This window comes from Malania oleifera, chromosome 2 (genome assembly GCF_029873635.1).
Source record: "Malania oleifera isolate guangnan ecotype guangnan chromosome 2, ASM2987363v1, whole genome shotgun sequence".
Lineage (NCBI taxonomy): Eukaryota > Viridiplantae > Streptophyta > Magnoliopsida > Santalales > Ximeniaceae > Malania > Malania oleifera.
The window spans coordinates 120,844,932-120,917,020 of NC_080418.1; the positions used below are offsets into that span (position 1 = coordinate 120,844,932).

Here is a 72,089-nt window from a genome sequence, read left to right on the forward strand (position 1 = left end):
TAACATCTCAAAGATAAATTAACTGAGAGTTTATTTGAATTCTGAATATTGGGAAGAGTGTGGATATTGTGTTGATTGGATGTTATATTGCACATTATATTGAAGAAGCAAATCCATCAATACAGGGATTTATATCAGCAAGTACAAATTTCATATATATAGAGCTTATATAAACAAACAAACCATTTTAAGTTCTTACATTGCCAAAGTGTTGTATGTGTTAATTTTGGTTTGGTTGTTTACTTTCAAATTGTAGTTGATTGGTTTAGTTTAATTGATTACTTGTTTGGTTACTTGGATGTTTACATAGTTGTGTTGTTGATTGTACAAAAGAAACTACGTTCTTCTGTGATTGGTAAATTAAACAAACAAGTCTAAAATTAATTAACCAAGAAGAAGTTCTCATAGGAATTAAAAGAAAGTTTTAAAATCCAATTCACCCCCCGGGCGTGCACTTTCGACTACACCTTGTTTTTCAACAAGTATTCAATATTTAAAAGCAAGAACACAAAAAAAAAAAAAAACTCAAGGAAAAATAAAAGAAAATAAAGAGATAAAGAGAGAGCAGTTGATGGCTGGCCGTGAGGAGTTGTAGCCACAACAGAGGAGCAGCACACAGGGAGGTCTCCTTAGCAACACAACGGCTTGGGACCTTTAGCCGCAGATCTCGGCGGTGGCAAGGCAACAATAGGGATGGAGATGGCTTCCAGCGGAAGCAAGGGTCTTCTCAGATAGCACCATGGAGTAGGGGTAGCAGTGACTCGAGAGGAAGGGAAAAGGAAAAGGAAAAGGAAGAGGGAGAGAAGGGACTTCAGGTGATGCTGTTCTTGGGCAGCTGCAGCAGTTTTGCAGCAGGAGAAGCTTGGGTTGCAATGAGGAAGCAGGGGTCGTGGGAGCGTGAGTAGGTAGCAACAAAGAGGGAAGAGAGGAGAGAAGAGGAAGAAGAGAAAGGTATAGAAGGAGGAGAGAAAGGAAGAGAGAGCCTAGAGTGAGAGAAAAGAGAAAAGAGAAAAGAGAAAGAGGGAAGGAGAGAAGAGGAGAGGGAGGAGACAAATTGTAGAGAGGAAGGGGGAGTAGAGAAGGAAGGGAAGAGGGAGAGTGGTGCGCCCCCCTGTGTGGGAAAAAATAGATTATATACATGAGAGAGGGGCAGCCCTAATGCACGGATTTAAGGACCCGGACCTGGCTGCATGGCCGAGTCAAATCAATGGCATTATTATTATTATTATTGTTTTTTTTTCTTCTTGTTTCTTCTTTTTCTTCTTTTTATTTCTTAGCAAACAAAGGCGGTTTTGACTATCCTAGAGCTCGTATCTCTCAAAGCTTAAAACACAAAAGTTGTAGATAATTTTCTCAAATTTTCAAAAAATTTTGAATCGTCTCGATCAGAGTTTAAACGAGAAAATTATGCACAAATTACGAAGTAGTGTCGGTTTTAGCTTCCATTAATTGCCCTACAATAAAAAACACCAAAAATTCATAAATTACTCAATAAAACCCAAATATTATAAATAGAACAAAATGTTAAAATATTTAGAATAATTAGGCATTTAATTAAAGATATAATTTGTATTGCATGAAGTAAAACACCTAAGTACGCAATTTAAGCACATAATCGCACCCCCTAACTAACGTTTTGTTAGTCTTTAGCAAATGACATGGATGAATTTCAGGGCGGTACCCACAATACTAACTCCAACAAATATGAAACAAATGCACATGCACCACAACCATATTATTTCACATATAGGAATATAATCAAATTTCACACAAGCTCATCATATACAATGCTCGCAACTCCAAAGTAAGTCATTCATGCAAGTTTCATCGTTATATAGCCGTTAAAGACTATATATTCACATGAAGTTAACCAGCAATACGATTCAGAGTTAATGTAGTCATATAAATTCGAGTATAAACAGGTGAAATCTTGAGGTATGTGTAACGTGTATGACTCGTTACACCTAGGTTACCAATGGATACTTACAGAACGGTCATTTTGACTCTGCCTAACTGGTATACCCTCAAGGACACTAAAAAAGAATGGGTTCACTCATCATATGTGAGGATGAGTGTCGCGATCAAATATCCCACATATTGCAAGGAACAAACACTAAAAGTATGGAGTGGGCTAGTCTAAAAATGATCTAGCCTATCAGTGAGGTGTCAGGTCCTTCACCCTAGCATCTTTTCACCTACTCGCCATGTCCAACCAATACCACCCATGATCAACTTATTCACAAACCTGGCGTGAATACATATAAGCATTGAGCAGTTGAAGAGTCTTCATATGTGGAGAACATGTGTCGTGTCTCTGACTCTTCGTGGTATTTATATGGAGCAGGTGTTAACCTTTCATTTCATGTGCAAATTTTTTTTTCTTATTATTTATTTTGCTCATTCTTCAATTTCTGTCTTTTCATTGTCAATTAGGACAATCATTACATTTCTTTTATTGTCTTCATACCACCCATGTGAATTAAGCTCGAACAGTAGTTCATGAACTAAGTCTATTTCTAGGGGTGGCTCAGCTTTTACATCTTGAGTAGGCTATAAGACTTAGATTTCTATCTCCCCACTAGATGTCACCTCTAGGTTAGCAAGTCAAAAATCGAGACTAGTGTACAAAGAGTATCCAAAAAAAGGGGGGGGGGGGGAAAGTTGAGTCTCATGAACTTTGAGTTGACGTAAAAAACTCAAAAGAACGATAAATGGCTCAACAATACCTCACTAGGTGTCATAGTCGCCACAGACACTCTCTTAGTGCTCACAAGGAACCCTAAGTGCTACAAGTCACGCAAACGCGTATTTTTAGCCTCATGAGAAATCATGTAAATACAAGAGTTTATATAGCCAGATTAATACGAATGAACTACCAATCAACCTTCATGCAGTTACAAAGTCATATAAAGAGAAATTACCCATAAATGACTCGAGTGTGTAATTCTTAGATTATATGCAAGTATGTGAAGGGTATATGTCAGTGTTAATCATGACATAATCATCTATCCTCAATTTTTTCTTCTTTTATTTATTTATTTTTTATTTTTTTAATAACTCAGCAAGTAGACGTACACAATGTCACATGCAAACTCTCACCCCCCAACTAAAGTGGAACATTATCATCAATATGAAAGCATAGGGGAAATAGAAAAACTGTGCACAAGTGAACAAACTAATAGAAGAAAAAAAATATAGAAAATCACTACCAACTAATGCGACAGAAAAATAAAAGAAAGATGCAAATAAGAACAAATAAAACGAAAAAGAAAAAATGAAAAAGAGAAATAGTAAAATAGAAAGGTTAGAGGACTCCCCTCTCTTTATTTGGATCGAAGGGGGTCGTGAGAGGCTTGAGCTGCTGTTCATTGACCATGAAGCTGTTATTATTTGTTGGATCCACAAGTTCTATTACACCATGGGAATGAACGTGTTCAACGATGTATAAGCCACCCCATTGGGGCCTTAGTCTCTAGGGAAATAGATGGTATCTAGAGTTGCAAAGAAAGTCTTGCTGATTTGGGAAAAGTTGTTTATCATTGATTTTATGCAGCAACTTTATCCACTTCTTCGCTAAGCGGTCCATGTCATAAAATTTCCTCTTAGATTCTTTAAGCTCGCACACCTGCAACTTTCTCAAGCCTATGGTATCATCAAGTGAAAAGGTAATCTGTTTTATAATCCATAATGCATAATGTTGAATCTTAACAGGTACATAACATGTCTTACCATAAATCAACCTGTAGGGAGTCATCCCTGATTTTTTCTTGAATATAGTTCGGTAAGCCCATAGCACATCAACCAATTTCTCGAACCAAGCTTTTCGATTAGGACAACTCGTCTTCTCAAGTATGATCTTGATCTCTGCAAAGAACTGACGCTTATCCCGTGTTATCCCATGTTCTGCCGTTCGATCGGTGGCAAGATATCAAACCAAGGGTTGCGTGACATGTCGGTAGTAGGATAGATGATGTCTAACATCTTCAACACTTCTTTTTTTATCACCTCTATCGTGGTTGGGTTCGGTCTCCATCGCGCATCACGGATTGGTATTGCATCTATTTCTGTGGACTGCCCCTCTGATTCTGGAAACTCTCTACTTAAAGGAACTTTTTCATCAGATACCTCGGGTAGTTCGGGAGATTCACCCTCAAATGCACCATCAGAATCAAATGCTGACTCTCATATCATGCATGCATGCGGGTTTGTTCTTATACATGCATTACATCATTATCTATTTTTTGATTGTCATGTCCACTAAAATTTTAATTGTAAAGTAAATTGAAAGTGGAAAAATTAAGTAAAATAATTATAATAAATTTTATTTTTATTATAGTAATTTTTTAATGTGTATTATTTGTAATTGTATTATTTTAATCATATTTTTTCAATATTATTTGATTTAAATATGAAAATGAGCATTTTTTTATTAAGTTTCTAATTTGTATTATTTTTATAAATTTTAACCAAACAGATTGTTGATTTCTAGTTCTTTATTTTTGTTTCTAGTTTTTTATTTCCATTTCTAGTTTTCATTTCTCTAATTTTTTATAATAATACCAAATAGTCCCTAAATAATTGACTCATAAAAATCTCTTCACACTTTTTCTAGTTCTTTCCTTTTTCTTATTTTTTTATTTTTTGTTCTTTTTGCATATTTTGATATTCTAATCTAAAACCTAAACCATAATAATAACAAAATTAAAAGAATACTATTAAACTACACCAAAAGAAAAAACTCTTATGAAATTATTTTCTTGACATTTTACATTTTTTATTTAAATGAAAGAAAACAATAATAACAAAAAAAATATTTATGGATATTAAAATTTCTAGCAACAAGTTGCCAAAATGATAAAAAATCATAAAATCTCATTTTTAATTTTTGGCAAACAATTGAAAATCAGTAACAAAAGTAGAAAACTGACAACATGTGCAAATATGTTTTTATAATCAATTTCTTCATTATGGAGAAACACAAATAGAAAATAAAAAACAACAATGATACCAAACATACCCTTAGATTTGCTACTAATAGATTTTTGATTGATTCTTGCATCATTCTTTTTTTGGGCAAATTCATTTAAGCAAGGGTCAAGTTAATAATTATTTAAACCTCAAAATTAACAACAATAGCATCAACAAAACCAAACCTTAGTTCCATTAGGTAGGGTCGGTTATATGAATCATTTTACGCCAATTTATGCGATAATGAATCATTTTTTTGATAAATTCAAGAATATTAAATTCTCAAAATTACAATTCCTAAATTTGTTTTTCTAATATTTTTAGTATGAACAAAAATAATATATAATATATAATTAATGTTAGTGAAAACATTATTAATTAGTAATATTTTAAATTAATTTAATTAAAAATTAAAATTAAATAAATTAAATCAATCACGACAAGTCAATTTTTACAGTAAGCATCAATCAAGAAGTTAGGAACACGGAAAAATCGTAGGATAACTTACTGGGTTCGAAGCTACCGAGTCGCTGAACAGAGCCACCGTCGAGTCTGGAGGGAGAGGGACAGGATTATCTGCTGGAGTCTGGAAAAGAGCCCGGGGGTAGTCCGAGCCGCTGTGTTGCAGGGCAGAGCCACGGCCCCAGTCGGGGGTAGAGAGCGAGAGCGAGAGCGAGAGAGAGAGAGCAGCGCCGCCGGTTCAGTCGGGAGGAGAAAGAGCGAGAGAGGAGAGGAAAATCCCTCTTTACTCGCCGCCTAACCCGAGCCGTAGTCCCTAGTGTTTCTTCCTTCTGGCTTTCTTACATCACAAATGCGAGAATAATAAATTACTGCGGACCTACAATCTGCCTCCGCCCTCAGTCTCACACGAATTACGGTCACCAGCAATCAGCCAAGTTTCTCAAACCTGAACTTTTCCGAAGAAAAATTTCGTAGGTAAATTATTTTATTCAATCTTAAACATTGATTTAGATTTTTTTTTGGGGACTCTTGATTTGTGTAATTTGTCATTCCGTAAAGCTCCTGATGAAGGTTACCCTGTTAACCAACAGCACACTAGTAACTAGAAAGCATAGGCCAAAACTCTATTCTTTCAGATTTTGATTTGTAGTTTTAGGGTTATTTGAATGGGTCCGAATGATTTCTTTGGTATTAATTAGTTAATTGCATTCTTATATATTTTTAATAAAGTTAATTAATTTTTGTATTCTATATTTTTGTCTGTTATTATAATTTAGTTAATTTTTCTACATATCTAATATCTACTTAATGATTCTACTTTTCTACCCACTGTAAATTATTTTAATTTTCTAAGCAAATATGGTCAAGTAATAGTAATTTTTTTAATTGAATTTTAGAATTTGTATAAGGACATTTAAGGCTGTGAAGAATGGGACTCGAAGACACAGTTTGGTTGTTTTTGTTTTGAAAAATGTTAGAAGAACTTCCATGAGCACAAAGGGAATACAAACAAGACAAGAGGCTGAAAAGCCTAACTATGTTAAAGGGTTTTCAAAGCCTATTAAGCCTTGAGATGTACCTTTTACGTCAAAGTAACATTCTCAACAATTTTTTCAAGTTGGATAGAAGTGTATCCATAGAACTTTTGAGTTTCTTGCTTTCCAAATGTGGTAGATAGCAGTAGTCCAGTTTAGCTTGCAAACTGTTGAGAGCTTCTGGGTGCCTGTTCCAAGGGATATGATCTAGCCAAGTTCTAGCTCCTATCTGCTTGAGCTCTTCCGAAGTTTAAAGAGAAAAGGCTCTATAGCATATGCTGCTGGAGAAGAAGAGATTGTTTTAGTCTTGGGGTCTTTGTTGCACAAATGGCAGGAGACAATGTTGTGATGCTCCATTTCATGGTCTATCAATGGTGGAAAGACTATTGTAGATAGGAAGCCAGCAAATGAATGACTGTCTTGGGATGTGGTATTTAAACCATGTGGAGTTTGGCCAGTTAATGTTGGGATTCTTGTTTTTTAGTACAGTGCCTATTAGAACTAGCCCTAAACATTCTGGGAGAGATGCTGTTTTAAATTACTTTGTCTTTTGCTGCTGGGTTTATTGTTCTACTACTAGAAACAACAACGAAGCCTTAAGTCCAACTATGAGGATTGACTATGAATTATTTCCACCAATTCACATGATCGAGGGCATTTTCTTTGACTAAATTAAGAGCTGTTAAATCCCTCCTCACCACCTTATTCGAAGTTATTTTAGGTTTACCCGTACCTTTTCGAGTACCATTAATAGTAACTGGCTCACTCTTCCTTACTGGTGCACTATTTGGCTTGTGTTTCAAATGACAAAACCATTTAAGCTGCCCTTCCCTTATCTTATCTTCCCTTGGTGCTATGCTTAATTTATTGCAAATATGTTCAATCCTTAATTCACCCTTTAATGTTATATCACTCATCCACCTTAGTATTTGCATTTTGACAACTTTTATTTTTTGAATATGTTGTTTCTTAGTTGCCTAGCATTCTGATCCATATACCATGGTTGGTCTTATAGCTGTCCTATAGAACTTTCCTTTTAGTTTTAATGGTATTTTATGATCACGTAATATACTCGAAGCACTCCTCCATTTTACTCAACTTGCTTCAACTCTATGTACATCCTCTTCAATTTCCCATTCTACTTGTGTAATAGATCTGCGATATTGAAATCTACTAGTGCTGTTGATTTCTTAATTATCAAGTTTAATCTAATCTTCAATATTTCTCCTTATATGGTTGAGATTACCTTTCATATATTCTGTCTTATTTTTACTTATTGGAGAACCTCTAGACTCTAAAGGTGCTTTCCATAGTTCTAACATAGATTCTACGTCACTCATACTTTCATCAATCAAAACAATATCATTTGCAAATAGCATACAATATGTGATCTTGGTATGCATATTCTTATTGGGTTCATCAATCACTAAAGCAAACAAATAAGGGCTCCAAATAAAACCTTGATGTACACCTATTGTGATTGGGAATTCTCTAGACTCTCTTCCTTTGGTCCTAATGCTAGTTGTTGTTGATATTTATGTTGGATGTTTAAAATTAAAAAAAAAAAAAATTTAATAAATATTATATAACAGTTGTTCGTTTATATTTTAATTAAGTATACATTAAATTTAATATTTAAATTTTAGCGTTTTGAGAATATTAACTACTACTTTAATGTTTCGTATTTATGATGCTGGAAGTTATACTTAACTTTATCTATATAGAATTTGATCCAACTTCATTTCAAGATACGTTTTTCTTCTTCAAAACAACTCTATCTTTTATTCTCTCTTAAGATTAATATTCTGTTGGGTAATTAAATGACTATATCTCCTATCACTCTGGTGTTTGTGAGTGCACACAAAACTGAGCCAGCTGAGTAATCCTAGAGGTCGTGCACGCAGTGACTATATGCACCGAGATATGTTATCCGTAGGCATGAAATCAGCTTTAAGGACAGTCGTCCTTCCACACCTCAGCTTTTGATTAGTATTTATAGTTTTATTTAATATTAATTTTATTAGTAAATATTTTTCCTTCTATAATATTTCTAACAGTCTAAAAGCTGAACGCTATTATCTATTTTAGGAGGGGAAAAAATTGCATATATTGAATTTTTTTATTTTTTATTTTAAAACCCTGCAATTCCTTTTAACATGGCTACTTGGCAGAATGTTATAAAGAGCTCTTATCTTTTTATGGGGAAATTGGGTTGAAATCTTTTGGTTAATCAGATAATGGTATGGATTAAGGTTGATAACTTGAGAGTCGAAGAAACCATATGTTATTCTTTAGCAATCATGGACTTTGCATTTGCTGATTCTATTTTTTCATTCAGGCTTCATGGTGTTTCTTGTAGATAATACTTAATATAGAATTTAAACTTCTGTTAAGTTTTCATACTTTTATGAGTGTGAATGTAGGTTTGACCAATACGAGGTAGGATTGCTGCACTGTGTTGTTTGTAGTGTGAGATAAGGTTTGAATTTCTTCAACTCATGGGATAAATTTTATTTTTCGTTTTGTACTTTTGGAGCTATAGATCAAACCATTACCTTTAGTTCTCTTGGATCTATCATAACGTAGTGTTTTGAGTGAAATAATTTGTCATTTAGTGCGTGGATTTCAATTCTCTTGGATCTATCTCAACTTATCGCAAACTTGTATGATGGGAGATGTATGAGATGTTTGTATTATTTTATATTATTTTCCCATAGATAACATTTTAATATCTTATTCGATTTCACTAGATATATGGAAAAAAAATTTATTATCTATTTTTTCCCAATTATTACGTGATTTTTGTAAGGCACGTAGTAACAAATTTATCTTGCACACATGAAATTTACATCTAACCATCTTGTCATAATTTGTTGTGGTTGAGTTTTGGTGCTTTGGTAGGCCCTTCAAGGCAATTTGTTAATTGGTGCAATCATGATTTGTTGAAGTTGGCAAGAAATGTATGGATCAAGTAAAGTGTTGATAAAGTAATGTGTTTGTTCCTTTGTTTGATACCATGATATGGTAACCATCTCTTTCACTATTATTTAATTTAAATTAGCCTTTTATAATTTTGATTTTATTTTTGCTTTGAATTGTTTTACAACCCATTAAATTGATATTGATATATTTGCTAGAAGTTTAAATGATATTTTCTTTTCCCATTTGTGTGTTGCACAACTTTGAGGGAGCCAAATAGGAGCATTGGAAAAATCAATTGCAAATGATGTCAAATATTGTAGAAATTTTAGATCATTAATTTGTAAAGCAATTTTAGTAAAATTGCATTTAGTGTATTTGTTTTGCAAAAAATGCTTTTAATTTGATGTTTGTTGGCTAGTTTCATTTTGTTTTACAGGCGTTGATTGAGGTTTGGAATTTGTAAGTAATTTGGTTAAGCAAGAGTGACTTCTCCAATCTGCTTCATTGACATGTTTAATTTTTTTTTGATTGCTCCATCTCATTTGCATTTTCACCCAATTCTCATGAATTGTTAGAACCTTCATACCTATCGTTTTGGGTTGATTATGTGATTTATTTGAAAATACTTGCATGATTTGTAAACCAAATCCAAGTTCAGTTATGACAACTTTCAATGGTAATAATGCTTTGAGAGTGTTAAATAATTGTTGGTTATGTAAAAGAACTCCATCTATTACGGAGCGTGGAGATAGTAATCCTTAAGCTCAAATATTATTATCTTCAATGGGCGAAGCATGCATTTCAAGAGTGCAGAAAATATGGTTATATAACTATTGTGAGTTTCTTAATTTTTTTCTAAATTTATTTTTGTGATCGAAGTTCCTTTTTTTTTCTTTTCAAACTGATGATAAATTTGTTTATAAAATGAGGGAAAAAAATCTTGGGGTCGTGAGGTTTTCTCTATAGATATCCTACACATCTCACTAGCATAGAATTAGGACTTTTTTTTTTTTTGTAAAATCTTTCTCCATTACAACCTAATTAATAGTGGAGTTTACAATAATATAAGAATTTAAGTGCTTCCCACTATTGTTATGACTTGTTTTTAAGTGGTGGAAGCATCTGTGCATAAATGAGCTGACATTATTCTTGAATTGATTTTATTATGAATGCTCCAGCCATGTACATGAACGGGATATAGTAAAGTAATTTCTTTAGTGATATCTAAATGTAAAATTTTAATTGTGGCATTAACATTTTCAGTGGATCATTTTCTACTATTTTTTAGTTGACAATATTATAATGTTTGCCTTTCAAAATTCTATTACATAAAATAGAATATTACCTGTGTTTCTCGTAGTGAGGCGAATTCTCATAAGTCACACAAATTTATTATCTATAGTTGTGGGGGGTATCTGATGTGGTTTTTTGGTATTTTTGTTCATTCATGGAAATGTGTGATGATGCATAATCATGCTTATATATATATATATACACACACACACACACACACCCACACACACACACACACACACACACACATGCTCCATGATTGTTATTAATGATTTTTTATGTCTTTGAGAGGCAAATTAATAGGTGCAAATAAGGCATAAAACATGGAAGCAATGGTGTGGGGATTAAGTCACTTAGCCATAAAATGGCATGAATAAATTAAAGTGTAAACACATAGGTTTTTAAATCATGTAAGTTTTGTGGTGCATTTTCCAAGTGGGTAATAGACATGTAGCCATAATATTAGTGTATCTCTAAACTAACCTGAACTAATTGAATAGTCAAATTGGGCTATCATTAGTGTGATCACAAAAATGTTGGGGAACCTAATATCAATATGATCAAAATATGAGAATTGAGAAAAAACTGTTGATTAATGATTTCCTTAACTAAAGGACTAGCGAAAAAGCTAATAGAAAATAAACATTGAGGGGTATGTGTCTTAAGCCCTTAACGTAAACTACTAATGATGGCAACCCAACTTATGTGATTGGAGATCCCATGAATTAGGTTCAATGGGTAATAACTAATAACAAGTCATTGAGTAGTCTGGTGAGCACTATTATTTGTTTTGATCATCCCTATGGTGTTTGAACGGTGCAACTGTAACGATTGTGAGGTTGAGTTTGTTTCTTAATAAATCCATATCTCTTGTTAGGTGGTGTGTTTAGTTATAGTTTCATACTTGATGGATTTATCTATGTAAATGTGGAAGTGGGTTGCTTCCTATGAAAGTTAATTGGGCTAAAACTTTCTAGTGCACTTATGAAGGTATGGTGCATGACCTATTCGTACCAACTCGTAGGAGTTTTGTGTCTAGAAATGTTATGTGAGTGATATGTTTATAATGTTATGCTAAAGAATTTGGTTCAAGAATTTAATATTCACCAAGTTCTTGTAACTCATAACATATTTTCTCTAAGTGCAATTCAAACCGAAAGGTATTGTCATCCAATGCATTACATCTCGTAGTTACCCAACATTGGTTTTTATCTTTCTTTGTTTTTTTTTTTTAATTTGAACCATATGGGGGATTGTTGATATTTATGTTGGATGCTTCAAATGAAAAAATTATGAATTTAATAAATATTATATAACAGTTGTCGGTTTCTATTTTAATTAAGTACACGTTAAATTTAATATATAAGTTTTAACATTTTTAGAATATTAACTACTACTTTAATGTTTTGTATTTATGATACTAGAAGTTATACTTAATTTTATCTATATAAATTGTGATCCGGCTTCATTTCAAGATACGTTTTTCTTCTTCAAAACGACTTTTATCTTCTATTCTCTCTTTAGATTTATATTCTGTTGGGTAATTAAATGACACTACATCTCCAGTTGCTCTGGTGTTTGTGAGTGCACACAAAACTGAGCCAGCTGAGCAATTCTGTAGGTCATGCGCGCAGTTTATATGCACTGAGAAATGTTCACCGTAGGCGCGAAATTGACTTTAAGTACAGTGGTCCTTCCATGCCTTAGCTTCTGATAAGTATTTGTATTTTTATTTAATATTTATTTTATTGGTAAATATTTTTCCTTCTATAATATTTCCAACAGTTGTTACACTATCATACATATCCTTGATTTCAGCAACTGAGGGGGTTAGTCTCTTTGGCCAATATTGGGAGTTTTCTTTCAGTAGATCTGCAATTTTTAGGTGTTTGTATAAATAGTAATCTCCCATTGGTTTGCAGAGTGGAAAAAGCTTTGGAATGGAATCGAAGTAGGAATGGAATCAAGGAAGTAATGGAATTGTATTCAGAATGTGTCTACTATGTTTAAATACTCATGCGGAATGATTGTAGGAAAGGACTAAAAGATCATTCATTTTCCAAAAAAATGCTCTTATTATGTCAAAATTTTAAATTTTATTTTATTTTAAAATATATATATTTTTTTCACGAGAATCGAGATAATGGAGGCTGGGCTATGGTGGCTCATCTCCTTCTTGTGCGGCAACATGGCAGCATATGGTAGATTTGGTTTGGGTGTTTGGTGGAGGAATTTGTTGGGTGGGGTCGAGGGGGGGGGGGGGGGGTAAGAAACCTAGTGGTGTGTCCACCAGAGCTGTGGAGATGCTGCGATGTCGTCGTCACCAGAGCTGCCATAGAGAGAGAGTGTTCTTGTTGTTACAGGCCATATCTAGGAGCCAGAGCTGCAGTGATGTCAACATCATAGGCCATGGCTCGTGAGGGAGATTAGGTCAGCAGGATGGATGTTGCTTAGAATGACTGGGTAAGGGTATCGGTATTTTAGTAAAGTTGAAAATTGAGATTCAATTCTGTGGAATGAAGAGCTTTTTTTGTCCATCTGAATCAGAGTCACAATTCCGCCATTCGCAGGAATTGTGATCCCATATGGAATTGCATTCCTAATGTTGTTTGGAAAATTACAGCCTGAGTTTTGATTACATTCTTGTCCTAATTCTGCCAACCAATAGCCATGCAAATGGTTAATTATGAGATAGTAATATTTTTCTATATGGCACTTTATTCTTCAACTAATATTTATATGAACATTTTTGTGAGATAAAAAGTGGACACCAAATAGAAAATCCCCCTCCAAAGTATAGATAAAATTTGTATAGAAGATATTTTAGGATCTTAAAAATTAGACAGCAAAGATTTATAGGTAAGCAAAGGTTTGTTCATTTTGAATGTTTATTTTTCTGTTCTCTGAATGTTTTTCCCTTGTTGGGAAATGCTTGAATGAGTAATTGGCTTTAACCATTTCTTCTTTGTTCCTAACTGACGAGCTACCTTTTTGAAGTTCTTCAAACCACCTACTTAGCAGCATAACTGTTTCTCTCTATAACCAGAGTCTCTTGAATTTCCATATTTTCAATACAACTCTGATCCTCCTGACCTTTGATCAAACTCCATTACTGCCAATTCTCACATTATTAATCAAAGGGCATCCCTGGGCCACTAGTCTCTCCACTTTGCAGAGGTAGGGGGGAGGGTTGTCACAGTGTTCTAACGTTATCCCTGCTTTTATGCAGAGAGTTTGTTTCGTTGGACTCGAATTATTAATCACTTAATTCAAAAAATTATTGGACAGCTCCACAACATGTGCACTATGATCTTCCAACAGTGGAAACATTTGTTCCATTAGTGTGTTTTCTCTGCCATATTGCAATCAGTTCGTTATTGTTCTCCAGTATTCCTTTAGTTATTTGTATTTCTATGCTCTTGCCATCTCTTCATTTATACTTTCGGAGTTGAAAATTGTTCTCTTACACCAACTCAGCAGTTTTGCACTTACAGCGCGTGTAGAAGTGCTTCACATGGTCTATGTTCTTCTTGGCTGGAATAGAAGTCTTTAATTAGCATGTTAAGCTTAATGTAATGTGTTTATGAGAACTTTGATTTTTTTCTTTAATTTTATATTGGGGGAAGGCAAACCATAGGTGAAATTTTGGAGGGAATGGGATCTTATTTCTGTGTTTGTTTATTATCTCTCTTTCTAATGTATCCTTTCATTACCATTTAAATTTGCAGTTGTATGTGCACCCTTTATTCCAACTATCTGGAAAAAAAACTTAGAAACAAAAATTTCAAATTGAAGCCCCTGGTTCATGTTGTGAATTCAGTTTTCTTTATTGCTAGCTCTTTTTGTCATTTAAGAGTCCAAGGAAATGTGTGGCATTGCAGGCTGCCTACTTAAATATAACCTGCTTGGTTAGCCTAGGTGTCTAGCATTGTTGATTGTATAGCTTGAATTTCTACTGGGGCTTACTTTTGACAGAACAGTTTTATTTGATATGATACTGAAAAAAATAGATTGTATGTTAGATACGAGAAGCATTTTTGCGTTTTCCTTTAGGAAAGTAGAGAAGAGAACTTCTGTAGATTTACTGAAGTATATAATGCTTTCTCATGTAATTGTGTCATTGTAGAGAAATGAACGAAAGAAGTAAAATGAAGTATGGTCTGCAAATTAGGGTTCAGTCATCTCAAAAGAAGCAGATTCCTACAAAGGCACCCCTTCCCACTTCTCTTGGATTTCGTGATGATGATGAGGATGATGTTGAAAAGGAGATTTCTCGTCATGCTAGCAAGAACAAGGTTCTTAAGGATGTGAGTAAACAGATCTTCTCCCTTGAATTTTTTTGTTATATTTCATCTATTTCTCTCTCTCTTTCTCTCTCAAAGAACTCACACACACTAACACACACTATCCAACTGTCTATGCTCAAGATTGAGGAGCAGCATAAAAAAGCACTAGAAGAGGATCCCTCGGTATTTGATTATGATGGAGTTTATGATGAAATGAAAGAGAAAGAACTTGGCCCACGAGCACAGGATCGTCAAGAGAGAAAGGTTTTGTCATCTTCTCCCTTATAATAAGCCTTTTTTATTTGTGTAGCCATTAAATCTATTTCTAGACTTCTATATTATGTGACGGTACAAATAGTGCATATCATTTGTGTACAAAAAATATTTTATCCTTTTAAGATAAGACAATATATTTGTTATGTTTTGCGTCTTTTGTACTATAATACCCTAACATGTATAACAGTTATTTGGTTTGCATTCCTGGGGCAGCCTGCTGTAAACAAGAAAATTATCAGGTCTTTCACAAAGCTCTATTTCCAACAATGTTGCTGCCTTAAAGCACATTTCTGCAACCCCAACCTCCTATTCAAAATTAGAAGAGTAACAGTAAAAGGAAGCATTATCATATAATTATTTGCTCATGCAGTAGACGTATGCTAAAGGCATCTTATCATATGATATCCATAAATTTATTGTATTAATAAAAAAAACATTTATCATATTCAGATGAGAATTGTGCAACAAATTAAAATTTTAAATTAAGTAGGCCTATTATTTTGACAGAATAAGAACTGTTATATTTTCCGCAGTCAAAATTTGATTACCATATAGAATTGAAATGTTTATTCTGTTGAATTTCAGAACTTGCCTCAAGATGCAGTAAGCATTATGGCTAGAAATTAGAATGCATTGATCAAGAGTTGTATAGAGTAAAATACAATTGCAACTGTTGCCATTTCAATGTAAAATAAGTATTTTTTTTTTAAAGATAAAAAATGCTTCAATCCAAGGTTTTAAATTTCATTTTAGACTAAATTTTCAAGGATATGAAATTATGGAAATTGCAATGGAAATTTTGATTTGATGTCGATTTTAATTTTAGTTTTGAAAACTGATAGAATTTAATAGTAAGGCATGGAGTTTTATTTTTATTTTTTTGACGAAACTTCAGAAAATGTTACTAGACATAATAATGCAAAATTTAGAGCTAAAATATTACAAATAAAATACATTAGGGATGAGCATCCGGTGTATAAGCTGCAATATCAATAATACCAATGCAGATATGGGGATCTTTTTTGGCCTTGCAATCTCACTTGACTACTCACAGTCCAATCCCAACTCTTTTTCTCCCTTTAAGCTACATGATGCTCCTACTAAAGCTGCCAAAAAGTTAGTCCACTCCAAGGCTTGCCCCCCTATAAGACCTCCTTTCACAGGCAGTTGCAACTCAAGAGGAGATGGTTATGTAGAAGGAATCCCCTAATTCTCCAAATGATACTGGAAGACTAGCCCTTGTCCTAGCCTTTAGTATTGGCTATGACACTTTGTGTGCCAATCCCAACTTTTAGCATTTGATTGATAGGCCCAATTTTGAAACTTTGAATGACTTAGGCTCAAACAACACTCACTTCAATAATCAGGTATCTGTTTGGGTTCTTCGGAAGCTGAGATTGGTAAGCAAAACCATAGGCGTGTCCTTCGAAGGGTATGTGGACAGAGCCTTACAATCGTTTGAGGATATTGAAAGAAAGAGGAGAGGAAACGGGAAGCAATAAAAAAAAACCTGCTGGCAGTATCAGAAAGTTGGATACCAATATGGAATTAAAGCGCATGGAATGTACAGTGAACTATGGAAAAACAGGAGGATGCTCAGAAATGGAAGAGGCATGCAGTGGCCAAAGCCTTTGTTTAAAATCATGTTAAGAAAAATAATTTCCTGGAACGTGAGGGGTCTCAAGAACAGATCCAAGAGGAGTGTAATCAAGTCCTTTATTAAGGATTTTTGGGGGTGGGGGTGGGGGTGATGTGGTGTGCTTGCAAGAAACTAAGGTGGAGACAATGGAGCAGCTCTTGATCAATGACCTTTGGGGTCTAGATACATGTGATTGGATATCCCTTGGAGCAGTAGGCAGCTCAGGAGGTATACTAGTCTTGTCGAAGCCTGGTGTTGTGGATATCCCTTGGAGGAGTAGGCAGCTCAGGAGGTATACTAGTCTTGTTGAAGCCTGGTATTGTGGAATTGTTGAACAACTCCATCAACTGCTTCTTAGTCTCTTGATTGTTCAAAAGCACGAATGATGACTTCCAGTGGATTTTCACAGGGGTGTATGGCCTAGGTGAAGGACCCCCCAGGTCCCTTTTTTGGAATAAGCTGTTCGAGATTAGGAGTAGATGGGATGCTCCTTGGATTATTGGAGGCAATTTCAACATGATTGACCACATAAAATAAGTTGGGTAGCCTTGAAACCAGTAGCATGAGAGAATTCCTTAACTTTATCATTGTGAATGCCCTTATTGATCTTCCTCTCATTGGTGGCAACTTCACTTGGTCCAACTCCAGGGAGTTGCCTTCCTTTTCAAGGATTAGTAGGTTCCTAATTTTAGTTGAATTGGAACTTCATGTTCCTCATGTGATTTAAAGTCTATTTCCTAGGTCCATCTAAGATCATTTCCCTATCCCTTGACATCGGGGAGTTAAATGGGGACTACCCCCTTTTGCTTCAAGAATATGTGGTTAAAACATGATGGTTTCGGGGAGTTAGTGAAAACTTGGTGGTCTTCTATTGTAGTCATGATGAAGTTTAATTTTGTGCTTGTCTCAAAGCTAAAAGGAATAAAAGGAAAGCTAAAGATATGGAATAAAAACACCTTTGGGAATGTCTAAGCGAAGGAGATTGTTATCCTTAATGGTATCGAAGAGATTGATGAGCAGGAAATAATCTTGGGTCTTAATGATGAACAGAGAACCAAAAGATCTACACTTAAGAAGGAATTGAATGAGGTTATTAATCTTGAAGAGATATCTCGGAGGTAGAAATTTAGAGCTTTATGGCTCAAAGAGGGGGACCATAATACAACATTCTTTCATCGGACAACAAACGATCACCGTAGAAATAACACCTTATTCAGCATTGAAATTGGGGAAATCACCTTAACTAGGGAAGAGGATTTTAGGAAAGGTATTTGTGATTTTTATAAAGACTTCTACACTGAACCTGAGGCTTGGAGACCTACAGTGGATGACATCAATTTCAAATCTCTCAGATCTTCCATGGTAGGATGGTTTGAGAGACCCTTTGAAGAAATAGAAATCCTCCAATTTAGTAAAAATTGCAATGGGGATAAAGTGCCTAGATTGGATGGTTTCTCCTTGACTTTCTTTCAGGCTAATTGAAGCCTCCTCAAGCACAACTTGTTAAACATGTTTGAGGAGTTTCATAGGTCAGGAAAATTCATCAATTGCATAAATACCACTTCTGTCACTCTTGTTCCAAAGAAAGTTGGGCTGCTAACATCAAGGATTTTTGCCCCATTAGCTTGGTGGGAAGCATTTATAAAATCATTGCCAAAGTTCTAGTTGAGACGTTCAAAAAAGCAATGCCAGAAGTCATTGGTCAATATAAGCATACTTTTGTGGCTGGAAGACAAATTATGGATGCTGCCCTTGTTGCTAATGAGGTGGTAGATGCCTAACTGAAGGAGGGAAAAGGGGAATAGTGTGCAAATTGGATATGGAGAAAATCTTCGATTATGTCAACTGGAACTTCCTTCTTTATCTCCTTTGGAAGATGATCTTTGGGGAGCTATGGTGTAGTTGGATTACTCAATGCATCAAAACCCCAAGCTTCTCAGTGTTCATAATGGTTGCCCCTCTGATTTCTTTCACTCCTCGTGAGGCTTGGGAGGGGGAGATCCCTTGCCCCTTTTCTGTTTATTTTGGTCATGGAGGTGCTAAGCCTCATGCTGATGAAAGCTACTGAAGTGAAAGGCTTTGAACCACATCCCTCCCACCATCTTTTGATGTGCTTGGAAAGAAAGAAATAAGAGAGCCTTTGAAGATTCAACTATTTTGCTTCAGACGTGCAAAGACCAATGGATTGCCGCTGTCTCCAGCCTTAGTGGGAAAATTGTTTATGATCATTTGTAATCCTTGATGTTTGTGACACTCTTCAGAGTGGTTGATGTTTTGTACCATGGGTTGGCATCCCCTTGGTGCCTTACTAATATATTTTTTCTTTGCTGATAAAAAAATAATTGGTTATTCTGCAAATATTGTCATTTTTGTCGTAGAAGGATGAATAGAATGTTGCAACTAACATCAAAGTTAAATTTTGCATAAAATTTTATAAGTCTGAATTGAAAATTATCATTCATATCATTCTTCTTAGTCTCTTTTTTCAATAAATAAAAGATTCATTTAGAGAGAAATATTTTGACAGCAATTAGGAGAGAAATTTCAATTTTGGGTTTTGAACCTTAAATTTCACTTTCAAGGAAAACTTGTTACATAGTCAAAATTTTGCTGAAATTTTGAGATTATAAATTTTGGGTGATTTGTGGAAAATTTGACAAAAAATTTATAAGATGGACATTGACTGTCAATTCGATTTCAGGGGTGGTGGAAAGTGGAAATTTTGATTTCATGTAAATTTAAGACCTGGGTCCAGTCTAATCTTTTCTTTTTCTTTTTGGCTTTTTTTGGGTTGTAATTTAACATGTAAATTTGGTGCTACTACTGGGATAGCAATGGGAATTAGTTAACATATTTGTTGAGATAATGCAGTTTTGTGAAATAGGTATTGACCTTACGTGAACTTTACCACTAAGGCCAACTGTTATTAAGGGCAGAGAAATTTAAAAAAAAATGAATAGTAATGGTATGAATGCAGCTAATAATATAGGCATTAATTTGATTTTAATTTTAGTGTGCTATATTGTTGTTAGTTGCATAATATGGGATTCTACATATTATTATCCATGCCATATAAAGGTCGTCTATGACTTGTTTAATTTTGGTTTTAGTGTTCTGAACAGGTATAATCCACACTTGTTTTATCTAACAAAAATTTTCAATTTTCAAACGTTAGCCATGGTGTCACGGTCCGCCTTTTTCACACCGTTGTGAAGGGCCGTGCGGCGCTAGCTAAAGCACACTTGCTTAACTAGCCAGCCTTTTGTTTACCAACATTCATCCACGAAGCACTTTCATTAAGATTCAATCAGATAGCAGCGGAAATAATAATCAATTCATGAAAGCCGTGGCAACCAAGCAGTAAATATTGAAGCAAACGTAATTCATTAACAAATCCTCCGTTGACATGTTGTACTTAGCGAGGGAGGCAAGTAGGCTAAGCACGTTGACAATTGCTAGTGAGTTTTACAATGATTGATGAACACTCACCCTCCCCTAAAGAGCTTTCTAGGCCATTCTCACTCTGGCACTAGGAAATATCAAAGTGACCGAGGAGTCATACTGCCTTATTTGGCTTACAATGAAATAAATACTAGAAAATAACCCTACACTAGTATTTACATGATGGAAACCCATCCCAAACACACGAGATAAGCGGTTATAGGCAAGCATAATGCCCTGAACAAGCTTAGCCCGTGACATTCTCCCCCACTTATGCGGTCGACGGCCTCGTAGACTTTTGGCGATAGGTACACTTCAACTTTGTCCACGAATGGCTTCAAATCTTCCGTAGAAATCCAGCTGATTTCTTTGTCATCAAGGCACTTCCACTTCACTAGGAACTTCTGCCGCTTCTTCCTTGAGGATATGAGTTTTCTGTCTGCAAGGATCTCTTTAACATCATGTCTGTCAGGTTGCACTGTCTTCAACTCTGCGCTGTTTGACTGACTTCTGCTCAGGTTGTTGGTGTTGGCGTTGAATGGCTTGAGGCAGTTGACATGAGACTGCGGTCTTCTCCCCTTATCTGCCCACTTCTTCATCTGCTTAGAAGCTTTCTCCAGATAGGCTTGGGCAAACTTTGCATTCAGTCTCCATTCTCTGGTGAAGATGTACGCCCTGGGACTCTTTCGTCTGTACGGCTCGCCCACTGTGTGAGATAACAGTGGCAGCTGGCCTGTAACAAGCACAAAAGGGCTCTTGTTGGTTGTTGAGCGCCTTTGGGTGTTGTCACAGAATGGAGCCACATCAAGTAGTTGCACGCCATTCTTCTGGTTGTCGTTGACAAAATGGCACAAGTACTCATCTAGCAGCTCTCTGAATCTCTTCATCTGTTCGTCTGTCTGTCGATGATAACTCGAAGAGATGTCAAGGTGTGACCTGAATATCCTGAAAAACTCTATCAAAAAGTTGTCAGTGAACATTAAATCTTGGTCACAAAGAATAACTTGGGGAAAACCCCAATGTCTCACAATAGTCACAAGGAACAATTGTGTCGTCCCCTCTGCCGAACAGTACTTTGGTGCGGCCATGAAAGTACCATACTTCTTCCGCTCCCCTTTGTCTTGTTGGCAAGTGAGACAAGTTTTGGTATAATTAACCACATCATCCCGCGTGTGCGGCCAATAATACCTCCCCAGTAGTCCTGTCCTTAGAGTCATTCTCCGCGAATACCCCTCAACGAACTTCCTGTAGTATCTAGTAAGGCCAAGAAAGGAACGCAACTCCTTCACTGTCGTGGGGATCTTCCGTTCTTGAATCATCCTTACCTTCTCCATACCCCTCCGGATACGACCTTGTTCAACGACTTGACCAAGGAATTTGTTGCTCCGCCGAGCGAAAAAGAAATTCTCCTTCCTCACATTCAGGCTGTTTCCCTTCAGCCTGTCGAACACCTTTCGTAGATACTCTTCATGTTTCCTCTGAAACGACACCCATGCGGGCGAACACATCCCGCTTCCACTTCATCAAGTTGTTTCCCCAACTCTACTATCTCAAGAGGCGCAATCCGACATGGCCCTTTAGCAGGTGGTTTCACTCCTGATAACAACTTGATCTCTTGCTCCACAGTCCGTCGTGAAGGCAAATTTTGAGGCAGCTTATCCGGCAACACCTCCTTATCCTCATCCAACACCGCTTGGATGGTCGTAGGCTCCAGCTCTTGGCCTACTTCTTTGTCTACCACCACCATGGCTAGACGTGTCTGCTCACCCTGACCCAATCCTTCATTGAGTTGTATGGCTGAAAGGGACTTCCCTTCGTCTCCTTTCGTTGCAACGACTTGCACCATGCACGAGTGATCTCCCATCAGACACAGGGAACCAGCCGAAGGCATCAGCACTGCCCTCGTCCCCATTAGGAACTCCATTCCTAGAATGACTGGATAGTCATCCAATGGCACCGCTGTGAAATTCGCATGACCTTCCCACTGTCCAAGCTTTATAGCCACTTGTTTGGCTACTCCCAGAGTAGGCTGGGCTACAGAGTTAACTGCTTTCACGCGTCCTGTATCCTTCTCTAAGGATAAGTTGAGTCTTCCTGCTTCCAACTGCGAAACAAAATTATGAGTAGCTCCCGTATCCACCATAGCGCGAGCACTCTTCCCATTTATCCTCAAGTCCACAAACATTAACCCTTTTGCTCGTGTAACTTTCGGTGTTTTTGCCTGCTTTTCCAATGCGTTCACTAACCGCACTGAACCCACCCTCAGGGCTTCATCCTCTTCCCCATCATCTTCCACTGCCTGCTCTGCAATAGAAGCCTGTAAGGCATTAAGTGATGCTTTGTGAGGGCACTCAAAAACTCTATGAGGACCCCGACACAAGAAACACTCAATTTTACTCTTCCCCTTTCCATTGGGTGTGTTGAACCCTTGAGACGACGAAGCTTCCTGTGAGGTTGATGATTTAGAGTCGGCTCCCCCACTCTTGGGTTTGCCATTCTTGAAAGACTTTCCACTGTTTCCCTCTCCGCCAAACCGTTTGGACGAAGTGGTCTCATCACCAGCATAGTCTGTCAAGCGCTCTGCAGCCGCTTGTGCAGTTGACAAGTCTTGAACCCTTTGCCTATGAAGTTCAGTTCTTGCCCACGGTTTCATCCCCTCAAGAAAATAGAACAACTTGTCCTTCTCCGACATATCCCGAATATCCAACATTAAAGCAGAAAATTGTTTCACATATTCACTGATTGACCCCGTATGCTTGAGATCTCTCAGTTTTCTTCTTGCATTATACTCAACGTTCTCAGGAAAGAATTGGGCCTTAAGCTCTCTCCTCAAGTCTGCCCAACTATCAATCACACAGTTTCCATTTTCAATTTCTCTGTACTTGGTACGCCACCACAGTTTGGCATCACCAACCAAGTACATGGTCGCAGTATCCACCTTTGCCTGTTCTGCGGCCATCCTCACAACGCGAAAGTACTGCTCCACATCAAACAAGAAGTTCTCTAACTCCTTGGCATCTCGGGCACCCCCATACGTCCTGGGTTCTGGCACCTTGGTCTTGCTGACTCCCAGAGTGTTGGAGTTCCCCATAGCAAGAACCATCACATTTACCTTTGCATCCAGATCTGCCATCCGGGCTTGCAAAGTTTCCACAGTGTGGCGAAAGTCCTCTGACATGTCGCCTATCAAACCTGCTTGATGTTTTTGTGATCCCCTCACTTCATCAACAAGTTCTCTCATCTGGGCCACCTCCGCGGCCATAGTGTTGGTTGTTTCCTCAACCTGTGCTTCCAGCACGCTGATCCTCTCAGCAGTGTTTGGTGCCATGGTCACTTACCAAAGCTTTCCAAACCCAACAACGAAGGCAATCGAATTCACGTAGCAACTCAACCTTGGGCTCTCACCAAGTGTCACCGACTTGGGCTCTGATACCAAATGTCACGGTCCGCCTTTTTCACACCGTTGTGAAGGGCCGTGCGGCGCTAGCTAAAGCACTCTTGCTTAACTAGCCAGCCTTTTGTTTACCAACATTCATCCACGAAGCACTTTCATTAACATTCAATCAGATAGCAGCGGAAATAATAATCAATTCATGAAAGCCGTGGCAACCAAGCAGTAAATATTGAAGCAAACGTAATTCATTAACAAATCCTCCGTTGACATGTTGTACTTAGCGAGGGAGGCAAGTAGGCTAAGCACGTTGACAATTGCTAGTGAGTTTTACAATGATTGATGAATATTCACCCTCCCCTAAAAAGCTTTCTAGGCCATTCTCACTCTGGCACTAGGAAACATTAAAGTGACCGAGGAGTCATACTGCCTTATTTGGCTTACAATGAAATAAATACTAGAAAATAACCCTACACTAGTATTTACATGATGGAAACCCATCCCAAACACACGAGATAAGCGGTCATAGGCAAGCATAATGCCCTGAACAAGCTTAGCCCGTGACACATGGCAATGTCTGTCTAGCAGCCCAAGCTTTGATAAAAAAATGATAATATTTTAGGAAGTCGAATGACTTGCAGCTCATCCTGCTTGGTTAATAACCCACAAGCTAAAATCAGGGAGATAGAAGCCTAATAACAGTTCCTTTTTCCAAAGGAAAGACAAATTTAAACATTTCATTCATTCTTTCCCCTTGGACAAAAAGGAGGGGAAATTTGTCTTGGAGATGGGAATTCAAGGTATTAGGTGGGAAGGGAATCAACAGACCTAAGAAAATGCATCACATGCAGTGACATTCTTTGGAGAAGACAACTCATGAGCAAGTTATATTGTTGCTCTTTCAAAGTCATGCACCACCAGTTAGAGAAGTGTCATTTCCAAGTTCCACTTCTGCAAATGAATCATCAAAACTATCTCCAAGTTGGAAGAATAACGTATTGCAAAAATCTGGTTGCAGTTCAAACATTATTTCAATACTTCGTACATCTATAATTACTTATAGGTGGATGAAACATGTTGCAGCTAAAGTTAAAAAAAATCCATATAGGGGATGGTGCAAACATTGCAAAACACCCATTTTACAAAACCAAAAACAAAAGGCTAAGAGGCAATTCCACTTGGCTTCCATGAGACAAGGGTAAATAGAGGAGGAGAAAAAAAGGGATTTGGAGGTTTTCTATGACTCATATAGGATCACACAGGCTGGCAGAAGATCTCATTTTTGAAATGGAGGATTTGGAGGGGGGATTTTAAGGCCTCAAAATAGGAAGGCATCTCCTTTAAATGTTAAATGGGATGGGCCAGGATATTTAACTCATTCTACTCTACATGGGTCTAAGGGCTATTTAGGCCATTTAGGGCCGAAGTGGTCTGAGCTGGAGTTTAACGTGGTAAGTGGATTTGGGCTGGATGGATTTGTATTACGGCCTGCATTTCTGCTAATAAAGGGAAAGCCTTGGGCTGATAAAGCTTGGGGAAGAAAGCAGGAATTATATCTATTGCTTGCAGAAGAATGTAAGTCTGCCACTTTGAAGGCATGGAAAAGAAAGAGGGTGAGGAGATGACTGGAGGGAGTGACAAGGTGTATGAACCAGCTTCTCTGTTGATTTCCAAAGCTTAGAGTTGATGAGAGCTGCTCTACTCACTGTTATTTGGGGCAGCAATTGGTTGAACCAATGCTTCGACCACCATCATAACGAATCTGGAGGTAGTTACTTTGAGTTGAGAATCATTCATGGCCTATTTTTTATTTTATTTTATTGATTTCCCTTTCCTATTCATTTGACCTGAGGCAAAAGAGAAGTCATACAAAGAAAGGTTCTTTCATTCAATGCATAACGGGCGGGCCTCCTATGGATTCCTCCTTAATTAAGCTTTCCCCTCTCTCGTCTTAAGTTTGAATGCTGTGCTGCTTTCTTAACTGGACGAATAAGAAGCTTGGCTGGTGGACTAGTTAGCGGATGGGATAGCTGTGTTAGATAGATAGCCATCACAGATTCACAAGGGTTTTGTTCTGTTATGGAAGTCCTGGAGGAGGAATAACAAGATATTCCTCTTTACACGGCATGTACAAAATCTGATATGGTGATGGGAGGGGAGATTCAACCTTTGATTCCAATAAAATTCACCTATTCATCCTTATGGTTATGATTGGGATGTATTGAAAAGAATCAGATCATCAAGTGTTCAGGGTCCGAGACTTTGATGAGGAGATCTTTGGAAAGATATGGACAATGTTTTGGTGGATGACAAAGGGTTGTTAATTGGTCAACGTAGAGAATTGGAGGATGATATTGAGCACCAAATAAGAGGAAATTTAGTCCAGTCAGAGTCAAGTACTTGCTCTAAACCATTTGTTTGCAAAACCTTTGATACGTGTACAAAGTTTCTTGGTGGGAATGGGAAAGGGGAAGAGGATGGTCGTAGGGTGGTTGATGTGTTATTCTGAATTTGCTTAGGTTAGTGTTCTCAATTTGACGGACTGTTAATCCAGCAATGGCCTTGACCAAGGGGGAAGATTTAAATTCTATTCCTTATGTATCTCTTGCTCCTCTTTTTTTCCTCTAAATTAACACCTAGTTTAAGGTTCCTTTCCCTTCTATTGAATTTTATTTGAGCTTTCATTATAATTCTAGTTCCAGCAATGGGATTTTACGAATTCCACATTAGGTTAAGGTTCCTATTGATTCAACCAAATGCCAATGGGAATTGTTTTGTTGTTTTTTTATTTTTTTGATTTTGTGTGATTTCTTTTTTTTTTTTTGGGGGGGGGGGGGTGTGTGGGGGCAGTAAGGATATGTGTCCTTTGATCCAATAGGGCCTAGGGGTGAGGGGGACAATCATGATCCTCAAAAGCTCCTCAAACACTTGGGGTTGAAATTAGTTGATTTCTTTGGTCAGGAGGTTAGGGTGAAGGTTTCCAATAGTTCCTATAATACAAAAAAAATAAAGAAGTTTGAAGGGGAGTTGCAACTATGTGCCAAGAAGGGGGTAGGGGTAAGCTGTTAGTTTTTTATTTTTATTTTATTTTTTTATGAGGATTCGTAGTTAGAATGTGAGCGGTCTTGTGGATGAAAATAACCCCTCGTTTGGGAATGGAATCAAATGTCAGGAATGAAATCACATTCCTGTGTTTGGATGCAGAATTAAGGACTTGCCAATATATGATTCCCAGGAATGGGAGAATCATGATTCCAGTGCAGATGGGTTGAAATCGATCTTCATTCAATGGAATCAGACTCATTTTATACTAAAAAAAATTATAAAAACAACAACAAATGCTAATAATACTAATTATTATTACTATTAGAATTAAAATAATAACAACTAACGATTTTTGCAATAACAATAAATAATATTTTAAAAATAATAACAACTAATGATTATTGCAATAACAATAAATAACAAGAACAATATTAATAATAAAAGGCCATAATAATAATTATTAAGGATAATAATTATTGTAAAAATAATAACAGCTAATAATAGCTACAATAAAAATAATATTTATTATTTTAAAATAATAATAACAAGAAGAGCAATAGTAATAAAAATTGAAAAATCAATAATAATTATTATGTTAATGATGATAGTTATTATAAAAATAACTAAAGTAGTAATTATAACAATAAAATAATAATTACACTAATAATAGTCACTATTGTGAAAATAATAATAAAAATAATAATCAAGCAAAAAAAACAGCAAATAATAATAATACTAATTGTTATTATCATTATTATAAAAACAATGACAACTAATACTAATTACAATAACAATAAATAGTAATGTTTATCACTATTAAAATAATAATTAAAAATAATAATAAGAAGAAGAACAATATTAATAATAAAAAAGGCCAAAAAAATAATTATAATTATTTTAAGGATGTTAAATATTATAAAAATAATAAAAATAATAACTACGATAAAATAATACTTATTAATGTAAAAGAATAATAACAATAAGCAAATAATAATAAAAAGGAAAAAATAATAATAATTATTTGAAGGATAATAATTATTATAAAAATAATAAAAAATAGTAATAATAACCATAAAAAAAAAAATAATACACTGATAATAATCACTATTATGAAAATAATAAAAAATAATAATCAAACAAACACAAGGACAAATAATAATAATACTAATTGTTATTATTAATATAAAGACAATAACAGCTAATAATAATTACAATACAATAATAACAACTAATAATAATATTTATTACTATTAAAATAATAATAGCAACAAGTGCAATAATAATAAAAATGCAAAAAAAATAATTATTAGTATTTTAAAGACAGTAATTATTACAAAAATAATAATAATAACTAATAATAATTACAATGGCAATAATAATTATTACTATAAAATAATAATATAAAAAGAACAATAATAGTACAAATGAAAATATCATAATAATTATTTCAAGGATAGAAGTGGAGCTTAGGCGCAATAGTAAGGTTGTCACCGTGTGACCTGGAGGTCACGGGTTCGAGGCGTGGAAACAGTCTCTTGCAAAAATGTAAGGTAAGACTGTGTACTATAGACCCATTGTGGTCCGCCCCTTCCCTGGACCCCAGCATACGCAGCAGCTTTGTGCATGGGGTTGCCCTTTTTTAATTATTTTAAGGATAATATTTTCTATAAAAATAAATAATAATAATAACAAAAAATAATATTAGAACTACTAAAAATCACTATTATAAAAATAAAAATAAAAATATGAAATTAAATAATTATGTATTAGGAATTTTTAATAAAAAAGACTTATTTTTCATTCCATTATGGGAGCCATTGAAGAATATGAAATGTTGAAAAGAAATTGAATCTGGATTCCTACTATCATTCCATGTTACTAACTAAATGCAATAATTGCATTTCAAAAGTAATTCAATTCCTTACCTTGATTCCATTCCTCCCTTGATTACTTTCCTTCTTCAATTTCATTCTGCAAACCAAATGAGGGGCAAGTGTAGGGTGGTCTGAGAGTTATTCTTCGAGTTTCTCTTGATGTTGTTTTGTTGTAGGAAACCAAACTTTTGGTTGATAGGTGTCTTATTAGGTGTACTTTGATGGTTTTTTGTTAGGATTGGGAGTGTCTTCTTTCCATTGGAGCTTCTATGGGCCATATTGTGGCATGGGATACTGGATATGCCTCTAGGGTTGACAATCTTTTTGGATTTTTCACTCTCTTGGTTTGTTTGGAGTTGAAGGGTGAAGGATAATTGTTGGGCTTGTCGATGTATGGGCCTTCTCATTATTTTTGGAAGAGTGTTTTTTTTAAAAAAAAAAAATAAGGTTTTTGTTTTTTGTACCCCCTTGTTGGGTATTAGGTAGGATTTTAGTGTAAGTGTTATGATTGAGAACTTAGAAGGTTCCATGTTCACTCATGGCACACAGTGTTTTGGTAGATTTATGAGAGTGTGTTCTTTGTGATTTTCTTTTATCTAATGCTATGTTTACTTGGTTGATTGGAGGTGACATTCCCTAGTTGGCCATTTAGAAGACACGACTTTGATCATTTTCCCCTTATTGGATTCTTATAGCATCAGTATCATAACTCATTCCATTTTGAAGATGTGGTTTTCTCATCCTTCATTTTGGTCATCTGTAGAGGAAGGAATCTTGAAGTAATTGCTTGTGTGCGGAGTGAGAAGGTTTCAGATTTATGAAGAAGTTGAAAGCTCTTAAGTGGCCTTCAAAAGTTGGAATAAGGTGGTTGTTGGTGATATGCAAATTAAGAAGTCCACTATTTTAGAGGAGATTTGAAGAAATTGAACATTTGGAAGTTTAGGTATTATGTTGGAGGATTTGGCACAGGGAAGAGTGTCTCTTAAGAATGATTTTGAGGCTCTACAGTTAAAAGAGATGAGTTGGAGATAAAAGGCTAGGTTTAAACAGACAAAGGGATCTGTAATACTAGTTTGTTTATTTTATTTACTCTTTTATTTAGTTATTTTTTCACAGAATTGCTAATGGTAGGTGTAGGAAGTATGCGATCTATGAGGATGAATCTGATGGGGTGGTGTTGTTGTCAATAATCTCCAATTTTGAGGAGATTACTGGCTTTTCAGAAATCTTTAAAAGGAGGACAACACTTGATTTGGCCTATGATTGAGGGATTGGATTGGTGTCCCATATATGTTGATGTGTTTGTTTGGTTGAACAGGCTTTTGAGGAGGAGGTGAAGGTTAAGCGAGCAGTGTTTAACATGGATAGAGAGAAACCTCCTGGGCGGGTTCAATGTAGGCTGTTTATGAATTGTTAGGATATGGTTAAGGTTAACTTCTCGGTGTTTTAAGACTGCCATGCTAATGTGGTTAAGGTTGACTTGTAACCAAAGTGAATTTTCCTCACTATGAGTCCCAAACTTCTAAAATGGCTTCAATTTTACCCCACCATTAGTTGCAATTGGAGATTCTGGATGGAACTGTGTTGACAGCCGTTGTGTTTGAGTAGGCTGCACCAGTAGTCCCAAGACTATTACTGAGTTTCATACTCATCCCCAAACTTTGATTTGCCTTATCAACAATTTCTAAAATTATTTTGGAAGTTTCAGATTGTTGGTGAGACAAAATTGTAGATTGGGAATGAGTATGAACTGGGGTCTTAGTTTGGGGACTACTGGTACAGTTTACCCATAATCAGACTAACAAGATATCCTCATTTAGTCATGGTGCAGGTGGCACAATTATATTTAACCTCAAAGTTTGTTAAAAAAAAATACCTTCTAAAAAATTATATGAAACTGTCACAAATAGCTATGTTTCCACTTCATCAATGAACAAAAATATTATGATGGTTTTATTTTAAAAGGATTTTCGAGGTTGCGGTTTGTTTGATTCGAAGTAAACTAAACAACATATAACAACTTTCTTGGCTACATTGTGTAGCAAAATAAACAAGTTCTTAGAAAAAATATTTATGACTTGCATAAATCAATCCTCACTGAGGATTGATTGATGCAAGCTGGTTGTTAAAGTAGAATGATTACTCATGTTCAAGATCTAGAAGTGACTAGAGGTCTTTTGATAGGTAGGAAGGAGAAGGAGTTGTCTCACCCATGGGTCTGTGATACTATGTTTTTTCTTGAGGATAGTGTTGTGAAATACCGAAAAGTTCTTAGTTGAGAACTTTTGAGAAGATTTTGGGATTGAAGATCAACATGGCAATGAGTGGGGTGGCTGGTATTGATATGGATTATGGTGTTTTAGATGATTTCAAGGCTTTAGCTGGTTGTGTTTCTTTGGCTTGGCCTTTGTCTTACTTTGGTCTGCCTTTCGGGGGTAATAAGAGGGATCGCCTTGTTGGTTGGCATGTGCTTAGGAGACCCAAGTTTGGCAGGGGTTTGGGTATGGGGCTTTTTAATGTGGTTTCGAAGAACATTTCTCTAGTTGGGAAAAGGTTATGGAGATTCGCCTTAGAGACAAATTCCTTTTGGCACAAGGTCATTAGAAGTAAGTATAGAGTTCATCAGAATGGCTGGGATAATATAATGGAAAAGTGCCAATGTTTACCATGCGAGTCCCTCGAAGTTCATTGTTCTTTCCTCTTGCTTGCTTTATAATGGGTACTGTCAATTTGATTCGATTTTAGGAGGATCTTTGGTTTTTTTTTTTTTTTTTTTTTTGGGGGGGGGGGGGGGGGTGGAGTAGTGATTGTAGGATTTGGTAGGGGTATACTTCAGGTCCTTTTTCGTCTTAGTCTTTCCCTCTACATTTATTAAAATCCGCAATTTCCTCTTACTTTCCTTGTCAGAATGTCAGTTGGAAGACTAAGGTTCCTTTTACAATCAGGGTGTTTATTTGGACCTTGACTGATTGGCAACAGTGCTAACACTAATGACTCCTTACAGGTAAGGAGACCCCATGGCTATCAGCACAGATATGTGTATGATGTGCTTAGACTCTAATGAAACCAATGCTCATTTTTCTATACATTGTCAGGTGGCGTGGCAGCTTTGGTCTACCCTGTTCTTTATTTCTGGGGATCTATGGGTAGCCTCGCCAAGTATGGATGAATTCTTGTTGGTGTGGTACTAGGGTTTCGGAAAGAGCAAAAATGGGGTAGCTTTATGAAAATGTGGGGTTTATGCTATTCTTTGGACTTTGTGGACTGAGAGGAATGCATGAATCTTCAATGCTAAAACTACATCTTTGCACATGTTTTGGGATAGAGTAGTTTTTGCTTCTTTTTTTGTGCTCAGCCTTTGGGAATTTATTGGGGAATTTCGTTGTCTGATCTCCAAAGGGACTGTAAAATAAGCACTCCAAGTTATTCTTCTTGGCCTTCATCTGGCAGTTTACTGTAAATTCCCCCACTCAGATCTTCTTTAATTCTAACAATACTCTCTCCATAGCACAGCACCCCTGGCTGTATGTTTTTCTACTGAACTTCTCCAACTGGCCTTACCTGTATCCCAGATACTCCTTACCTTCTTTTCATCAACCCTCTCTCATTTTATTTCCTGAATGCAGATTATGTCCACTCTCCAATTTTTCAGAAACTCCTTGAAAATCAGCCTATTATTGTTGCCATTCAAACTATTCTAAAGAAATAATTTTCAGCTGCGTCATTGACACACCATATGGTTATTGCTGCTGCTTCTGTCATGGTTAACAAAAAAACTGAATCTTTTCAATTCCTTTCTTTCCTTGCTGCTCCTCATTTCCCTTCCTCCATTGCACTTTATCTTACTGTCTTCTTTTTTCATCAATTTTTTAAAAGAGTTTGTAAACTTGCTCTTCACAGCCTTCAAAAGGGAAACCTACTAACCTACTCATAATAATCTCCTCCTCCTGAAGCGAACCCACTCAGAGACCTGTTCTGGGAAGTCCCCCACTCATTTCTGTGTCAAGTCAAAGCCTGGAGTCACAATATTAGGGAACATGTTTTTGCCCAGGTGCAGCTCTCCCATGAATCCTGCGTCTGTCCCAGACCCCTCCTACATGGGTGATTGTCAATGTCTCCTGTTCAAAATCCCTCCTGCTATTTCTTATTTCCTTCCCATCAGGCATGGATTCTCTCTGCTGCTACTCCATTTGCAGGTCTCTTAAGCAACCATCCCCTTCAAGATATCCTTCTCAACAGATGGAAAGATCAGCTGGGGCTTGGTTGTATGGGTCCCTGGATGCAGTCTTCTTTTCTTAATCAGATGGACTTGCATTTTTTAACTCATTCACTGGGCCAAATTACTTCATTCCATTGTCTTTAGAAAAATACCAAAAACTGGGTTCTTCCTTTAAGAGGAGGCCTAGTTTCAATCACCATCCCTCCCACTAAACCAGACCAGAAATCTATAAAAGAGTCCACTTAAATAAGATTTTGTTTCTGCTCCTTCAACATTTGAAAATTGAAAGTACCTCCTTGCCATGGCCACTTAGGAATGCATGCCCAGGCCCTTCATCTTTCTTCCGACATTCCATGTGCAGATCCTGGGGCCATTGTCCTTCTGTGAGTTCTGCCCTCTTGCTTTTGACTCTGTAAGCTGAAGGAAACAACCTGAGAGGTTGAATCTACTCTTGGTTCCACAAACTGATCGGGGCCTCCATTTGAGTCACTTACCTCTCCTTTCTCTTCTTCTCATCCGCTTAGTTAGGATTGGACATTTTTATGTTACATTTTTCTCCAGAAATTTGCCCAAATCTCAGATGGCACCAGATCTTCCACCAATCCTTACCTTCAAATTCTTTTGGGAAGATGACCCGACCTTGTCCCTCTAACAGTTCACTATCACAAGCACCAGCATTTGGCCATTGGAGTTATGCTTTAATGACAGCAGTCTTGTTTTTTCTCAATATCTTGACCCATTGATCCACCCCTTTTCAAGAAATCATTCCAGGCCCTCAATAGCCACTTATAGGGCTGTAATCAGTTCTATGTGATTCGGTTTTACCCTAAACCGATAACCAAACCATAATAGTTGGTTCTTAAATTTAAAAAACAAATCTGAACTGTAACCGTCGGTTCTATTAAAGAACAAAACTAAATTAAGTGGTTAAGTTTGGGTTTTTTTTTTTTTTGGGGGGGGGGGGGTGGTGGTGTTGGTGTTTTCTAAAGGTTAGATTTAAAAAACTGGCCTACGTGTTTTAATTGAACATCAAGCCCAACTTGAATGTAAATCGAAAATTTTTTAGAACAGTGGACCCAAGACCAAGCCTCTGGCCTGTTTTGAGCCCAACTGCTCACTGAGAAAAAAAGGTTGGGCTTTTGTAATAGGAGGAAGTGTCTTCCTTTCTTTTAAACGATCTGGGAGAAATGTTCCCAGCAATACACAAGCAACTGGGGGCTGGGAGCATGTCTTCCCCTTCCCTTCTTGACTAGTAGTCCCACAATGAAAATCATTAAAAGGTCCGTCCCTTCTTTTTAAAAATCCTGCCCATCCCTTTTACAATATTACCTGTAGAACTCCAATTGCTGATGTCACAAATGCAATTAAAATATTAACTTGTCAATAAAAATATATAAAAATAAATATGGGAATATATTAAAATGTTGATAAATGAAAATTTGTTTATAGATTTGTTTTTCAGTTTGGTTTTCTTGTAAAACTGAAACCAAAAACTGTTTTCTTCAGTAATAAAACCAAAACTGATAAACCAAAATGAACTCCTAAACAGTTCTGTTTCGGTTTTGTTTTTGGTTTCTTGGTAAGTTTTGGAAGCCCCTAGCCGCTTGTGCTCTTCAAAGTCTAAGTAAATTGAGACCCTTCACATATTCACATACTCTGTTACCTTGATTAGACCTTCCTCCTCCCCTTCTGGAAGATTAGCATTCCCTCTAAATAGGGGATCTCTTGGTGTCAATCCTTCATGCCATGGAGACTAATGTCATTGTTGTTGCCTTACTATTAACCTTACTGCTTCTTGTCTTGACACTTTTGTTGTTTATTTGTTGCGGAGGATCTTATTGTCAAATAGTTAATTTTGTCACTTAAGGCTTTTGTTGGTTATACTATTGAGGTTTTTTTTTTTTCCCTCTTGCAATATATATTTTGTTTTATTATTTTTTAACGAGGAAAAGAAGAATGCGGTATAACATTGTGTGCATCTAATTTTTTTTTAAATTTTTTTTAAAAAATTTTTCCTAGGTATTTCTAACCATCCTGCTGGTTTTCTATGCCAGTCAAAATATATTCATGCAATGATGAACAAAAGCAAAGAACGAGAGCGTCTTAATGAGATAGTATATGAAAGGAATCTTGCTAAAGAGAGAAGCAAAGAAGACCACCTCTATGCAGAAAAGGACAAGTTTGTCACAAGTGCTTACAAAAAGAAACTTGCAGAGCAGGCAAAGTGGTTGGAGGAAGAGCGTTTGCGTGAACTTCGAGATAAAAAAGATGATGTGAGTTTGAATGCTTTATTTGGTCTTCATGTCATTTTACTTTGGATGTTATTAATGTACATTTTCAAGATAATGTGGAAGCTTTCTTGTTTGCTTGACTAAGTAGGGAGTTTTTTTTTTCCTTAAATCAGCATCTCTTATTTTCCAGTAGAGTATGAGACTTGACTCAATGGTAAGCATGTTATATCCAAATTTGAAGGTAGTTTCAAATTACAGAAATAGTCTCCTGTGTGGAGACAAGGCTTTGTACATCTTGCGGTCCTTGGACCCCTGATGGTTTGGGAACCCTGTGCCACTGGGTGTTAAATTTATCCATTACTTATCATTAGCTTTTAGATCTGTTGATGTTTGCATACTTGATTGCCTTAATAGTTGGTTCTATTGTTTTTTGGTAGCTGGTGAATGGGAAATTCTTGCATGTGCTTGTACATGTGCAATGGGCACAATTATCTGTTCAGTAGGCTTCACATGGGTCCTGCCACTGGAATCCTTGAGTCTCACCAAGTAAATAGTGGTGATGTGACGGATGTACTGGTTGTCACATCCAAGAAAATTTTCCCTGTGGACCTGTTCTGCTTTGCCATTTTGGCAGTAGCTGTACCAGTTATTTTTCCCTATTGTCCTTGTGTCATAATTATGTGTTGATGTAAGAGATTATCTTTATTGCCTGCTGATTTGTTCTCTCACCTATTTATTTACTAAATGAGGGTTTAAGGTAGTTTCTGTGATGCTTGTCTATGTTTGTTTTTACAATTTTTTATTGGATTAGACAATGCAACATTGGATCTGCTGTTGCTGTAATATTTTTCTTTCAGTTTACAAATTTCATTCTTAATGCTATTTTACATTGGAAAAGGCAATTTTTGAAATGGAAGCACCCTAGACTGTTGCACTGCGCTGTTTAGGGACCACATGGTTTATCTTGACCAAGGCTAAACTTGTTTATGCATGTATTACAACAAAAATGATCTAATTGAAATTTGTTTGAATTTAATCTTATTAAGGGTTTTTTTTTTGATAAAAAACACTTCCATTAGAAAAGACTTCATGTGTACACTAGGAGTATATATTATTATTAAAAGTATACAAAAATACTGTATATATATTGTAGAAAAGTATCGTGATATCTGCAAGAAGCTGCTGACATCCGAAATTGCAGGATACAAAGCTTTTTCTTTCATTCATTCTGAAGAAATTTTAACATTCTCAAAAGCCTTTGCATTCCTCTCACTCCAAATTATCCAGTGCAAAACTAAAGGTATTACATTGACAACACCTTGTTGGCTTTCCTCCTGCATGTGATAAGCTCATCCTGTACCATATCTGCCCCAAGAATTGTGTAGATTAGACTCAACAATGCTCTGAATCAACTGCAGTGTAAAATGTTGACAACTCCTTGTTAGCTGCCCTCCTGCATGTGATAAGCTCATGAGCTCATCCTGCACTGTATCTGCCCTGACCTATTTTATCCCCAGAATTGTGTACATTAGACTCAACAATGCTCTGAATCAACTGAAGCTTAATAGTCAATGTTTCATCAACTCTGCAATTTACTTATATAGCATCTTTATCTTACAAAACAAAGCACTTGCTCGCTCCTTCATTCATTGGAAGGCAACGATAAAGCCAAAAAAGAAAACTCCCCTTTAGAGGGAAGCCTCACAACACTGCATCATAAAATAAAAAAATAAAAATGGAATTCCCACTTTTTCCGGGCAATACAATATATTTCTTTCATTGATTTGGGAAAGAGGAAGGATGCTGTAGCTTTGTGGAGGTGTGTGGTCTTACTGCTTCATTGTACCTAATATTCCCCTATGGAGAGGAAGAGTGGCAATGAAGCCATCCCTTTCACCACCTGATACAAATCTCCTTCGAATCACTAACTTTCTAGATATCCTTCAACTATTCTAGGGATTGGGAAAATGGGTGCAAAAGAGTTTGGGGAAATTTGTTGGGTGCTTTTATCAGTGTCAACCTTCCCACTTGATTTAACAAACAATTAGACTTCTGCCTGGCAAGTTTCCCATGAGCTTATCAGTTATCTGAGATAAGCTTCCAAAGGCCCTTTATCTTCATAGTTAATCCCCCGGAAGAATCAAACAAGTGAATGTGGGGAGAGTCCATGCCACACCCCAACCTTTCTGCAAACAACCTACTATTGGCAAACCATCCCCCCAGTGGGAAAAAAAGGAATGATCTCATATTTTTTGTAAATTCAGGTTGAGACATGATTTTGCTTTATAAGCAAGGACAATGAACCAAAGATTCAAGATTCTTTGTTTTGACATCATAAGAAGTGAAGTTAATGTCTGCAAAGAGAAGTTGAGAAACCCTGATCCCTACATGCCTAACATCCCCAGCTCCTTCACCTGCTCTGCTCCCTCTGCCTAAACCCTCCATTGGCTGTGTAGAAGCGAGGGAATTATATATTATTCTCAAAGATAGATAATTCTACAGAATAATCAGCTTCTGTCCAACTTCTCTAAACCTCCCTAAAATCCAGCCCCATTTGAATATACATGAATGATCATCATCATTATCATTATCAGTATATTTTGATTGAGAAAGAAATTCATTAATGAATGAGAGAAAGAAATACAAACTTTGGAGAACAAGGGATCCTCCAAAGACCAGCTAGAAGCAATTACAAAAGTGCATCTCTACAAGCTACTATTTGGAGATCATCAGAAAAATAAATCCCGTAAAAAATCTGTATATTTTGATTGAGAAAGAAATTCATTAATGAATGAGAGAAAGAAATACAAACTTTGGAGAACAAGGGATCCTCCAAAGACCAGCTAGAAACAATTACAAAAGTGCATCTCTACAAGCTACTATTTGGAGATCATCAGAAAAATAAATCCCGTAAAAAATCTGAAAGAATGTGCCCTGAGAGAAGCAAGGAAAGCCACTCCATCCCATAATAAATGGTTAGATGTTGTTTCTGTATTAAAAATATTTGCATTTCTATTAAGCCGTAAAGTCCAAAGAATAGCATGTGCTGCGCAAGACCATGAAGCCATTCCTTGTTTCTCCCAAAACCCAAAACCGCACCATAAGGCCATCAACAATTTGTGGTGTTATCCGTGCTTCTTTTAAGTACAAAAAAGAGCATAGCCCACAGATTTTCACTTGGCTATGTAGAAAGAGAAATGTGTTGGTCTCGTTAGACTCTAGACACATCATCTAAAAATATCAGGGCTAATGGCCTCATAGGTTTTGGCGTGTAACAAGTCATTTGTATTACTCATTTAATCCTATTAAAAGTCAAAGTCCAAGTGAATGCCCTCATCTTAAAAAGGAACCTTAGCCTGCGAAATAACATTGTTCAAAGGAAAAAGATGAGGTTGAAGATTACAAAAATTTAATGATGAATGATTTCGAAGAAAAAAGAGCAGGTGTATCCCCTAGCCAAACTCTTGAATCACACATTTTTCGGGGAACCAAAGTGTTCAAGACTCTGAACAAAATAATAAGCTCACGAGCCTCTCTTTTTAGTAATATTCCCAAAGAAATGGGAAGGGTTTGAAAAGGGGTTTCCTTGGTTAATTGTTATTTCTGATTATTGTTTTTTGCTTTTTGCTTATTTTTTCTTTCTTTTATTATTATTTTTTTAATTTTTTGTTATTTATTTATTTATTTTATGTGGACTTCTTGTCACCCCTGTTTGTAACTTCTTTCTCAATCTAATATACCTTCTTTTATTATCTAAAGAAAAAAATTCCCAAAGAAATGGAAATCTCAAGAAAGAGGGGCCCTCTCCAAAGAAAAAAAAGATGTGATTGGAGCATTATGAACACAATACAATCTAAAAGAGTTAGGACAAAGCCTCTAAAAAAACCTCTCCCTCCCAAAGATCCTCCCAAAATCGGATCTTATACTTTTTGAAGGTAAGAGGAAAGAACAAATGAGCAACCTATGAAACAAACTTCCATGTGCTCAAATGATTTAGCATTTCCACCACTTCTATTTTCCACCTATTCTGATGAATGTCATGCTTATAACCTTACACCGTAGGGAATTAACCTCTAAAGAAAACCTCCACAACCATTTCAGAACAAGAGTGATGTTTTTACTTTTTAGTCACTAAATTACTGAGTTCAAACTACTAAGGTCTCCTAACCACATCCCAACTAACAATATTTGTGTTGTTATCATCCGTACCCACCCATAAAGAATCTTATACAACAGGAACTACAAAAGATAGGGATAAAAAATAAATAGGAATATTAGAAAGAGACTAATGAGAGTAATGCACCTCTCTGGTGATAAGTAGGTCCCGTACCACCCCTCCAACCTCCTGCTTATTCTCTCAATTGAATCACAAAAATGCAACTAAATTAGAATTACCTTCTAAAGGAAGACCCAAATGAAGACAAAAGGGCAATCCAAAGATATACAACCAGCTAAAGGCATAAATCCTTGTTAAGTCATCATGACCCATCTTAATGCCAGCCACTCTAACACCTTGTTTGCAGTCAACATTGCAATAAAATCTGTCTATTCTTAATGAAAGCAGACTGTGCCAGAGTCACTGTTTCCACTAAAACCTCTTGAAGTCTCTTTGACAAAACCTTTGTGAATATCTTGTAGACTAGTAACCAAACTGATAGGCCCTAAAATATCTCATCCTCTTGGAATGCTCTTTCTTAGGAATTAGAAGGCAAAATGGGTAGAAATCATACCATTCCTCACCACCTCATTTGAAACTCATAAAAGAACCCCATATTATCCTTTTAAATTACTTTTCAATTATCTAGGGAAAAAGCTAGCATAAAACCATGATTAATCAGGACGTGGAGCTATATCCCTCTCCATCTCAAACATGACCCCTTTAACTTCCTCAATGTCAAAAGGTCTCTTTAACCAGAGAGCTTCATTCCCATCAATGGGACTCTGATATAGTTCCTCTATCATTAATCTATTTTGATATTCAATTCGGCTCACCGATTTACCCATGATCTCTTGCCAAAATAATCCAAATCTAGATCCAACTACTTAATAAGACTTTCCTCCTGCATAGCCATGTCACAAGCTAAGCTTGTTCAGGGCATTATGCTTGCCTGTGACCGCTTGTCTTGTGTGCTTAGGATGAGTTTCCATCATGTAAATATTAGTGTAGGGTTATTTTCTACTAGTAGTTTATTTGTATGCCAAATAAGGCAGTATGACTCATCGGTCACTTTGATGTTTCCTAGTGCCAAGATGATAATTACAGAAAAACCTCTTTAGGGGAGGGTGAATGTTCATTAGTCATTGTAAAACTCACTAGCTATTATCAACGTGTTTAGCCTACTTGCCTCCCTTGCTAAACACACAATGTCAATGGAGGTGTTGTTAATGAATTACGTTTGCTTCAATGTTTATTGCTTGCTTGCCACTGCTTTCATGAATTGATTGTTGTTTCCGCTGCTATTTGAATGAATGTTAATGAGAGTGTTTCGTGGATGAATGTTGGTAAATGATAGGTTGGCTAGTTAAGCAAGAGTGCTTTAGCTAGCGCCGCACAGACCTTCACAAAGGTGTGAAAATAGTCGGCTGTGACACTTGGTACAGAGCCAAGGCTCAGTTGCTACGAGAATTCAGTTACGTTTGTTGTGGGATTTGGAAAGCTTTGGTGAGTGACCATGGCACCAAGCAATGCTGAGAGAATCAGTGCACTGGAAGCATAGGTTGAAGAAACAACCAACAATATGGCCAATGAGATGGCCCAACCGAGGGGACTTGTCGATGAAGTGATGGGATCACAACAGCATCAAGCAAGTTTGACAAGTGAAATGTCAGAGGACTTTCACCACACTGTGGAAACTTTGCATGCTCAGATGGCTGATCTGGATGCAAAGGTGAATCTGATGGTTATTGGTGTGGGGAACTCCAATACTCCGGGAGTTAGCAAGACCAAGGTACTAGAACCCAGGACGTATGTGGGTGCCCGTGATGCCAAGGAGTTGGAGAACTTCTTGTTTGATATGGAACATTATATTTGGGCTGTGAGGATGACCTCAAAATAGGTGAAAGTGGATACTGCAACCATGAACTTGGTCGGTAATGCCAAACTGTGGTGGCGTGCCAAGTACAATGACATTGAAAATGGACGCTGTGTAGTGGATAGTTGGGTATACTTGAAGAGAGAGCTCAAGGCCCAATTCTATCCTGAGAATGTTAGAATGCTAGGAAAAAGCTGAGAGACCTCAATCAGAGTGGGTCAATCAGGGAATATGTGAAACAATTTTTTGCTTTGATGTTGGACATCCGGGACATGTCGGAGAAGGACAAGTTGTTCTATTTTCTAGAGGGTATGAAACTGTGGGCAAGAACTAAATTTCATGGGCAAAGAGTTCAAGACTTGTCTACTGCATAAGCTGCTGCAGAATGCTTGACTGACTACGGTGGTGATAATACCGCTTCGTCCAAAGGGTTTGGCGGAGAGGGAAATAGTGGAAAGTCTTTCAAGAAAGGCAAACCCAAGAGTGGGGGAGCCGACTATAAAGCATCAACTTCTAAGGAAGCTTTGTCGTCTTGAGGGTTCAACACACCCAATGGAAAGGGGAAGAGTAAAATTTCGTGCTACTTGTGTGGAGGACCTCATAGAGTGAGTGAGTGTCAACACAAGGGATTACTCAATGCCTTCCAAGCTTCCACTTCGAGACAAGTGGTGGAAAGCGAGGAGGAAGAGGATGATGCCCCGAGGGTAGGTGCAATGCGACAGGTGAACGCATTGGAAAAGCAGGCAAAAGCACCGAAAGTTACACGAGCAAAAGCGTTAATGTTTGTGGACTTGAGGATCAATGGGTAGAGTACCTGCGCTATGGTGAATACGGGAGCTACTCATAATTTTGTTTCGCAGTTGGAAGTATGGAGACTCAACTTATCCTTAGAGAAGGATACAGGACGCATGATAGCAGTTAATTCTGTATCCTAGCCTACTCTGGGAGTAGCCAAGCAAATCGCTATAAAGTGTGGACAGTGGGAAGGTCATGCAAATTTCATAGCGGTGCCATTGGATGACTTTTCAGTCATTCTAGGAATGGAGTTCCTAAGGGGGACGAGGACAGTGTTGATGCCTTCGGCTGGTTCCCTGTGTCTGATGGGAGATCACTCGTGCATGTTGCAAGTTGTTGCAACGAAAGGAGACGACGGGAAGTCCCTTTTAGCCATACAACTCAATGAGGGATTAAGAAAGGGTGAGCAGACATGGCTAGCCATAGTGGTGGTAGACAAAGAAGTAGGCCAAGAGCTGGTGCCTACGACCATCCAAGCGGTGTTGGATGAGTAGAAGGAGGTGTTTCCGGATAAGTTGCCTCACAATTTGCCTTCATGACGGACAGTGGAGCATGGGATCGAGTTGTTGTTAGGAGTGGAACCACCTACAAAAGGGCCATGTCGGATGGTGGCTCCAGAAATAGCAGAGTTGGGGAAACAACTTGATGAGTTGGAAGTGGGATGTGTTCGCCCTTCCAAAGCACCGTTTGGAGCATTGATGTTGTTTCAGAGGAAACATGAAGAGCATCTACGGAAGGTGTTCGATAGGCTGGGGGGAAACAATTTGCATGTGAAGAAAGGGAAGTTCTCTTTCGCTTAGCGGAACAACAAATTCCTTGGTCATGTGGTTGAACAAGGTCGTATCCGGAGGGGTATGGAGAAGGTAAGGATAATTCAAGAACGGAAGATCCCCACGACAGTGAAGGAGTTGCATTCTTTTCTTGGCCTTACTAGATATTGCTGGAAGTTCGTTGAGGGGTATTCAGGGAGAATGACTCCAATGATAGGACTACTGGAGGAGAGGTATTATTGGCCGCACATGTGTGATGATGTGGTTGATTATACTTAGACTTGTCTCATTTGCCAACCAGACAAGGGGGAGCGGAGGAAGTTTGGTACGTTCATAGCCACACCAAAGTACTGTTCGGCAAAGAAGACGATACAATTGTTCCTTGTGACTGTTGTGAAATATTGGGGTATTCCCCAAGTTATTGTTTGTGACTCAGAATTAATGTTCACTGACAACTTTTTGACAGAATCTTTCAGGATATTCAGGTCACATCTTGACATCTCTTCGAGTTATCCTTGACAGATAGGTGGACAGATGAAGAGACTTATAGAGCTACTAGAAGAGTGCTTGCGCCATTTTGTCAACGACAACTAGAATTGGGTGCAACTACTTGATGTGGCTCCGTTCTGTGGCAATGCCCAAAGGAGCTCAACAACCAACAAAAGCCCTTTTGAGCTTGTTACAGGCCAGCAACCGTTGTTGCCTCACACAGTGGGCGAGTTATACAGACAAAAGAGTCCCAGGGCATACATCTTCACCGGAGAATGGAGAAAGAATGCAGAGTTTGCCCGAGCTTATCTGGAGAAAGCTTCTAAATATATGAAGAAGTAGGCAAATTAGTGGAGAAAACCACAGTTTCATGTCAGCTACCTCAAGCCGTTCAACGCCGACACTGACGACCTGAGCAGAAGTCAGTCCAACGGAGCAGAGTTGAAGACAATGCAACTTGATAGATGTGAAGTTAAAGAGATCCTTGCAGACAGAAAGTTCATATCCTCAAGGAAGAAGCGGCAGAAGTTCCTAGTGAAGTGGAAATGCCTTGATGACAAAGAAATCAGCTAGATTTCTGTGGAAGATATTCAATTGTTCGTGGACAAGCTTGAAGTGTACCTATCGGCAAAGTCTACGAGGACGTCGACCGCATAAGTGGGGGAGTGTCACGGGCTAAGCTTGTTTAGAGCATTATGCTTTCCTGTGACCGCTTGTCTCGTGTGCTTGGGATGAGTTTCCATCATGTAAATATTAGTGTAGAGTTATTTTCTGCTAGCAGTTTATTTGTATGCCAAATAATGCAGTATGACTCCTCGGTCACTGATGTTGCCTAGTGCCAGGATGATAATTACATAAAAACCTCTTTAGGGGATGGTGAGTGTTCATCAGTCATTGTAAAACTCACTAGCTATTGTCAACGTGTTTAGCCTACTTGCCTCCCTTGCTAAATACACAATGTCAATGGAGGTGTTGTTAATGAATTACGTTTGCTTCAATGTTTACTGCTTGCTTGCCACTACTTTCATGAATTGATTACTATTTTCGCTGCTATTTGAATGAATGTTAATGAAAGTATTTTGTGGATGAATGTTGGTAAACGATAGGCTGGCTAGTTAAGCAAGTGTGCTTTAGCTAGCGCCGCACTGACCTTCACAAAGGTGTGAAAACAGTTGGCCCGTGACACCACCCTATGAAGTAGCCTAAAATTACAAGCATCTTCCTTCACCCATTTTGTCATCGACTTTGGTTGCCAACTATTGTCGTCCTTTAAAAGAATAACCTTCAAATTATTTTTAAGAACCCTTCTAGCCCTATCCTCCTCTCCCAACAACCCACTCTTCCAATCTGGCCAAGCCTTCAATCTCGGAAAGAATGTCATTTTTTGGACTTTTTATATCACCATAAAAAATCTCTTTATTCCATATTTTCAAACTATTGCAAACTTCAAAATTTCCCATGAATTAAATGCCCTTCCACTCCTGAAAACAACCTTCTCTTTACCTTTTATGGACACTGTCCCTCAAAGGAGGGTGTGTCAACTATATGTTTTCAAATCTGAATGGAGCGTTGCCCCACTGATTTGGATTAGAATCTAAGAGCACTGGAAAGTGCTAAGTAATGTGAGCCATATCATGATTTCACTTGCCCCTACAAAAGTATGTTGACTCTTCCCTTCACACTCCTTCCAATATTTCACGACACACCTCGGCCAACTACTTATAAGCACCCCATCCCTTAAGTCCTTGGCCCCACTTCTTTTCGGGATTAAAACAATAAAAAAACATTCAGGCTGCTCACAAACCTTCCATGCGTATGGAAATTCTCAAAAAAGCCGAGTCAAATCCTATCTCACAACATGCAATTTAATCTAGAAATAAGCTATAGTCATATCATTTGATCTCAGGGCTTTAGTCCCATTTGACCTCTTAAGGCTCAATCTGGCTTAGAGATTTTGTGAGAGTAGGCGGATCGAAGCAAACTAGCTGACCCCACCTAATGGGACTTGAGACTTGGTTTGTTGTTATATGAAAGGAAGCAAAAGCATCGAGGCCATTTTTCTATCGAATTTTCTCTCTGTCTCAATTGCTTTTTGGAATGAATATTTATTTAATATGATTACATTAAGAATAGTTAAAGGTTAGTGACACAAGGAATGAAAACAAATTTTCAGTTACTGCCAATATACTTTATTTTTTTCTTATGCCTTGATAACCAAACAAAAAAAGTGGATTCCTTTGATTTTCCTCCCCCACCCCCTTTTTATTTTTATTTTTTTTATTTTTTACCTGTTCATATTTCCAAATGGAGTTAAGAGGTCTCACAACTACTTCCTTTGCAAAGGGAGCCTCTATGCTCTTAGCTGGGAGATCATAGAAAATGCAGACCATGCTCTTGAGATCTATTTTTTTTTCTTTGTTGAATAACTAGACGTAACAATACGAATTCAGGTATCATGATCACAATTGGCCACCATATGAATTTATTTTTATTATTTATTTATTTATATTTTTTATAATGAATTTAGGCTTAAACACATTGTAAAAAAAGATGAGATGCTGTTTCAGAATTCATATAACAGAGCGCACAAACATATGGAGTCTGGAAATAAGGCCTTCTACAGTCTCCTAATCAGCAATAGATCATCAGTATTGATCTTATTAATCACAATCAGCCAAATGAAAGTCTTAATTTTTGGGGTAGATTTGGCTTTCCAAATAGATGAATATGGAGGAAAGCAAGAATTAGACCGGGTCAAAAACTAAAAAATTGATTTACAAAAATAAACCTTCGAATGATCCAAAACATGAGACCAAGTGTCTCTAGCTAAAGGATGACAATTGTTCAATAACGGTAACAAGGAGGAATGTTCTGTTAGTTCTCTATCATATAGAAATGAAAGTTCCAAGAAACCATAGGGCTACCTAAACCAATGACAAAGAAAGAAACCATACTATTCTGCTTTGAGCTCAATTGAGAGAGATGAGGGAAACATTTGGATAGAACATCATTCCCCAACCATGGATCTTTTCCATAAACGGATTCAAGAACCCCTCCCCACCAAAAAATTAATGTGAGGAGTGAATAAGAGATAAATATGAGAATAGAACTCCATGGACTCTCCGATGAACACCGCAAACTAACACTAATATCCTACTCATTCTCACCCAACCCATACTTATTTCTAATCACTCTGTGCCAAAGGGAATGATCTTCTAAGGCAAAGTGCCATAACCATTTAGCTAAGTGGGTGATGTTTTTAGACACCAATTTTCCAAGACCCAGTGCTCCCTTTGATTTAGACCTGTGAACCTTTCTCACCTTACTAAATGATCTTGAAAACCCTCGACTCTAGACCACAAGAAATCTCTTATAATTTTCTCGAATCTTTTTAGCTATCCTAATCGGAATCTTGAAAATAGACAAATAATATAACGGGATACCAGATAAATAGGTTTGAATGAGGGTGATGCTACCCCCAAGGAAAAAGTAACCCCTTCCAACTATGAAGCCTCTTGGCCACTCTTTCCAGCACCAGGTTCCGAAACTCCACACATCTAGGATTGCCCCCCAAAGGGATCCCTAAATAAGTGGAAGGCCAATCTAAAAGACCACAACCACGTCAAAAGACTGCTTCCTAGCTTGTTCAATAGGCAGAGTGTTAGTAGGCACATTAGTATTTGCTAAACCACCACTTTTCCCCTTATTTATTTTAAACTCCGACACCCTCTCAAAGACTTTGAGGATACCCAAAATACAAATGAATGAAGGGTTACGATCATCTAGAAAGAAAATAGTACCTTCCGCAAACTGGAGATGAGAAACCACCACTCCCTCTTTCCCAACCCTTTCACTAACTCCCTATCCACGCCTTATCCACTATTCTACTCAATACATCAGCTACTAGGACAAATAGAAAGGGGGAAAGTGGATCACCTAGTCTAGCACCTCTTGAAGCCCTTAACGTAGACTTAGGTTCCCTATTCACTAGTATCAAGAACCAAACATTAGATAATCAACTCCTTAAGCACCAGCTCAACGCTCCACCAAAAATGTTATCCGAAAAATTCCAACTAACTCGATCATAGGCATTCTCAAAATCCAATTTAAAAATGAAACCCTTTTCTTCCTTCTACGAATATCCTCCACGACCTTATTAGCCACCAAAATAGCATTCACTATTTGTCTACCCCCTTACAAAAGCACTCTGAGCTGTAGATATAGTGTTATCGAGCACCACACTCAGCCTATGAGTTATAACTTTGGTGATAATCTTATAGGCACTAATGACTAGACTAATAGGTCTTAGGCATGATGGTAATAAAAGTGGAGTTAATGCTTTTACTCGGAATCCTGTTCCCATAAAATTTAAAAAAGACTTTGAGAAAGTCAACCTTAATAATATCTTGTTAGTCTTGAAAGAAATCTAAATTAAAATCATTTGGACCCGGAGCCTTATCCCTCTCCATCCCAAAAACTAACCCCCTCACCTCCTCATCAAAAGGTCTCTCTAACCAAAGCATATGATCTCTAGAAATGGGATTCCACTCTAACCCTTCAACCATCGATCTACAAGCCTTTTCCTCAGAATAAAATTATCAAAAAAATAAGAGGTCTTAGAGGCAATCCTACTAGGATCATTAATAATTCTCCCTCCCGTCACCTCCAACCTCCTAATCATATTTCCCCTCCTCACATTCCATTAACTGTCCTATGGAAGAAGCCAGTATTACAATCACCATCTCTGGCCCATTTAAATTTAATTTATTGTTTCCAGTTTCTCATTTCCTTAAAAATCATCTCTTCCAATTCATTTTTTAGAGAGTTCCTTTTGGCCTCTTCACTTTCCAAGAGATTAATCTCCTCTTCCTTTTTATTCAAAAAATCCAGCTCACCAAGGATGCTGGATTTCCAAACTTTAACATCACCAAACACCTCGTTTTTCCAAATTTTCAAATTCTCCTTTAGGTATTTTAACTTCCTCAAGTCTAAAACCTTCGCAATCTCTCCCTATGTCTTGCCAAGAGCGCCTCACTAATAGCTTAGAAGAAGCATGGTCCAGCCACATATTCTCAAACCTGAAAGGAGTAGGACCCCATGATACCCTACTAGATTCCAGCAAAATAGGGAAGTGATCAGAAGTAGGTTTCGGTACAACTGTTTGAGAATTCATCCTCCCAATCAATATAGAACAGGAATCTATCCAGTCTACTAGCCCCAGCCCTAAGCCCCCGACAAATCAGGTATAGCATTACTCAAAGATCTATGAGGCCACACTTCCTAACACACAGGTCAAATTGCTGCATACTAGCAGTAACTCTGCCCCCCCTCCCCTTTTCGCCTCCCTTCTCCTTCAGAAACCTTCCCGCATTAAAGTCTTTGCCCACTACCCACCTAGGGGAGCAATACCCAAAACGTAATAAAGCTCATCCCATGAAGCACTCATAAGAGTTGGTCTAGGAGGATCGTGCACTGAAGAAACCTACCATTGTCCCCTCCCTTTCACTTCGACAAGACAAGAAAGGGAAAAGAAAACTAGTAAGTTATCCAAGTTAGTGATAGACTAGGAGTCCCACTTGACTAGAACATCTCTAGAAGCACCTCAAGAGGGTAAGAAGTCCCATTCCCTATACTAACCACCCCAAATACTCTTGATAATCCCTCAGTCAATAATCTCCATTTAGTTTCCTGAATCATGAAAATATTTGGGGAGTACTCAAATAAAAATTCCTTGATAAGGGTCCTCTTCCTAGCACCCCCTAAACCTCTCATATTCCAACTGATAATCTTATCTTGACATGCTTACCACCCTTCCCATGCCCCTTGCCACCCTTTTAGTTAATTGAAGAGACCAAATTCCTTAGTTCTTTTTTTATTTATTTTTCTCTAGTATGTCCTAGGGCTCAAACCCAATGTCACCTCCTTGCCTAATGGGTCTACTGGTTTTAGGCCTAGGTCTTGTATGAGTTATGTGAATCTTGTATGTCTGGCTCAGCTCCATTAGAGCTAAATCCGCAACTGTCTGACCTCCTTTAGAGCTAAATCCACAACTCTCTCCCTACAAGAATCCTCCCTTTGGCATACAATATTAGAAACAAGAAGAGACTGAGTGGGAAGGGGAAGAATACCATCACTCGTTTCAGAGGAACACAGATCCCCCAAGGAAACATCTAGCGTATCATCAATATTCCCCCCAACACCCAAGGAAAGAACATTCAAATTTCCACATTAAGGACCCCTTTTCATTAAAGGCAATCACATGGTCTGAAAAATGATTTATAGAACTTTGCCTGCCTGTGTATGTGCAGGATCTTGATGTTGACATTCTATCTCCATTTGCTGCAAGGTGTTTCCAATGAGTTCAATCTGTCTTGATCCAATCAAATCATCGTATTCATTCACTCCTTCAAATAGTTGAAATAGACTGCTCTCCGCAGCAAGTTCAAACTCAGCTCTCAGCTGGTCAACTAATAGTTCCTTCTCAATTCACATATGCTGCTTATATTGTTCTTCAAATTATATGAAGAATCAAACTCTGCTTCCTCTTCAAAACTAGCCTTCTGAATTTCCTTAGAATCTGACTTTATAGGGGAAAATTGGTTATTCAAATTAAGATTGAAATCCTGTAAACCAATCAGAGTTCCTGATTAAATTAGAGCTTTCCTCCCCTATGAGAAGTGTCATCAGTTGCTTAACATTTATCTTCTGCTCTGCCTTATTGCTGACTGCAGCCTTCCGCCCATCATTACAAATCAGCACATAGTGGACGTGAGCACCCTTCTCTCTGCCTTAGTTCTGTTAACCCTTGTCGTGCCGGCAGTTGAAGCTCTCCTGCCTGCCTCATTTGGAGGGATGCTCTTTTTTTTTTGACCCCCATCAGTTTTGTCCTTACAGACCCAACTGACTTGGGCCTCTGAACATAAGGCTCACTTGCTTCCAGCCCTTTAAGCTCATTAAAATTATTAAATTTTGTAAATCCTTCATCAGCTATAATGCTCTTAATTAAAGAGATTGAATTAGGAAATAAACCCTCTGAATTCAGTGTTCTCTGTGCTGGCCTTTGTCACCTGAGCATCCCTGATCACATTGGCAAAGGAGGGACTCGCCGAAGGTTCAGTCGCCTTTCTGCCTGCCTTTACCTCCCTTTGGATGTTTTGCAAACCACAGTCGAAGTGCTTCAGTCTTGCTAATCCTCAACAATTCCAGGAGAGTTATGAGGAAGGACTTCCACCCTAATCTCTGTTCTCCCTCTGGTATTCTTATTTCCGCCCATCTCCCTCCACTAATTTCCTTCTTCAGTAGTAGAAAGTTGCATCTCTTGTTCAAAAGAGGCCTCATACTGACTGGACGTCCCTTGTCTGTTATGGAGTGAGCCCCTTTACCCATATCCATTCCTCCAAGCGCTTCATACGAAACCCCCATCATCTTCATCACCCAGATAAATTCCTCCAGCATAATGTAGGACATGCGACCCTGAGAATTCAGTGACCCAAAATGTCAAGGAGTCCAGCGGAATCCTGCTGAACACCTTTCAATCTATTATAACAGCAGAGTTACATCTCATTGGTCCCCAGGATGAAGAAAGAAAGTGAATCTGCTAGTGCTTCTTGTTGGACGATACTGGTGTGGGTTGGGGTAGATGAAATTTTATGGTGGTAGAGAGAGAATTTGCTATGGCTGAAACTGATGTTGGACACTTCTGGTGTGGGGCTGGGTAGACGAAATTGTGGTGATGCTTGAGGGATTTGTAGCGTGCGAAAAGAGAACTCTGATGGAAAGTGAGGGTTCTGATATTATCCAGTGATGGAAACAGAGTATTTGATGGTAAATGAGGATTATGGTTTTTGCGGACGATGGAAACAGTTGTCGATATTTAGAATGAGGCATCGATTTTTGATCTATTTTACTGGTAGAGCGATGATGAGTTCTTGCTGATGGGTTTCTAATGGAAGACAAAAATTTCTGGTCAAAGAGGCGTGTCAATGTTCGACTTCTGTGACTGGTTAGTGGAATGACGGGAGATTGAGAGAAGAAGGTTTCTAGGAGTAGGGGTTTAGAAACAAAAAAGGAAGAAGGATCACCATGCTTGTAGTCACTATCCCTGCGGTACCAAAATATTGCCACTGTATGAGTTATATATTTTAGTAAGTGGTGTGCAGATAGGAAATTTTTGTCCCATCAAGGACTAATAAAATATGCATAGATCATTCATTCATGTTGCTGCGCTCATCAAAGACTCTTAATTGTGCTTGATAGAATGAATATAATTAATTTAGCCTTTTTAATTATGACCATCTATTGGCGTTCGATGGCTTTATCTCTGGATGTTTGTTTCTTATGTTTTGATAGCTCAGAATCTGCTTTGCATCTATTTTTGCACTGCCCTTTCTCTTGGGGGATTTGGAATAAATGATTTGCTGTTTTTTTTTTTTTGGGGGTGGGGGGGGAGGGTTGGGGGAATAGGGTTTGCTCAGATTTTGTGGACAAATTATTACAAATCTCTTTTACAAGTTTTGGGAAGAAGTGTTGATGGTTTAGTCTTCTGGACTTGTGGTGTCCTTATAGTTTTATGGGGAATTTGGATGGGAAGGAATGCTTGTATCTTTTCTGAGAAGAGGAATTCTGGGACCTTGCTTTGGTATTGGATTTAGTACTTGGTTTGTCTCTAGTCTTATGCAGCTGGTGGTTTTAAAGGGCTGCCTTTCTTGGATCTTCAGAGATATTGGAAGGGCGGTTTTATGTTGTTTGTTTTCTTGTTTATTTTGGGTTTTTTTTTTTTTTTTTTTAAATTTTAAATTATTTAATTTTTTTTATAGGAGATTCTTCTTCTCCTCTTTATTCATTCTTTCCTCTTCAATGAATTTACATTATTTTCTATCAAAAAAAAAAAAAAAAGGCTTTGTTAAAAATGACATTGGTTTGATCAGTTCTAGACACTGCAATTGATCTTCTTGCATTTCCAAATTATAATGGATTGCTATGGGCTGATATTGGATTATAGATTGTAAGCATAAATCAAGGGCTGAAGTGTGAGCGGAGTGGGACTTAGAGCTGGAGCAGGGACGTATCAGACCATGGGAGGTCTGAAGGATCGGAAACATCTTAAAACACCACACACATGAGCACATGTTCACATACAGCTCTAGAGAATTTTGGTATGAGAAGCATGTAGTTATATTGGGATTTTTTGTTTTTTATTTTGGGAATAAAAAAAAGTTGGGCGAAGCATTCATAATGATACGTACAGAATTTGACGATAGTGGGGTTCTGACATTTTGTCCTCACTCAAGGCAGCTGCAAGGTTCTATTGAGGTTTTCTTTTAAAGTTTTTATACAGAAAAATAAATTTTATAGAGGTGGAAAAAGTACCAAAGTTAGAGAATGGGGTGTCCAGCTTGTAGAAAATAGTATTTCAAACATGGTTTTAAATCGCGGTAGCGGGTAGCGTAACGTAACGGTAACGGGTGTAACGGGAAGCAGGAGTAGCGGATGTTACATAACGGGAAACGGGTGTAACGGCCGTGAATTTTTTTGAAGCACGCACAACCTTGTGCATATTAGCGTACTTGCATGTTTTAAGCTTTTAGCCATTCTTAGAAAGGGTTTTAGTGTATTTTGGACCTTTAGTTCGAGTAACTAGGTTATTTAGTAAGGGCAACAAGTTTACATTTGTTTTAAACCATCATTGATAGAAAATTACGTGTGTGCGTGTATTTATACTTCTCATTGTTCTTATCTGTGATAAATTCTTATGTGTGCTAAATGAATTAATAAAATAAAATACATTATATACTCCATTAATCTATTAGACACATAAGACATACGAATAATATAAATATAAAATAGCTAGAAAAGAAAGAAGGTTGAAGTTGAAAAATAAAGAACATAAATATCACATTACTAATATTATTAAAAAAAAAATTTCCTAACAAGTTAGTATTTTGAAATTGTTAATTAATGCATCTATTGTGAATATTTAAAGAAATAGTAGATTTTGTATCATTGTCATTCTCATTATAATCTTTTCCCCCTCTTGCCACTTGGTATATTGAGAATGATATATGAAAGAGAGAGAAAAAATGAGAAGAAAAAGTAAAAAATAAAATATTTTTTTGGTGTAACAGTCCTGTAGCGGTTACGTAGCGGCCTTTACGTAACGGTTGCGGTCCGTAATGACCGCTACGGCCGTGATTTTTCTTCCCATCGATTTCGCGGTGTGTAATGGTATCGGTAACCCAAAATACCTTTACGTAACAGCGTTACGTAACGGTCGCGGCCTTTATTTAAAACCATGATTTCAAAAGAGCTGCTCCCAGATACCTTTGCAAATCAGTGATTGAATCATAAAATTTTTTTGCATTCCTTGGCTTCCACAAAATCTTAAGAATAGAAAACAAAGCTCACAGCCCTTTCCACCTAATTTAGAATTTTTTTTTTAAATAAAAATATTGACTTGAAGTATGCCTGTTGGTGCACCTGTTTTTTTGTCGAAAATAATTTTGATTGCTCTTCCTGCAATCGTTTTAATGAAAATTGTCTTCAATATAGATGAATATGGAAAATAATACAATTATATAAGATTGTGGACAGGAACAGTGAAGTCGGTGGTGTCTGTTTATAGCATTGCACGTGATAACAGAATTTACACATTGGTTATGTTAGTGTGGTATAAGTTTTGGGTAGAAAATTTCTGACATTATTGTGCAAGTATTCATAATTAATCTAAAAAATTAATTGTTAATCATTCATACAGCTAATTGGCATAAAATTTCTAGATGAGAAGCTTGCGTTAAGAAGCAAGTTTCAGTTCCACAGAAGAAATTCTTGTTATCAATCATGTTAATCTTCAGTGAACTGATTTCATGCATATATTGGAGAAAAGAGGTTAGCATGCTGCTACTAGTTTTGGCATACCATGCCTCTGCTGGCGGTTGTCAATGTCAGAGATGCCTATCAAATACATAAGAGATATCACTTGATGCTTGTGACAACTTGTTGAAGATTACTTGCTGAAGATTAGTTCCTTTTGTCTTAAAGAAGCATTAGTTAATTAATCTTTGACGACTTCATGTTGATTCTATTATATATTAGAGTAACATGACTTCATTTCAGCAGATGCATAATATGTTTAGAACAAAAAGAATTTTCTTTGAGCTCGTTTAGGAGGATGATTAATGCTGATTGGAATGTTGGTTTATGCTAGATGAGGTCTTTGGCATCGAGTCACAAGTTTTAAAGGATTAGGACCTCTTTTAGAAAGTTATGGGCAGATTACGAAGTCAGTTGGGCATCTGTGCTTAATATTCCAATGTAGTTGGTTTTTCACCAGTGACATCTTAAAGGTCAAGTTCCAATGCATTTGGCTGCGGGATCTAGTTCTCAGACAATAGAAATCCAATATTTACTTGTGCACCCTAGGGGGCATTTTTTGGTGCAACAGCATGAACCTTGGGGCTTCTGAGCAAATCCAAGAAAACATGAAATTCTATTCACAGCTTATAGAGTAAATTATGTATATTGTATAAATCTTGAAAACTTAATCTCTCAAGATGTAACATGCTTAGCAGCCATGAATGAAGCTAGTTGGCTTTGGCATAGAAGACTAGGACATGCAAGCATGAATCTATTATCAAACTTATCTAGAAATAAGTGAGTCAAGGTTTACCAAATACAAAATTCATAAAAGATAAAATTTGTGATGCTTGCCAACTTGGAAAGCAAATTAAAACAAGTTTTAAAAAGAAGAAACATATCTCTACTAGTAGACCCTTAGAACTTATTCATTTAGATTTGTTTGGTCCTGCTAGAACTCAAAGCATAGGAGGTAAGCAATATGCCTTTGTCATAGTTGATGATTACTCTAGGTTTACTTGGGTATTATTTTTAGTCTCCAATGATGAAGCTTGTAATATGTTAATAAATTTATGTAAGAAACTTCAAAATGAAAAAGGATATAATGTTTCAAATATAAGGAGTGATCAAGGAAGAGAATTCAACCCGGCTGACTTCTACTGGGTGGTGAAGGTAACTGGCGTGTAACTGAAAATGAGCTTGTCTTGGGCTATTTGTTGTTGGTTCTTGCTGGGCTTTCATGGTAAGATATAACAGCAAAGGTTGGGGTAGCCTCTTGAACCCTTCAGTGGGTTGGTGACGTTGTGTTGCAAAATATTAGGCGCTTTTATTTTTTTATATTTTTAAATGAAAAAACTGCATTAAGTTCAGGGAGTAGCTGCTTTTGTACTTCAGTTTTAGAGAAACTTATTGCATTATAAAATTCCTTTCAAATATTCTGTGAGTTATTGTAGTGAGCATTGTATTCCATTCAGTTGTCTTTCTGCAGTTCATTGTCTTGTAAATATGTTTTCATTAGTTTCAGAATATTTATACGATGCCTTATTAATTAATTTATTGCATGTGATTTACTTCGTTGTTTTAGGTTACAAAGAAGAGTGACATGAGTGATTTTTACTTCAATCTTTCAAAAAATGTCGCTTTTGGTGCAAAAGATGCAGAGTTGAGGAAGTCCAAGGAGCAAGAAGTATCTATACATGTATCAGAAAAAGGAAGTTCATTGACCAACACGCCTTTGAAGTCGTCTATTGTAAAAGAGAAGCATCAAGGTGAGAGTTCCAGTGGTTTGAAGGAAACCGCTGTGCCCTTCGATGCGAAGCCAGCTTCTGCCACCTTGGATTCTGTACAAGAAAACATTGTTGCTGAACAAGAACCAGCCGATCAACCGAAACATGATCATCATAAAAGAAGCGAAGATCAAGTGGCTGCAGCCAAAGAACGCTTTCTTGCACGGAAGCGGGCAAAGGTACAATAAATAAATGGTTCCCCAATTAAAAAGAGAGAAGTGAACATCTTGTATTATATTGCGTTCTTCATATATGTTTTATACGTGTATGAAGAGGTCTTTAAATGAAGCAATGAAACTTGTTAGATAATTTTGGTTCAATAGGAAAGTGTTGTCGCAGCATCTAGGCACATTGGCAAATTCAATTGCAAATCAAGGAATTGGAAATTTGAAATGCTGAAACCATTTGCACCCGAACTGCATTTGATGCGCGTTGAGCAACATTTAGGGGTAAGTCATGACATTTGTATTATGTAGTGCTCCCAAATTATTTAAAATGCCCTTTTTTGTTAATATTTAGACAAATTTTAGAGGTATTTTATCAGTTTTTTTAGTGGTATGCACATGTATATCTTTTTTAGGCAATAAAGGAAAAAAAAAAAAACGTGGAGCCATAGGAATGCAAATTTTAAGAATGGCAATATCAAGGTAGCATTAAAACAAATTATTGTAGCAAAAATCTTGGCAGTGAGGCTCTTGCCCTTGAGGAAAACATTTTAAAAGGCCTAGAGTTGCTTCTAAGGGACTTCTCCAGTGCTCATGTTAGTGATGGTGAGTGCGCAGAGGATAAAATCGTGCCCATGCCATCTGTGGTAGCCACAAAATTTTAAATAGTCTAGTTGTTTTGGAGAAGCTTTCATTGGGGCCAGCCATTGAGTAAAATATTTGCCCCTGATTTGGATTAATACTTGAGTTTGGGGCATATTCAGGGGAGTGAAATTTGAACTTACATTCATGGCTGGTCTATCCTTTTTGCTTTTCTCCTCCGGAGCATCCTCTCACCTCCTTGAACTACTCTACTTAACATTTTGACTGTCTAGCTTCCTCTTTATTATTCCACCCTTTTCTTTTCTCGTTGACATAATCTCTTTTACATTTATGTATTTCTGTGCATTCACGATGAGTTATCCCATGTCTACTAATGCTTGCTTTCCTAAGGATTGGAGGAATCAAACCTAGTTTTAAAGGGTTGATGAGTGCCGCAAGGCCAACCTAGAAATCCAAGTTTCTTACCTCTAGTGCTTTTGTAGTGAACCGCTTCATGAGATACTTCAACCTTTGAAGTATCTGCATCTCCTTGGACAATACTCATTTGACTCATTGGACAATACTCATTTCTTATCATCTTCATATTACTGATAAAGTGGGCTGTAAAATTCTTGCTAAACTCCATAAAATTACTAATTGTGCGATGCTTGAGGCTCTGGTACCATGACCATACAAAACCTTTCAAGGTCGTCACAAAGGCTATACATATGATCGAGTCTAGGGCTCTTTAGAGGAGCCTGAGCAATTTGAGGTGTCAAGGTTGTCAATGGGGTCTCTGGTGCCATCATAGGACTCTACTTGTGGTATCTTAAACTTTGCATGTAGTGGGGCTTCTAGAATTGTAGTGGTGAAAGGTGGATCTACAACTCAAGCTTTTCTGTCCCTTCATGCATCTCCTTTGCCATCTTCTCAATCACTTTTTCATTTCTTTGAACTTTTCATCAATGGTTGAGGAGTGGCATACTTCCATACTCATTTCATCGACAGGTTCCTTTGTTGGAATAGCAGCTATTGGTGGAATCGAGCTAGCCGACAATTCTTCTCTTTTAGGAGGAATAGTGGTTGCGTGATATGTTGGTGGTAGCACATGCTGGTTCAAAAGGATTTCGTCGAGGATTTCATTAATTCTTCATCGGAATGAGGTGAATTGGTCATGTGTAACTAGTTTAGATGGCGTAGGTTGTAGAAGACCTCTTGCCCCCTAGCTTCGAGACTCGACTAGGAAGCTGGTTTGCTTATTTAGAAGCAACTTCCTTTGACTTCATCAATGAGATATTCATAATTGTAGGGATGACTATGTGATCAGCTAATGTTATTGACTTCCAAGCGCAAAAGCTGTCAAAGTAATATAAGGGTGAGTCCTAGGATCGAATTCATGGGGACAAAGAGAAATATGCAAGCAAAGGTCTCAATTATAACATAAGAAGTCAAATTATCATTTATGGTGACAACAATTCCTAAAACAAGTAATTAGCTAATGGGTTGTGGTTTTGGTCGACTGAGTTGGGACTTTCGGTCGATCGAGTGGTTTCAGTCGATTGTGTTGGGACTGAAATAACAATGTCAGTTGCTCGAGTTTCTGGGGAATAAGTCAGTGTTGTTTTCGGTCGCCTGAGTTGGAACTTTCGGTCACTTGAATAGTAAGTCAGAATGGTTTTTTGGTCCCGAACTTATAATTAGCTAAAGGGTTAAAATAATAATCTGAAAAAAAATATAAAAATGAGGTTCATGCACAAGTAGGACTTGAAGGTAGTGATGAGTCTATGTATCTAAAATTACTAGAAGGTAGTGATGAGTCTATGTATCTAAAATTACTAGTAACTAAGTAATTCAAGGGAATTCGTAGAAATTAAATTGTAATTGTAAGAGACATTTAATCAAACACTTGACATGTAAGTTTCGCCCGTTTTCGATTTGGTAATGGATGTTCCTCTAATTTCCTCTTCTCTCAATCATTTTCTCATTCCGAAAAATTATGACAGGATAATATAAAATTCAACTCGCAATTTCAGTATAGTTCAAAACACTCCACAAATCGTATTACAAATCTAAACAATGAAACAAAACCATCAAAATCTTGCTACTAGTTCAAGCATCAAAATTGTGCCTTAATGTCTACAATTGATCAAGACCAAGAACATAGAATTTTAATTTTTTCTAAATATAAAATGAAATACAACTCAACAAGTTAAACATTAAGGTTACGGGGAAAGGAGAAAATCCAACCCAAAACGGTAATGAGTTACTCAAGATAAAAATGTTTGTAATTTGAATATTCTGGAACAAATTAAACCAGAAACAAGTCATTTATAACAATAAAAATAAAAAGAAAATAAAGCTTAAGGGAAGAGAGGAATGGAAGTTCAGTTCTCCGCTGAATCCAATGCGGCGCACAACGACGCACAGCCTGCTGCTGCTGCTGTTGTTCCACGACCGAACGTCCCTACTGCGCGCACAGCACCTTGCTTTATTCCCCCCACTCACGGCTGCCCTAATGCCCTCTTCCCAAAACCCACAGCTGGCTGGCTGTCCTCCAATTTAATCCCCCACAAAATCCAGTCTTGCTGCGCACACACTGCTGGCCACCCCATGCTCTCACGGCTGCTGCGCTAGGGGGCCTCATTGTTATGCAATTATTTTGGGCCCAATGCAATTACCCTTCAATTTTTATTTTTACTTGCTGTGTTGTTATTTTATTCTGGTGTGCTGGCCTAATATAGTCTGCTGTGTTGGCCTGTCTCATTTAGTTGCTCCAATTATTTGATCATCCAAAAAATAAATACCCTGCAATAATTAAACACTCGGAAATTTAAGGGCAAAAATAAAATAATGGTCTTAATGTTATCAATCAAGCTCCATTACTAAAATAATGTGCATAACTAGGCTTTTAATTCAAATTGCGATAACTAATAAATACATTTAAACACCGAATTATGCAATTTTGATACTCTTTTTACATACACCTATGTAACTCAGACTTACATGCGTAGGCCCATTTATGATTCTATCATGCTCACTAACAATGTAGTCACTTGTGCGTGGTTTCACAATAAACGGCTCAATGAGCTATCATGATGCTCCGGAAAGGTTGATTAGTGACTCAGTTGTGTTAATATTGCTGTGTGAAATCTTGTATTCAATGGTAATTCATAAGGCTTCAAAACACACTTACACGGGATCTGCAACACTTAGGGTTCTTTGAGAACATTGAAAGAACAATCATGGCGACTATGACACCTTGTGAGGTACTGTTGAGCCATTCATTCATTACTCAAGTGGTTGACATCAAACTTTGAGTTTATAAAACTCAACATTACTTTATTTTCTAGATTCCCTTTGTCAAACTAGCCTTTATCCTTAATTTTCTGGCCCAGAGGTGACATCAAGTGGGGAGATATAAATTTAGGTCTTGTAGATTACTCAAAACATAAAAATTAAGCCACCTTAGAGATCCCTTCCAAGCTGAACTTCCCATTGAGGTATGAAGATAATCAAGGGTGTGATGACTGTCCAAGCTTAGCATTAAATGAGAGTCAAAGGAAAGAAGGAGCAGAAGATATATATATAAAACCCTTGCTCCAGATGCAAGCAAAAATGGCAAACTAAGGACACGACACCATGATTTTCACCAATATCAGGAATCTTCAAGTTGACCAATGCATCTGTGGTATTTCTATCAAGTCTGTGAAGGGATCGATCTATGGTGGTCTTGATTGAGTATGACGAGTAAGTGAGAAGATGCTAAGGTGAATGACCTGATACCTTAAAAATAGGTTGGATCCCATCTGTATGAGGCTAGTCCATTCCATGCTTAACGTTCGTTCTTCAAAATATGTGGGATATTTGATCATACATTCTTCCTCACGTATGAGAGTGAACTCGTTTTCTTGAGTGTCTTCTGTTATGAGCGTGTACCAGTGAGGCTGAGTCAAGACAACTGTTCTGTAGGTGTTTAAGTGAAATTAGGAATAGGTTCCCAAGAGGAGGGGGGGGGGATGAATTGGCTTATAAAACTTTTTTTTAACTTCTTTTAAGACTCCTTAACTTCTTTAAACACTTAACCAATTCTTTAACTTGTTTGTTTAATTTCACCAATCACACAACAACTTAATCTCTTTAATCAACCACACAACTAATAAAACATTCAAACAATTAATCACAATCTCCACACCAACACAACCACAATTTATTTATCAAATATAAGTTCACTGCAGCATTATTGGATTGATGAAATCATTCAAGATTTAGCACTCTTGGAATACAAACACTATCCAATCAATCTCAAGCTTTATACCATTCAATCACAATATATCTTTTGTTGTCAGCCCCAGATATGAAATTGTAAGCCCTGTATATATGGTTTTACTTTTTCAATATGATGTGCAATATAACATTCAATCAACACAATATCTACACTCTTCTCAATATTTAGAACTCAACTAAACTCTCAGTTAATTTATCCTTAGACTGTTAACCAAGTAACATACTCCCATATAGTTTCCGCAAGATATGATATAACCAACGTACTCCTTTTTGGTTTCCGCAACCCAAATCAAAATTAGACTTCAAGTTTACTTGATTTCTATATTACGTAGTATATATGATTATCAATTAAACAATCCACGCAATTTAAATATGCTGAAAATAAAGAGTAAGGGAAAGAGAGAATGAGACAGAGATTTTTATGAGGTTCAGCTTATACCCAGCCTACGTCCTCGCCTTTGGCAAACTACCAAAGGATTCACTAGTTTAGTTCTGTTGACAAGTGGAAAAATACCGATTACAACACTCCTTGGTTAAGGTTAGAGTCCGCCTTCTCCAAACGATATCCTCTCGTTCGGTCACTCCTTACATAGGCTAGAGCCCGCCTCTCTAAGCAATATTTCCTTGCTTAGCCAACGATCCACAACCCTTGGAATCGTCAAAGAACTACAAGAAACAAGATATAATCTGCGTACAAGTATACTCTCTCAAAGAGTAAGTTAGTACAATTTAAACACTATATACTTTAAATGTAAAATATCGATATGAAATACAATGAAGCTTAAGTGTAGAATTCACCAATATCCTTCTTAGAAGAGGATTAGCAATAAGAATTCAAAGGAGGAAGGATTAACACTTCAGAATATCTCAGCAAAATAGATTTGTAATGAGTGAGCAAGAGAGTTTTGAAAGAACAAGAGTGCTTTCAGCTTTACAAGAAGATTTTTCAATTCTTAGATGTATTTTGATTTGAAAAACCATTTATTTATAGGCTTTCAAATTTGTTTCCATGTTGCAAAAGTTTCTTTTGAGAGTTTCCCAAAATTTTAGAAAGTTTGGAACTCAAACGACTATATTTTAAAATATTAGAATTTAAAAATTTGCCCGTTGAACAGTGTTCAGACGTCTGAAGTCACGAGTTCAGACGTCTGAACTGCTACTGCCTTCTTTATATTTTGTCCAGAAAGTCTTTAGACGTCTGAACTTAATCTTCAGACGTCTGAGGTCGTTTGTTTAGTCATCTAAAGTCCCTCCCGTGAATAGTGTTCAGATGTTTGACAGCAGTGACCCCGCTTCAGTGTTTTGGCCATAACTTTTCTGTATAACTCCAAATTAGGTGTTCTTGGTGTCAAAAGAAAGTTAAGAGAAAATCCTACAACTTTCATGTTGAACACATTTTAAAATAATGAGATTTTGATATAGAAAAATTCACCTCAATGCGGCTGTATAAAAACTGACAGTATTTGGAAGAACTCTTTTTTTGTGCTTTTCATTCCAAAAGTGATTCTAAATAATTTTTGACCTTATAAAAATATTTTTCAAGTATTTTAAAAGGTATCTAGGTCCAAGAAGTTAACCTAAGAGTTTCAAAATATTTCAAACGATATTTTAAACATTAAAGTACTTACATGAAAACTTCTAAAACTTTAACATTTTAGATTCTTGAGTCTTCATGCTTTGTCCTTGGATTGAGTCCATCTTTTCTTCAAGCTTTCATATTCTTTGAGCTTTCTCACTTTGCTTTTCTTTGGCTCTTTTGACTTTAATATGCTTTGGCTTTCAACAACTCATTCATGTCCTTATATTCTTCAAGGTTTCATATATCATCTTTAAATCCATGCTTTGACTCTTTTAAACTTCATTTGATCCTTGTGAGCACTTTGACATTGCTTTCTCATATATGAGCCTTGAAATATCATTACTCACACAAATACATTAAATTTCACTTATTTGTTAGCATCAAAATAAGATAACAGGATTTTAAGCCTTGTAAGACCAACATTAAGGATACCTTGAGTGCGACAGATCATGCACCTTACACATGCCTTGTGATGTAATCTAACAATGCTAGAAGCTACATAGTAATATTAGCACCAAATTGGAATTGTTGGTTGATCCTATGAGAGTTGCATCTTTTGTGTAATAGCTATGCAATGTTGAGACTTGTATAAATGAATTGCTGTAGAATGTGTATAATGGAATCATGAATGAACATGCTTGCATGCAATCAGGTCATATCTTTGTATGTAAAATGGTAAGGTTCTTGTTATATGCAAATATTTTCTATATTCACTGAGCAGGTGTTTGTGGGTATCACCTTGGAAACCCTCACGAGACTAGAACTCATCCACTAGGATCAACCTAGGGGTTTAAAGCCTTGTTGCATATGGTAAATGCAATCGTGTTTCCTACAAAAGAGGATATAGGTAGGATTGGGTAGTTTTCTAGATTTTGTTTCGCTCAAGGACTAACAAAGTGTAAGTTGAGGGTTGTGATGAGTTCCTAAAATATATGATTTTAGACCCTCATTTACCTATGCTTATCCTCATTTTATTATATATTGACCCAGAGTAATCATTGTTTAGGGTTATGCAAGGTTTTTTTGTCTTTTCAGGAAAAAGTAGGTTAAAACCATGGAGTTAGGAATTACAAGAAGGCAAGGAGAATTTGGAGGATTCGAAGCTTGAATTCAGAAATTTAGCCAAACTCCAGAAACTTCAGAGCATAAAGGAACATGAAGATGATGCTCGACCATGTGGCGCGACTAGCAAACTATAGGGGCGACTTAGTCTTCCACTGCAAACTCCAAGGTTCAAACTAAGATCGAAATGCTGCAAGGTTTGAACAAGTGCTCGACCAAGTAACCCACTGGGGCGACCACGTTGAGATGCTGAGACAGAACTGAAATTTAGAAGTACCGAGAGTTTCAACGATATGTTCGACCAAGAGACCTTTAGGGGCGACTATGTCGAGATACTGAGATTTCTTAAAGATCAAGGTATTGCAAGTCTCGACCATCAACTCGACCATCAAGACCCTGAGGCGCGATGAAGTCAAAGGCATTGGAGATTCGAATCCCTGACTTCCCGTGAGTCTTGACCAGGGTGCGCACAAGAATGACGAAGGAGCGACTTGGTCAACATCGATGATCTGCTGCGTGAGATCTTCTACAAACCTTCCTAAATTGCAAAACAAACTTTGTAAACCCTAGAGCCTATAAATAATTGCTACGAATACAAGCTCTGGGTTCCTCTTTGGCCTCTCTTTGGTTAGTGATAGACTTAAGATGCCATTGAGAGCCAAGATAGATTAGTAGCATAATTTTCAATTCCTGTTTTGGTGTGTGCATGAAGTGCTTGTCGACCTATGACAACCGGCGGCATTCGTGTGCCATCCATGTATATTACATGATCACTCCGTTTGTAATTCCCGACGTTAATGAAAGATGGTTTGAATAATAAAGGGATGATCTTTTTACTCTTACTTTCATTTACATGCTTTCGTTTATTGCTTTCCATTTACCTGCTGTGTGTTTGATGAAGGATTTCAGATAAGGATAAGCACTTCTGCGTATCAATCAGAGGTAAATAGTCAGCTATGGAACCGCGGAGGTGTTTGTTCATCGTTGAGACGGGGTATACTACGGTTCCTGACCGTGCTCCGGATGGTTGGTGCACCCTTTCTACCCTGTGCCCTCGATTGCCCCTCTCTTACTTTGGCCTACTCGGGTTAGTACTTCTATGGAAGTTTGGATGAACGTAGATAGAGGCATGGCGTCCAGCGTTTGATTCAGACCACAATATTGCTTTGTAGAAGTAGGGTAACCCATAAATTTACTTGCTTTCCAGCAGTATAGATTTACTCGCTTTTATTTAATCGCTTTTTAATAGTTAGAAACAACTACCATTGCAAAATATCACCTTTTATTTCTTTTTCATAACAAGGCCATAATAAACTAACTTGGAAGTGGTTTACTAACTGCGCTTCAAGTCCCCGTGGCTCAATACCTGACTTACCCATTTTCTACTGAACTTGGGATAGTTAGGTTTATAAATATTATTTTTGGTAATTAAAGACCCAAGCCTTGGCGAGCCTACCAAATTTTGGCACCGTTGCCAAGGACTTGGCTACGGTTATAAGCAAACTTCTGCTTTAGAGTATTGTTGCCTTGTTCTTTTGATTTGCTCTCCTTTTGTTTTCACTTTCTTACTTAATTTATATTTTCTTTATTTTTTTTGTTTTCTTTTTTTGAAGTCTGAATCTGTGTGCTTATATGTGTGTATGCTTGGTCTACGTTCTTTGGAACCTGAGATAATTCCTATAGATCTTGAGATTGAAAAATCTCGTAGGTCCTTTAGGAAACCTATCTCTAATTCGAAGAAAGCTGAGTCATCTGAACCGAAAGCAATGGCCGAAGATAACCTACCAGTTCCTGTTGAACAAATCCCAGAATTCCATGCTCCTTACCTACCTGTGGTGGGAGAGCAACACCTGCGGCCTCTTAGGGACTACTTTGTAACTAATGCATACACATCACCATCCTGCATCCGGTTCCCAGATGTCTAGGTGGCTCAATTTGAGATTAAGACTTCAATCATCTCGATGCTGCCCAACTTTCATGGGAATTTTACTGAAAATCCTTATCAACATCTAGATGAGTTCTTGAAAATCTGTTCCACCATCCGCATCACTAATTTTAGTGATGATGCTCTTTGTCTTAGGCTTTTCCCGTTCTCTCTGAAAAGCCAAATATTGGCTGACGTCCTAAGAACCAAACTCAATGACCAACTGGACCACCATGCAACATGAATTTTTTAAAAGGTACTTCCCAATCGGGAAGTATAATCAGCTTTGGAGAGCCATCACAAGTTTCTCACAAATGGATGGGGAACTCTTTTTCGATACTTGGGAGCACTTTAGGGACTTGCTCCATAAATGCCCACATCACCAGGTCCCCAAGTGGCAATTAGTCCAAACTTTCTACGAAGGGTTGGTTGAGAGAGATAGGTCTATGGTTGATGCGTCGTGTGGAGGTACTTTCCTCACTAAGCATGAGAATGAGGCTTGAATTCTCTTTGAAAATCTAGCAGAAAATTCTTAGCAACACATGGCTACCACTCGTAGACTTCCTAATCCATCAAACTTTAAACCAAAATGAGTTTATGAGTTGGCCACTGGTAAAGACCTAGCCCCTACCTTGCATGCCATATCCAAAAAGTTGGATGAATGCCTGTCCTTAGGACCGCAGATAACAGCGTATGCAGAGGATTGTGCAATTTGCTTTGACCATTCCCATACATATTACAATTGCCCTCATGCACTTTTCCAACCTGAGCTTGTGCAGGAGGAAGTAAATGGCACTCATAATTGGTATGATAAGTCGTCCAACGACCTTTATTCGAGTACCTACAATCCTGGGTGGAAACAACATCCTAACTTCTTTTGGAGGCCGCAAGCTCTGAGTTTTCAATCCCAAAGACCTCCACAAGTTCTCAAAACCTGGCCTCCATACTCATACTCTCCAACCAGGCAACCACCAAACCTGCCTTAGCCTAGATATAACCAAACATTTCAAGAAACGGTGTTGAGCACTCAAGGGTATCGAAACTGATCATTAGAAGGACAAAAAATTATTAGACTCCCACTCCAAATCTATTGCCAAGCTAGAAGCCTCCTTAGGCCAATTAGCTTTTTCAGTAAACCGTGGAAATGAGGGTAAGAAGTCTAACCAACCTTTAGGGCATGTTGGAAGACTAGACACCAGACCATCACCAGGTCATGAGCAGGCACAGGTAGTAGTTGTTGTGCAAAATAGTGGAATAGAAAAAGAAAAGTTGGGCAAGGGCAAGGGTGATGAGACGAGAGAAGAGGAATGGAAGACAAGCTTAAACACTTATTCTGAGAAGTCCGTACTCTCCATTAGAGGAATGTTGCCACACTTCGCCCTATAGGTTCCCTTAAAATCTACAAAGGAAGAAGCTGACGATTCCATGATGAGCACCTTTAGAAAGGCAAAAAATGTTCTTTTCCTCTTAGATGACATCAGAAGAAGATCTCACTACAAAAAATTCCTTCAGGAGCTATGCATTCGAAAGCGGGAATCTACAACGCACCTGAATCAAGAAGCCCAATAGATCGAAACCGTTAGTTCGATTTCTATAAGATCTATCCCTCTTAAACTTAAAGACCCAGGCGCCACCACGATTCCTTATACAATAGGAACATGTGTTATCGACAAAGCTCTTTTAGATTTGGGGGCTAGTGTGAACATACTAACCTATTCAGTCTATAAGAAAGCTGGTCTAGGAGATTTGTAGCCAAACCTAATTACATTGCGCTTTGCTGATTAATTCGTGAAAAGACCTCGTGACATGTTAAGGGATGTCTTAGTTAAGGTAGATAAATTCCTCTATCGTGCTTTCCTTGTGCTAGACATGGCACTTGTCGAGCCATCATAGTAGGCAGGCCTGGTCCTTTTGGGCCGACCATTTTTAGCTATTGCCAATGTTTGCATTCAGTGTAAAACATGCATAATGGACATATCCTTTTTTGGCAATATGAACCTTCGACTTAACGTGTTCCACACTCGGTGGCATGAACCTGAAAATCTACTTTACAATGAGGTTGATATGATCAACGATGGTCTGATACAAGAAGCATCCCCGAATTCATCAAGAGAATCATTTGAGAATAAGTATCCAAATGACCAACCCCCCACAATAAGTTCAGAGGATCTAGGCAACTGAATTCCTGCGTCCAACAAGTTGGCCTCTACAATGGGAGGGAGACCTTGGAAAGCACAGTTTGAAAGCCTCCCTATGCTATCTAGTGTACCAGCACGACCTTCAATTGAGGTTCTTGCGGTGCTTGAATTAAAACCTCTGTCACCTTCACTCAAGTATGCTTTTTTGGGTCCACGAGAGACCTTGCCTGTGATTATATCATCTAGCCTGAATCATTCGCAAGAGTCGGGCTCGTTCAGGTCCTATAGAAACATATAAGAGCAATAGGATGGTTAGTAGCTAATCTTAGGGGAATTGACTCATCCGTTTGCATGCACCGGATCCACCTTAAGCCAAACGCTAAGCCCATCCAGGAGATGCATCGGAGGCTCAATCCCAATATGAAGGAAGTGTTGCTAAAAGAAGTAGTTAAACTATTAGATGCAGGGATCATATTCCCTATCTGAAAGTGAATTCGCGAGCCCCACGCAAGTGGTTTCGAAGAAATCAGGAATCACTATTGTGAAGAATGATCAGGGTGAAGGCATCCCCACCCGTGTTACTAGCGGTTGGAGAGTGCATAGATTATAGGAAATTCAACAACCTCACCCGAAAGGACCATTTCCTATTACCATTTATCGACCAAATCCTATAGAGATTGACAAGACAAAATTTTTACTACTTCTTGGATAGGTACTCAGGGTACAATCAGGTTGCAGTCCACCCAGATGATCAAGAGAAGACCACGTTCACCTTCTTGTTTGGAACCTTTGCATACCGAAGGATGCGTTTTGGGCTATGCAACGCCCCAGCAACATTTCAAAGGTGTATGTTAGCCATCTTCTCTAATATGGTGGAAAAACTTCTTGAAGTGCTGGAATTGGTGTATTCCCAAGAAAGAGGGGGGGGGGGTGAATTGGAATTTTAAAATCTTTTCCTAGGTTATGTTTAAATCCACAAGCAGTATCTGTAACTTAGGGTCTTTATGAACATATGCCAATTACCCAAGAATATAAAACTGAGCAGATAAATAAGACAATTATAGTAGACTCAGTATTTCACAACCATTCAAAGCATGTATATAAAGCAATCAAGATAATACATAATACCATACATGTACGAAAATTAAAGTGTGAAGATAAGGGAACACACGATATAATATTGGGGTTCGGCCAATACTACCTATGTCCCCGCCTCAAGCTCACAAGTAAGAGGATTCCACTAAGTTGCTCACTTGTGGGGTGGAGTGACACTGTTTACAACACCTAACCAGGATGGTGCACCTAGTTCTCTTAACCGTGTCTAAACCAGTCTAGTGCTCTCCTAACCGGGTTTGAACAAGTCCAGGACTTTTCATAGGGCAAGTCTCTCTCTTCCGACAACACATTGGGAATACAACAGATAATCGAATAGTTTTTATGTTTAAACAAAATGCTTCTTACACTATGCAGATATGTACCAATAAGCACAAATACACTCACGTATGATATGAAATCAAGCTCAATGTTAGAATTTGATTTTGTCAAAATGACTTATGCAATCTTTGAGTTAGATGTATGTGATAAAATACTTCAAAGATGCAAACCTCAATAAATATTTTCTCCCAAAAATATTTTTCAAATGAAGTGTAGGAGAACTTAAAATTTTGCACTCAAATTAATTTATGTCCAATTAATAATAAATGATCTTTAAAAAAAAATGTGCAACGCATACTTCAAAGATCTTCAAATTCTCAAAAGCAATCTCTAGAAATATTTTTCAAAATGAAATGTAGGAGATTTTAGAGTTATGCCCAAAAACGAATTCTTGCAACAAAGGCAAGATAAACTTTATGAATCTTGCAATAGAAATGCAAAAGATTCACAAGCTAGAAAAATATTTCTCCCAAGATATTTATCAAAGAAATATGTGGAGAAACTCAACTTATAGTCTCAAGGAATGATTTTAAAAAATAATAGCAAATGAGAGTAAATGATATTTGTTGTGAAAAACAATTGCCCAAATTAATTTGTTCTTAAAAAGATTTTCAATGTAATGAGTATGAGAGAGTATAAAGGAATGAAAAAATCAAAAATATTTTCAGAGGATTTGCAATCTAATTTCCTTTTTAAAAATGTGTAATGGAGGGGTACATATAGAGTCTGAGGGAATTTTGACCGTTAGGGACATATTAGGAATTTTAGAATTTGTTTAATGAAAAATTAACCCTAATTACCACGGTAAAAGTATGTGAACCCGAGAGGTTCGATCACCCGGTTCATAGGGCCAGTTGGCCGAACAGACTCATAGATAAAATTGGGTTCGATTGGCTGAGCAAGGCACTGATCGGCGGAGCCAAGGCGATTTCTTTGAGTTTGACACTATCAAAGTGGTGGTCACTTTCTCCTAGGACTCTCCATATTTCTTTTCAAGCTCTTCCCATATATCTTTTGCACTTTTACATGCCATAATCTCATGAAAAATATTAGTCTCTAAAGCACAGTATAATAAATTCATGACATTAATTCGCATGCAATAAATTTATATCATTTTCGTTAGTTGGCATATAGATTCCTTTGACAATCACTTGCCAGGCCCTCCAGTTAATTGATTTTATAAATATGCTCATTCTAATTTTCTAGTGGGTGTAATTTACACGACAAAATACAGGAGGCCTAGAAGGTGACTGTCCCTCACCGAATGGGGATACACCAAATTGAACCATTGCAATCTTTTTGTAAAAACGTTTAAGTTTAGTGCAATGAGACCCTGACCACAATTGTTGGAATTGGTGTATTCCCAAGAGGGGAGGGGGTGAATTGGAATTTTAAAAACTTTTCCTTAGTTATGTTTAAATCCACAAGCAGTATACCGCAACCTAGGATCTTTCTAAACATATGCCAATTACTCAACAATATAAAACTGAGCAGATAAATAAAACAGTTATAGTAGACTCAGTATTTCACAACCATTCAAAGCATGAATGTAAAGTAATCAAGACAATACATAATACCATACATGTATGGAAATTAAAGTGCAAAGATAAGGGAACACACAATATGATATCGGGGTTTGGCCAATACTACCTACGTCCCCGCCTCAAGCTCATAAGCAAGAGGATTCCACTAAGTTGCTCACTTGTGGGTGGAGCGACCCCGTTTACAATACCTTACCAGGATGGTGCACCTAGTTCTCCTAACCGAGTCTGAACCAGTCCAGTGCTCTCCTAACCAGGTCTGAGCAAGTCCGAGACTTTTCAAAGGGCAAGCCACCCTCTTTCGACCACACGTAGAGAATACAACAGATAATCAAATAGTTTTTGTGTATAAACAAAATGCTTCTTACACTAAGCATATACGTACCAATAAGCACACAAATACACTCACTTATGATATGAAATCAAGCTCAATATTTCTTTTCAAGCTCTTCCCATATATCTTTTGCACTTTTACATGCCATAATCTCATGAAAAATATTAGTCTCTAAAGCACAGTATAATAAATTCATGACATGAATTCGCATGCAATAAATTTATATCATTTTCGTTAGTTGGCATATAGATTCCTTTGACAATCACTTGCCAGGCCCTCCAGTCAATTGATTTTATAAATATGCTCATTCTAATTTTCTAGTGGGTGTAATTTACACGACAAAATACAGGAGGCCTAGAAGGTGACTGTCCCTCACCGAATGGGGATACACCAAATTGAACCATTGCAATCTTTTTGTAAAAACGTTTAAGTTTAGTGCAATGAGACTCTGACCACAATTGTTGGAATTGGTGTATTCCCAAGAGGGGAGGGGGTGAATTGGAATTTTAAAAAATTTTCCTTAGTTATGTTTAAATCCACAAGCAGTATACTGCAACCTAAGATCTTTCTAAACATATGCCAATTACCCAATAATATAAAACTGAGCAGATAAATAAAACAGTTATAGTAGACTCAATATTTCACAACCATTCAAAGCATGAATGTAAAGTAATCAAGACAATACATAATACCATACATGTATGGAAATTAAAGTGCAAAGATAAGGGAACACACAATATGATATCGGGCTTTGGCCAATACTACTTACGTCCCCGCCTCAAGCTCATAAGCAAGAGGATTCCACTAAGTTGCTCACTTGTGGGTGGAGTGACCCTATTTACAATACCTTACCAGGATGGTGCACCTAGTTCTCCTAACCGAGTCTGAACCAGTCCAGTGCTCTCCTAACCAGGTCTGAGCAAGTCCGAGACTTTTCAAAGGGCAAGTCTCCCTCTTTCGACCACACATAGAGAATACAACAGATAATCAAATAGTTTTTGTGTATAAACAAAATGCTTCTTACACTAAGCATATATGTACCAACAAGCACACAAATACACTCACTTATGATATGAAATCAAGCTCAATGTGAGAATGTGATTTTGTCAAAATGACTTATGCAATCTTTGAGTTAGATGTATATGATAAAACACTTCAAAGATGCAAACCTTAATAAAAATTTTCTCCCAAAAATATTTTTCAAATGAAGTGTAGGAGAACCTAGAATTTTGCACTCAAATT

General features: G+C 37.4%; 1 protein-coding gene and 1 non-coding gene across 3 annotated transcripts; one reads left to right on the forward strand and one right to left on the reverse strand.

Moving 5' to 3' along the window:
• The first annotated feature begins 5,421 nt into the window (after window positions 1-5,421).
• Window positions 5,422-56,206, forward strand: LOC131148911 (uncharacterized). Of its 2 annotated transcripts, none has more exons than XM_058098874.1 (5): window positions 5,422-5,904; window positions 14,806-14,986; window positions 15,107-15,229; window positions 34,905-35,123; window positions 55,604-56,206. In XM_058098874.1, the coding sequence occupies exons 2-5, from the start codon at window positions 14,810-14,812 to the stop codon at window positions 55,991-55,993; spliced, it is 909 nt and encodes a 302-aa protein (XP_057954857.1). In that variant the 5' UTR covers window positions 5,422-5,904; window positions 14,806-14,809; the 3' UTR covers window positions 55,994-56,206. The 2 variants fall into 2 exon arrangements, with proteins under 2 accessions (XP_057954857.1, XP_057954858.1); XM_058098875.1 differs by lacking the exon at window positions 5,422-5,904 and adding an exon at window positions 9,349-9,488.
• Window positions 56,207-65,682: 9,476 nt separating this feature from the next.
• Window positions 65,683-65,788, reverse strand: LOC131150085 (small nucleolar RNA R71). Its single transcript, XR_009135469.1, has one exon. It is a non-coding gene; the product is annotated as a small nucleolar RNA R71 (small nucleolar RNA).
• Window positions 65,789-72,089: the final 6,301 nt, after the last annotated feature.

What these genes read in the sequence shown, in the direction of transcription:
- LOC131148911 (XM_058098874.1), top strand. Translation starts at nt 14,810, where the DNA reads ATGAACGAAAGAAGTAAAATGAAGTATGGTCTGCAAATTAGGGTTCAG. An exon ending in AGAACAAGGTTCTTAAGGAT is followed by an intron (nt 14,987 to 15,106) that starts GTGAGTAAACAG and finishes TCTATGCTCAAG; the next exon opens with ATTGAGGAGCAGCATAAAAA. An exon ending in AGGATCGTCAAGAGAGAAAG is followed by an intron (nt 15,230 to 34,904) that starts GTTTTGTCATCT and finishes TTTCTATGCCAG; the next exon opens with TCAAAATATATTCATGCAAT.